This window comes from Apodemus sylvaticus, chromosome 19 (assembly GCF_947179515.1).
Source record: "Apodemus sylvaticus chromosome 19, mApoSyl1.1, whole genome shotgun sequence".
Classification (NCBI taxonomy): Eukaryota; Metazoa; Chordata; class Mammalia; order Rodentia; family Muridae; genus Apodemus; species Apodemus sylvaticus.
This window is the reverse complement of record NC_067490.1, coordinates 7,649,346-7,720,801: the sequence shown is the minus strand read 5'-3', so window position 1 is coordinate 7,720,801 and position 71,456 is coordinate 7,649,346. Positions and strand designations below refer to the sequence as shown.

General features: G+C 45.5%; 2 protein-coding genes across 2 annotated transcripts in view; one reads left to right on the top strand and one right to left on the bottom strand.

The window, feature by feature from the left end:
- Dnah8 (dynein axonemal heavy chain 8) overlaps positions 1–10,413 on the bottom strand; it is a 238,386-nt gene extending 227,973 nt beyond the window's left edge. Inside the window, exons 1-4 of the mRNA XM_052164217.1 lie at positions 10,262–10,413; positions 6,124–6,313; positions 4,990–5,153; positions 344–520 (exon numbers count right to left, since the gene is read on the bottom strand). Of these exons, the coding sequence (XP_052020177.1) occupies positions 344–520; positions 4,990–5,153; positions 6,124–6,313; positions 10,262–10,372 (642 nt within the window). The 5' untranslated portion in view covers positions 10,373–10,413. The remainder of the gene's footprint in view (positions 1–343; positions 521–4,989; positions 5,154–6,123; positions 6,314–10,261) is intronic.
- A 23,352-nt stretch (positions 10,414–33,765) lies between these two features.
- Positions 33,766–55,393, top strand: Glo1 (glyoxalase I). Its single transcript, XM_052163882.1, has 6 exons — positions 33,766–33,952; positions 43,876–43,958; positions 48,084–48,224; positions 50,059–50,126; positions 51,173–51,262; positions 54,004–55,393. Exons 1-6 carry the CDS (start codon positions 33,869–33,871, stop codon positions 54,090–54,092), a joined length of 555 nt encoding a protein of 184 aa, XP_052019842.1. The 5' UTR covers positions 33,766–33,868; the 3' UTR covers positions 54,093–55,393.
- Positions 55,394–71,456: the final 16,063 nt, after the last annotated feature.

Below are 71,456 nucleotides of genomic sequence, written 5' to 3'. Positions count from 1 at the left end.
CCTGGGGATCAAATAATTTGACCTCCAAGGGCATATATATATATATATATATATATATATATATATATATATATATATATAATTATATATTATTATATATATTATAATTATATATATATATAACACATATATAACAAAATATATGTTATATATATAATTATAATATATATAATAATATATAATTATATTATATATTGTATATTATATACCATATATTATATATTATATTATATATATGTTATATACTCAAAATATGTCTCAAATTCTTTAAGAGGCAGTTTGGTAAAAATTTTCTAGTAAGTTGTTGAAAAGAACATCAAGTTTACAGCGAAAGACCCTTTACCTTTAACAGCTTGGAGTGCGCGACGTTTAGCACGTTTATGACAGCCTTACAGTTGGACCCTTTAATCTGCTCAATGATGTAGTTGAACTTGGCTGACATACGCTTCCAATGCTCCAGTTCGGTGAGGGGACCAGAATCATCGGCTTCTTTTCTCATCTGCTCGCTCTCAATAAGGACCTGAAATTGATTAGCATCATAATCGTCAGTAGCTCCCTCTTCTGACTGCTATGGGTACTGCATGCAGAGCTCCCTCTTTTGGCTGTCATGGGTACTGCATGCATGTGTTGCACATACATGAATGCAGGCAAAACATACATAAAATGAAATAAAAGTTGTTAAAATGTCAGGCTTTTCTCTCACTAAAGGCATCCTGCCAAGTGAATACAGGACATAGCGGGAACAACAAAGAATTAAGATCTAGAAAACATTATGTGAAGTCCAGCAGTTCAACAAGATGACATCCTCCATTCCAAAAGAAAACACTAAGTAAATGATTTGAACAAGTAAGTCAGCAAAGAAGCCGCCTAAATGACCATTGAATAGGCCCAACTTTAGTGGTACTCAGCACAGTGCAAAGTCGACCATGATACCATCACACACCTGCTATAAAGGCCACCTGACAGTGCTAGCTAGCTGTAAGTAAACGCTTGAAGAAATAAGAAGGCCCGTATGCTTCTGTAAAGTACCTACATTAATTTAATCATTGTGCCATTTGTCTTTGTCACTTGCGACTGAACCATGAACATCCTAGATCACAGGTTGGCCTATAGACATGTCTGTGGGTGATTGTCCTGAATACCTTAACTGATATGAGAAGACCCAGCCCAAAGTGGTAGCAGCATTCCCTAGGCAGAGGTCCTAGATTACATAGGCAGAGAGGGAGCTGAGCATGAACCAAACACACGTGTGTGTGCACGCATGTGTGTGTATGTATGTATGTATGTGCATTGTATGTGTGTGTGTGAGCATGTATGTGAATGTGTGTATGTATATGTGTGCGAGTACATGTATGTGTGTGTGAATGTGTGTGTGTATGTGAGTGTATGTGTGTGTATGTGTGTGCATGTGTGTGCATGCAAGTGTATGTGTGTGAGTGTGTGTATGTGTATATTTTTGTTATATGTATGTGTGAGTATGTGTGTGTATGTGTGTGCATGTGTGTGAGTGTGTATGTGTATATGTTTGTATTGTATGCGTGTATATGTATGAGTATATGTGTATGATGCTAGGAATCAAACTTAGGGTTTCATATGTATTAGGCAAGCACTCTACCATGAGATATCTTCCTAGCCCTGCTTTTTGTCAGGGTATCTTATTATAGCACTAAAAGCAAAACTACAAAAATCACTGTATGGAGGACATAATACTCTCCAACAGGAGGCCTACACTCTGACGGATCCCACCAAGACTCCTGAGCTCCTGTCAAGGAAGCCAGAGCGACGGCAGCCACTGCATTACTGTCCCCTGTGATACCCAAAGCAGAAAGTCCTCACGGAGGAAATGGAAGAGTAAACCTCTCTGCTTCCTTAAGTAGATGGATATCTGGTATAATTTCATGTTGAAAAATCTAACAATATGATTTTTAAGGATCTTACTGCCATCTGAGGTCCCTTTTTTTATTTCATGTGATGTATGTGTTTGCTTACATGCTTACATGATATGGTTATCATGGAAGCCAGAGAAGGGCATCAGATCCCCTGGAACTGGAGTTACACATGGTTGAACCTGTTTTGTGGGTGCTGGGAACTAAACTGGTGTCCTCTGCTAGGGCAGTGTGGTGGTTTGAAAGACAATGGCCCCCTTAGGCTCACAGGGAAGGGCACTATGAGGAGGTGTGACCTGGCTGGAGGAGACGTGGCTTTGTTGGAAGAAGCCAATGCTAGTGGGTGGCCATGCTTATTGTGACAGTCACTTCCTGCTGCCTGGGGAGCAAGACATGAAACTCTTGGCTCCTTCTCCATCACCATGCTTCCTGCCATGACAGTAATGGACTAAACCTCTCATGCTATAAAGCCAGCTCTCAGCTGAATGTGCTGTCCTCCCAAATTCAATCTCAGAGACCTAGCCTTCCGTGTGATAGTATTTGGAGGTAAGGGCTCTGGAAGGTTATTAGATCACAAGGGTTCTGCCCTTATTACTAAGATCTACATCTCTATTAATTAGTGTGTATGCACATGTTACATGGGTGTTCCTGCCCTTGTGCACACATGTTATATGGGTGTTCATGCTCTTGTATGCATGTTCCTGCCCTTGTATGCACATGTTGTGTGTTCCTGCCTTTTTATGCACATGTTACATGGGTGTTCCTGCCCTTGTATGCACACGTTATATGGGTGTTCATGCCCTTGTATGCACATGTAGCATGGGTGTTCCTGCCCTTGTATGTACATGTTACATGGATGTTCATGCCCTTGTATACACATATGATATATGGATGCTTGTATGCACGCTATATGGGTGTTCATGTCCTTGTGCACACATGTTACATGGGTGTTCATGTCCTTGTACACACATTATATGGATGTTCATGCCCTTGTGCACACATGTTACATGGGTGTTCACACCCTTGTGCACACACGTTACATGGGTATTCCTGCCCTTGTATACACGTTATATGTATGTTCACACCTTTGTAGGTGCATGTTACCATGGGGGGGTGTTAATGCCCTTGCACACACATGTTATATGGGTGTTCGTGCCCTGCTGCACACATGTTGAACCTCAGCTGTCATTCCTCTGTCACCATCTACTCGGTTTTGAGGTTGGGTCTCTCATTGGGTCCTAGTGCTCACCAATTAGGCTAGACCAGCCTGCCAGTACCAGGGATCTGGCCATCTCTGTTCACCCGGTGCTGGGGTTACAGGTGCACACTCCCACACCTGGATTTTTTTTTTTTTTTTTTTTTTTGGATTTTGGCTTTTTCAAGACAGGGCTTCTCTGTGTAGCCCTGGCTGTCCTGGAACTCACTCTGTAGACCAGGCTGGCCTCCAACTCAGAAATCCACCTGCCTCTGCCTCCCAGAGTGCTGGGATTATAGGCCTGCACTGCCACCACCCAGCTCCACACCTGGCTTTTAGTGTGGGTGCTGGATATTGAAATCAAGGACTCACATGTGCATGGCAAGGACTTCAACAAATTATCTACCTCCACTGCCTGATAGGATACACTCTGTGAAGTTGTCTCTCTGTCCTTCCTTACTGTACTAGCTGGGTTTTTGTGTCAACTTGACACATGCTGGAGTTATCACAGAGAGAGGAACTTCAGTTGGGGAAGTGCCTCCATGAGATCCAGCTGTGGGGCATTTTCTCAGTTGGTGATCAAGGGGGGAGGGCCCCTTGTGGGTGCTCCCATCCCTGGTCTGGTGTCCTGGGTTCTATAAGAAAGCAGGCTGAGCAAGCCAGGAGAAGCAAGCCAGTAAGTAACATCCCTTCATGGCCTCTGCATCAGCTCCTGCTTCCTGACCTGCTTGAGTTCCAGTCCTGACTACCTTTGGTGATGAACAGCAATGTGGAAGTGTAAGCTAAATGAACCCTTTCCTCCCCAACTTGCTTCTTGGTTATGATGTTTTGTGCAGGAATAGAAACCCTTGCTAAGATACTCACCTATCCAAGGCATTCCCTGATCAGCATTAATAAAAATCTGATGACCAATTAGCTTCCTTCCAGGAAGTAGAAGGCAGGACTTCCTGGGAGGGAGACAGGAGGGTCATTTTGCCAGGAGACATGAGAGGAGACAGCCCTGACCATGAGCCTGGAAGGTATAGCAGCCCCATGACTGGGCGGGGCTAGGTGGCCGGGTTAACTCAGATGAGCTGATTGAAAGCCTGCCCAGCCAAGGCCTCAGCTTTGAAATACTAAAGAGCCTCTGTGTAATTAGCTAGCTGGTTAAGGAGTAACTGCCGCCATGTTAATTTCCAGCATTAATTAATATATACAGAATATTCATAATCGTTTTATGACTGCCCCCAACAAAGTTGACATATGCTATGTTTTGTTTTGGGTTTTGTTTTCTTCTTTGCCTCTGTGGACTTGGCGTTGGAATGGTGGTATTAAAAAGACTAGGCTGAAAATAAATAAATAAATAAATAAATAAATAAATAAATAAATAAAAGCCAGGCAGTGGTGGCGCATGCTTTTAATCCCAGCAGTCAGGAGGCAGAGGCAGGCAGATTTCTGAGTTCAAGGCCAGCCTGGTCTACAGAGTATGTTCCAGGACAACCAGGGCTGTACAGAGAAACAATCTCAAAAAAACAAAACAAGACTAGGTTGAGCCTATTTGACAGCAGTGACACATCCACTGGCCACCCAGGATGTACTGAAGTATTTGTCCTCCTCATTGTGATGTCTGTTCCCCCTCTTTCTCTTCCATGAAGAGTATTAACAAATCACAAGCTGGGCAGTGGTGGCACACGCCTTTAGTCCCAGCACCTGGAAGGCAGAGGTGGGCGGATTTCTGAGTTCTAGGCCAGGTTGATCTACAGAGTGAGTTCCAGGACAGCCAGGGCTACACAGAGAAACCCTGTCTCGGAAAAAAAAACAAAAAACAAAAAAAAAACCCAAAAAAAACAAAATCACAAGTTATCAGGGACAAAATGTCACAGTCAGGACCCACAAGACTCCACTCAGGGGGAAACGGAGGGGCGTCACCTGCTCAATCTGCTTGTACCACATCATCAGCACCTCCTCCAGCTGATGCACCATTTCTGAACTGCTCGCTGCAGCCGTGACCTCTTCAAAGGTGTGCAGCTTGGAAAGGTCAATGTTGTCCACCTTCTTCAACATTACCGTCCCCTCGATGCTTATGGTCGCGCCTTAGAGGAGAAAATGATACATTATGAAGAAGTCCCTCTATGTTCCGTGGCAAGGTGTGCTTCCAAGCTGTAAGGTTTACAGAAAAGAGAAAGATCCCGTGCCTTATAAAAACAGAATTCTTTATTGTTGTTGTTGTTGTTGTTTTCAAGACAGGGTTTCTCTGTATAGCCCTGGCTGTCCTGGAACTCACTCTGTAGACCAGGCTGGCCTTGAACTCAGAAATCTGCCTACCTCTGCCTCCCAGAGTGCTAGGATTACAGGCGTGAACCACCAATGCCCAGCCTAAAAATAGAATTCTACCGGGTAGGTATGGAGCGCAGTTGCTAAGGTGTTCGCTTGCCTGGCTTGCATAAAATGCTAAGTTTGGTCCCCTAATATAAGCCAGGCATAGAGGTTTTATCCTAGCACTTGTTAAGGTAGGGGCACGAAGATCAAGAATTGAAGGCCATCCTGAGATACAGAGGGAGTTCAAAACTGGCCTGGGCTACATGAGACTCTGTCTCAAAAAGAAAAAAAGAATGTTTGTTTTATGTGTACATGTATATGTGTGCCCAAGCATTGCACCATATGTGTGTAATACACACAGAGGTCACAAGGAGGCATTGGATCCTCTGGAACTGGAGTTATAGGAGTTTATGAGCTGCTGTGTATAGGGGCTGGGAACCAAACCTGGGTTTTCTGTAAGAACCTCGAAAGTTCTTAACTGCTGAGCCATCTCTCCAGCCCAAGTCCAGATTTTCTTAGTGGCAAACTTTGACTAAGAACAGGAGAAGATGTCTCCTGATAGAATGCCTTTTCCCTACAAAGAGCCCTGGAAAGAAGGACTCTCCTGTTATCCTGGTCTCCCGGTAACTTTCTTTATCATCTGTTGGAGACCTTCCTCTATAAACCCTGCTTTCAGTCACAAACCTTGCAACTAAAGAGGCCACATTGTGAGTGGCTTGCCAAACTTTAAGGCTTAACACTTACCATCTAAAAACGAAAGGTATCTGTTGATGGTTTCGGTGAAAATGTGTTTCTCTGATTCACCCTGCTTGGACTGGTTTAAAGCACCCCAGTTGCTTGTTGCAAGGATAGCTGGTAGAAATATGTTTTTCAACATGCTCTTGATTCCTTTTAAGAGCCCTCTTGACGCATCCAAGAAGCTAAACAGCACATCCTGAAAGGATAGGTGTTAAGTCCATTAAGGAACTGGGGAAAAAAATCATAAGCTATTTTCCATGTGCAGTGAATAACTGATATGTTTTGTAAACTACTGAGAAACACTGAATGTTTATGAACAGTAGACATCTAAGACCAACAATCGCACATGTGGCCCTGTTCTGCCCATTCCTACCATCCTGGAGATGCTCTCCTCTGTACTATAATCTCTGCCAAAGGGGGGGGGGGCGCTATATCCTACATCCTAGCCGAGGCATGGGCAAAGGTCAACTGAGCAGCTCACATCCGGGCATTCTCAGGTACAAGGTGCACTTGTATCAAGAGAACAGATTTGCTAAGCATGATGGGTAATCCTTGTTGTCAACTTGAGAGATTCCCAGGGGATTAGTGAAGCATGCCTCTGGGTGTGTATGTGGTGGTGTTTCCACAGAGGATTACCTCAGGGAGACTCTGAACTAATTCCTTTGTAATGAGGCCTTTATATAAAGAAGGGGGAGGGGCAGGCGGGAAGGGGGATAAAGACTGGACGTGGGTCAAAGTAGGGGTGGGGGCTGGTTGGAGGAAGTGGGTCATTGAGGACTTGTCTTTGGGCTGCTACTTGCCGTGGACCCTCCCTATGTACCCATTTTCCTGTCTCTCTGATTGCCAGGGCTTTGAAAACCACAGGTACATGATCATTCCTCCACTGTGATTACATGTGTATAGTTACGATTTGAACCAACATGTATCTAAGCAGTATGGAATATAATTACTTCAGAAGAAGGGAGCAATGGGGGGAAAGAAGAAGGGCCAGAGAGTTCTTTTAAACGATTTAAATTTTCCAGGCATGGTGGCACATGCCTTTGATGCCAGCACTCAGGAGGCAGAGGCAGGTGGATCTCTGAGTTTAAGACCCAGTCTGATCTACAGAGCGAGTTCCAGGGCTACACATAGTGAGATCCTGGTTTGGGGTTTTTGTTGTTGTTGCTGTTGTTTGGTTTGGTTTGGTTTGGTTTTGAACTTAATTCTTATCTATAGAGGAAAGCCTACGTATGATGCTTTAAAAGGTTAAAAGAGACTTAGAGCTAAATTTAGCAATGTAGAGGTAAATTAAAAATTATTCTAACAGAGACTTTCAAATTCTTTATTATGGTTTTAATAATAAAGAATTATTACACATATTGCACATGTATGAAGGCCTGCGGTGACTGGAAGGTGTCCAGTCCCATGAGTCTGTTGTTACAGGTGGAGTTACTCAAGGTAGGTGCTGAGAACTGAATTCAGGGCCTCCCTAAGCGCAGCGTGTTCTGAGCCAACCCTCTAGTCCCATCTAACAGACAAGAACTGCTTCTGGAGAGTGGGGTAGAGGGAAGTCAGCCCTGCATCCCAAGCCTCAGAGAACCTATTCTTCTTTATACCACGTGCACACATAACTGCAACTCTTAAAAACAAACAAACAAACAAACCTAAAGTGTAAACTTTGTATGGTCACAGACAATTGTAGTCTCAGCTACTCAAGAGGATGAAGCAGGTTTACTCCAGTCCAGGGGTTCAAGGCCAGCCTGGGTAAAATAGCAAAACCCTCCTTCCCCATTAGCAAAGAAAAGAGAGCTGGAGAAGTAGGTGAGGAGGAGAGCCCTTGGTTAACAGATGCGAAGCTATGGATTTAGTCCTCAGAACAGAAAGAAGGGAAGAGAAGTGGTGGAAGGGGAGGGAGGGGGAAGAGAGGAGGGGGGAGGGGCAAGAAAAAAGGTGGAAGGCAGGGGGGGAGTCTAAATTATTAAAAATAATTCATCCACACATGGAGATGGCCGGCTTGTTGGTATTCTTCTGTCTAAGCTCCACCCCACACCTTACCTGGCAATAGCCAGGTATGCCCCGCCTCACAGACCTGGCCCACTATAAATGGGGTTACTTGCCCCTCTTCTCCCTCTTTGCTCTCTCCGCTCTCCTACATTCTCTCACCTCTCTGCCCCTTGGGCTCCCCCCCACACACACACACACACACACGTGGTCATGGCCGGCCTCCACTCCACTTCTCTACTCTCTACTCTCTCTCTCTCTCTCTCTACCTTTCTCTACCACTAACTCCCATCCCCTACTCTGAATAAACTTTATTCTATACCATGCCTGTGTGTGTGTGTGTGTGTGTGTGTGGCCCTCAGGGGGAGGAAGTGCCTGGACAGGGGCCTGCCTGAGCACCCCATTCCCCCTCGCCTCTGCCGCGCCACACTCCCTTAACCCCCAATTCCCTCCTTTTTAAGCCCCTTCCTTTGGTGCCTTGACTCTCGGATGAGAAACACCGTGGGTTTTGCTTATGCCCTCTAACTGCTAAAGGGACAAGAGGTTAGAAAGAAAGAAAGAGTAAGCTCTTCCGAGAGGGAAGGGCAGATTCCTCAGGAACTGCAGAGATGCAGGAAGTACCCACAAGAGCCCGGGGTGGGGGTGGGGGTGGGGAGCGGCTGTCCAGCTCTCTTCACGGCCCTCCCTTCAGGCAGTCTCCGCTCACAAACAAAAAAGAAGCCAAACTACACGGGACGGGAACGGGATCCATGGTGTGACCCACTCAAGTAGGGAGGGGAGTAAGGCCAAGAACGAAAAGGGGGGGCGAGCAGGGGGGGGATGCTTTTTGAGAATCAACGGTAAGCCGGATGACCATAGAGCAAGAATCTTTCTACGGACTCAAAGCTATCCAGTAGAGAGTCGGGCAGGCCATACACACCTACTCACTAGCTAGCTCTCTCTCTCTCTCTCTCTCTCTCTCTCTCTCTCCCTCCCTCCCTCCCTCTCCGTGTGTGTGTGTGTGTGTGTGTGTGTGTGTGTGTGTGTGTCAGAAAAGGTGAGCCCCTTGCTAAAGGGAGTAGCAATAGCCAGCGACAAGGCTTGGAGGGAAATTCTGAGTAACTCTGCCTGCTGCTTCTATCCTGCGGTCTGGTTGGCAATGCCTAGCCTCTTAGTTCTTTCTTCTCCTAAAATGTCTAAAAGTTTAAAATACTAAGCAGAGAGTAACTAGTATTTAAGCTCCCAAGAACAAAACCAAACGTGTCCCCAAAAGACCGTTCAGAAGACATCGGCATTTCAAAACCTTTAGGGCTGGCGGCTGTTTTCCTCAAGGTGACAGAAGCCCAGAAGCCTGGGAGGAGACAAGCTCTCGTCTGAGGAACTTCATCCGGCTGCAGATTGGCCTGCGGGCACGCGCACGGATGAGAGCTATTTCCTGAATTAATTGATGTGGGAGGGCCCAATCCACTGGGCCGCCCCTAGGCAGATGGTCCTGCCTTATAGGAGAGAGCGGGCTGAGCAAGGCTGGGGGAGCAAGCCCAGAAGCAGTGCTCACCAGTCTCGGCTTTGCGGCTTTGCGCAGGGCTGTACTGTGATCTGGAAGCAAAGGGAAAGAAACCCTTTCTTCCCCAGGTTGTTTTCGGCCAATGGTTCTCCGTGTATCCCTGACAGTCCTGGAACTCTGTAGACCAGGCTGCCCTCGAACTCAGAAATCCGCCTGCCTCTGCCTCCTAAATGCTGGAATTAAAGGCCTGCGCCACCACCAGGCCAATGTTTTATTATAGGAACAGAAAGCAGACTGGACCAAAGATACACACCTACTCACTAGCTCTTTCTCCCTCCCTCCCTCTCTCTCTCCCTCTCTCTCTCTCTCTCTCTCTCTCTCTCTCTCTCTCTCTGTGTGTGTGTGTGTGTGTGTGTGTGTGTGTTGAGCTTAAGGCAAGCCTGAGCTATATGAGATACTGTCTCAAAACCATAAAACCTTCAAAGTTTCTTTCAAAACATAAACTTTAAAATTCAGTATGTATAGGATGACACTAATTCAGCTCTATTATAGCCAATATCTTAGTTTCCTTAAGTATACAAATACATCATTTTCTTGGAACCCATTTCAGTCTTGCATAATAGGAAAGGCGGGGAAAGGGACTGGGGGAATGTGAAAAGCTGCCTGTGTTTTAAAACATACCTCATAAATGGTTTTGGAATTAATGGCAACATCGTTACGGCAGCGGACGAAAAATAAGCACAGCTCTTTCAGCTTGTCCGGAGCTGCGTTGTCCACGTACAGCTTCATCATTCTCCCCCCTTTGGGGACGCCAGTAATCGTTCGACCACATTCTGGAAACAAACGTGGAGAACTGAGCGTAAACTCACAGAACTGACCCAACTCAGTAAGTGAATGCTTCACAACCAGCCAAACCAGCCTAACGGTAAGCTCTAAGCTAACGCACGGACCTGTTCCTAAGAAGGTGGGTAGCACTTCTTAAGATGCTACCTTAGGGGGCTGGAAAGATGGCTCAGTGGTTAGGAGCACTGACTGCCTTCCAGAGGTCCTGAGTTCAAACCCCAGGAACCACACAGTGGCTCACAACCATCCGTAATGAGGTCTGACACCCTCTTCTGGTGTGTCTGAAGACAGCTACAGTGTACTTATATATAATAAATAAATAAAATCTTTAAAAAAAAAAAGATGTAACCTAAAGTTGTTCTTAACCTCTATAATCCATATACACTTGTGCAAATGCACCTGAATGCACACCAGTACACACACATACTAGTTTTTTACAAGTACTCTAAGACTAAATAGACAACCCAAGTATCTAGTTATTGAAACGAGGTATAGTAACCTGGAGGTGTGATAATTATCTTAGGAGTAATATAGGAAAGACAGATGTTGCAACTAACAGCGGCAGACGCCACAAGACATTGAGCCTGGGCCACAAGGGCCGTCTGCTGGGCTCCAGAGAGGCACTGCGCCTGCTTCTAGCCTTCTGAACACATATAGACAAAACGGCCCACCTGTTCCAGAAAACAGCAATTAAAGTCTAACAGAAAAGTATATTTCCCAATAGAGACCGGGTGTCTTGGCTATCTCTTTCAAAACATGACAGCAGTGTCTGAAAATTATTGAATCTCAAAACGGAAGGGTTTTTTATTGCCATCTATTGAGTGTTTGCCCACAGAGGTGTCAAGCCGTGCATCTGGAGGTCAGAAGACAACCTGAAGGAGTTGGTTCTCTCTCCCCTTCCACTTTGTGGGTGTTATAGAGGCTGAAATCCCACCTACGGGCTGAGTGGTTGGTGCCTTTGCCTGACTGAGCCATCTTGATGACCCTGGAGTGTTCCTAAGATAATGTTTCTAAGGAAGTATTTTGTTTTATGTCTGTGAGTGTTGGACCAGCATGTATGTCTGTTTAGGCACAAATGCCATGCCGGTGGAGGGCACCAGAAGGCACGGACTCCCTGGAACTGGACTCACAGGTGATTGTGAGGCACCATATAGGCGCTGGCAAATGGACCAGGGCCCTCGTGTAAGAGTGGCAAGGCTTTTAACAGGTGAGCCACTCCTCCAACCCCTCAAAAAATTTTATTTTTTAAACATAGATTCCAAGTTTTCTCTGTGAAAGTGGAAAGGAAAAAGAGGCGGCGCTTCAACATTAATCAGCTCATTCCAAGCCAAGGGCCCCTCATAAAACATCCTTACCAAAACCAGGCACTTCTCCTTCCTGGTACAGAAACTTGAGGGTCTTAGAGCCACCTTTCTCAAAAAAGCTGGCGAATGGATCCAGCTGTTAAAGAGAAAATGAAGGAAGAGGGGGGAAAAAGAGAGAGAGAAAATGAGAATCAATAAAATGAAATTAAATAACTCCTTGTGCTACTGCTTCGTGTAAGCTCATCAATGTCCCCTTTCAAATAAAACAAGACTCAAAGACCTTCCCAAAGGGTCCGGTAGCACATAGGTCTAAGATCCTAGCTTCTCGAGAAGCAGAGGCAGGAGGATCACAGTCTCAGGGTCTGACCAGAACACTGAGTGAATTCTAGTGTTCAGCCTAGGCAACTTTGAGAGATCCTCTCTCAAAAATGAAAAAAGTAAAATCGGGTGGTGGTCCATGCCTTTAATCCCAGCGCTCAGGAGGCAGGCAGAGGCGGGGGTCGGGGGAGTATTTCTGAGTTTGAGGCCAGCCTGGTCTACAGAGTGAGTTCTAGGACAGCCAGGGCTATACAAAGAAACCTTCATTTTGAAAAAAAACAAAACAAAACAAAATAAATGATGATGGTGAAAAAGAGGAGGAAGAGGAAAGAGGGAAGAGGAAGAAAGCTGGTGGGGACCGGCAGCACTGGGAAGCAGGAACAAATGAGAAAAGATTAGCAACTAAACTAACTTCATTATCCTAATGGAAGAGGAATACAGATGAATTTCGCTGGCTTTCTGTTGCCATGACCAAAAGCAACTTGCCCCGCCCCCCAGCAAGTGTGGGTGGGGCGAGTGGGGCATGGACTGAACAGGGGCGGAGCAAGAGGGAGAAAAGGGAAGGGCGGGGGGGGGGGGGTGAAGCAACTTGAGGAGAAAATTGTTCCTTCGCAGGTTACAACCCATGACTGAGGGCTAGCAAGGCTAGAACTGGAGCAGAGACTATGAAGTAAACTCTGTTTACTGGCTTGCTTCCTGTTTATTCGGCTACCTTTCCTTTCTTCTTTTTCTTTTTTTTTGTTTTTTGAGACAGGGTTTCTCTGTGTAGCCCTGGCTGTCCTGGAACTCACTCTGTAGACCAGGTTGGCCTCGAACTCAGAAATCCGCCTGCCTCTGCCTCCCAAGTGCTAGAATCAAAGGCGTGCGCCACTACTGCCTGGCTCGGCTACCTTTCTTGTACAGACTGGGCCCTCCTACATTAATCAGCCACCAAGAAAATGTCCCTTCTGCAGACATGCTCACAGGCCAATCGAATGAACACTATTCCTCAATTGAGATTTCTTTCTTCTGGGTGTGTCTAGGTTTGTAGAAAGTTGACAAAAAACCATCCAGCACAGTTGGTCTGTAGTTGAATGGTTGTTTGGCTGGGTGGTTTGGGAAGGGGTGTGTGTGTGTGTGTGTGTGTGTGTATGGTGGGCGCACCTGGGTACGCCTGAGTGCCTGGGAGATCAAAGGTAAACCTAGGGTGTCATTTCTCTGGCACAGTCTGACTTGGTTTTGTTGAGGAGTTGTTGTTGTTCTTTTTGTTTCAGTCAGGCTTACCTGGATGTCATCACATAAGGCTCCAATGGCTGCCCAGCCAGCTACATTCATCTGCCTGTTCCCACTCCTCTATGCAGGGCTTTTTTATGTGAACTCTGCAGAGTAAGCTCTGGCCTTCACACTAGCAGAGCAAGACTTTTACTGTGCCAACTGAACGGTCTCCCCAGCCACTGCCAGCCCATGAGAGAGGTAAGATTTCATGGTTGGGCATGGTGGCACACACGTATAACCATCCTGAGGAGGCTGAGGGAGGAGAACAAGAGCTTGAAGCAGGGCTAGGCTATGTATGAAGCTCATGGCCAGTCTGGAATATGAAGGAAAGCCTGTCAGGAAAGAGTAAAAACGAAAAAGAAGGGAGAGAGGAAGGAAAGAGGAGGAAGAAGACAGAGATGACAGTCTCTCTATACTGCCCAGGCTGGAGCCTAACCCCAGGGCTTAAACGATCCTCCGACATGGGCTCATGTGTCCTATTTCTGGTCCTCCACCAGTTTACATGGAGAGCTTTGCCTAGTCACCTACTTGGTCCAGCATCAAAGAGCGCTGTGTAAACACACGGCCAAGGTCAGCACAGAGAACTGCTATTACGAAAGTTGAGTGGGCCAACCGAGAACCCTCTGTGCTAACGCCTTTGCTTGACAAATTACGTAAGTGGTGATAATCTCACCAATTATAACCTGACACATAATCAAACTAATATTAAAAAAAAAAAAAGACAAATCATCGCCGTGAGATTTCTTTCATACTTGTGAGCATGGGATTTGTATTCCACTCCTGAGGAGCTGGTGTGATAGCTTAGAAAGCAGAAAAGGAATTGGAACTAGGCCTGGGAAGCAGAAGGGCTCCATCCGATGAGAGATATCAAGTCCCACACACTTGTCCCTTGGTCCCGCTGGCTCCGTACAGAAGCCTCTCTTGGGGAAGAGTGCTTCTTCCCACTTACAACTTGGAAGATGGGCTACCACAAAGCCAGTCTCCCTTAGAGAAGGAGATTCCAAACTGTATGCATCAGGCAACCCCATAAAGAGGTATGTGCGCATGTGTGCCCATGTGGGCAGGTGTTGGTGCACGTGTGTGTAGGTGTTTGGAGGCCAGCGGGTAAGCTCCGATGTTTGAGACAAGGGCTCTCACTGGCCTGAAACTCACCAGGTGGGCTGAGGAGGCTGGCCAGTGAGACCCAGGGACTCACTCCTTCCTGCTTCCCTAGCTGGGGTCACAAGAATGTACTATTGACCAAGGCTGGTTTTTACTTTGTTTTTGTTTTGTTTTGTTTTGTTTTGTTTTTTATTAACATGGGTTCTGGGGATCAACATTAGGTCCTCTAGTTTTCAAGGCAAGTGCTTTACCAAATGGCCATCTTCTCCACCTAGCTTTGGCTCCCTGGACTGACATATTGTCTCTTTTTTTTTTTTTTTTTTTTTTTTTTGGATTTGTTTTTTTCAAGACAGGGTTTCTCTGTGTAGCCCTGGCTGTCCTGGAACTCACTCTGTAGACCAGGCTGGCCTCGAACTCAGAAATCTGCCTGCCTCTTCTTCCCAGAGTGCTGGGATTATAGGCGTACACCACCACCGCCCAGCTATGTTGTCTCATAACAATCACTATATAGCTTCAGTCCCAAGGAACCTGAAAGCCCTCTTCTAACTTCCATACACATGTACACATATGCAAAACACTCACACGTGTAAAATAAATCATACACACAAACATACATGGTAGAAAGAGACAGAAGAAGCCACCAATATAAATTTCCAGTCTCCACATGCGCACACATGTGCACACGTGCATATGTGCATGCATGGAGCCCCCTGCGGGAATTTAAGGTGGGGAGGCAATATGGCCACGCATGGGATAAGCACTCAACTAGGCAGAGGCCATAGAGCAGGGTGCTCACATGTCTAGTCACCCAGATGCCAGCTCTAGGCCACAGTACAGGGTAAGGCACAAGGAGAAAATAGATCTGGTATAAAAAGACCCATCATTCAGGATGGAACAAAACACGAACGCCTTTAGTGATCCCTCTAATAAGCTGACTTTTGTCCTGGACTAATCTCAGGTTTCACATTAAATTAATATTTCCTAAATACCTATATACCCATTTTCCCATCTATACCAGCAAAACTGTAGTGGTTTAAGTGTAAAGTGTCCTCCAATGCCTTGGTCTGTAACACTAGGTCCCCAGCTGTCAGTGATCTCCCAGAAGGTTGTGGAAACCCTCAGTAAATGGAGGAAGTAGGCCTGGGGGCGCGGGGGGGGGGGGGGCGGTGCTTTTTATAATCTGACTATAACCTGACCCCACTTTCTCTCTGTTCACTGCTTCCATACAGACTGCAGATGCAACCTCGGGTTCCTTGCCTGCAATGAACGGGACCCTTAAAATGAACAGATGGCTCCTCCCTTAAGTCACTACTTGACAGGAATTCAGCCCCAATAGCAGTAAAGATCACTAATCCACTAAATTAGTAGTAGGTTGGTCTAATGCTGCTTGTATTCTAATGCTAAATATTGGCTTCTCAAGATGTGGTTCTCTACCCCACCCCTCCACAGGAGCAGATCCTCCCATGCACCAAGTGGTGCTATGTGAACCTTGCTCCCCAATTTAACTGGTCAGTAAAAGGCTAGAGCTTGTTTTTGAACAGTGGAGGGAGAAAGGAGGGACTTGAGGATAGAGTGAGGGGGCTGCAGGTAGAGGAGGAGGAAGAGGAGCAAGAAGGAGGAGGAGGAGAAGAGGAGGAAGAGGAGCAAGAAGGAGGAGGAGGAGAAGAGGAGGAAGAAGGAAGAGGTGGAAGAGGAGGAAGGAGAGGAGGAAGAGGTGGAAGAGGAGAGGAGGAGGAGGAAGGGAGAAGGGGAGGAGGAAGGGGAAGGGGAGGAAGAAGAGGTGGAAGAGGAGGAAGAGGAAGAAGAGGATGAAGAAGGAGGAAGAAGAAGAGAAGAAGAGGTGGAGGAGGAAGAGGAGGAAGAGGCAGAAGAGGAGGAAGAGGAGGAGGAAGGGCAGGAGGAAGAGGTGGAAGAGGAGGAAAAGGAAGAAGAGGATGAAGAAGAGAAGAGGAGGAGGAAGGGGAGGAGGAATGGGAGGAAGAAGAGGTGGAAGAAGAAGAGGAGGAAGAGGAGGAGGAAGAGAAGGAAGAGGAGGAGGAGGAGGAGGAAAGATGTAGGTGGAGGAGGCAGCCAGGAGAGGAGGAGGAGGACCATCAGCATGTGACCATGTGACCAGAGCAGCAGCATGTAACAAGGACTTTGTAGCCAGGGGATACATTTTGATAGTTCCAAACCTGTCTAATCTAGGTTTAGAGCTTGTAAATAAAATACCTGGATTGTGGATCTTTTATACAGGCTAGCTAGGATTCTTAATTCCTTCCACACCAAGTTTAGCATCTTATTCACCTGGCCCTCAACTTAATGCCTGCAGGGACTCTCACCAGCCTGGGCCTGGCAAACACAGCTCCGGCAGGCCTTGCCCTTCTCCCCCATTCCCTAGGTCTAGCTAAAACCCACTAGATTACATGGCTAACGCTAGCCACCGAGGTCTAATCCCTTCTTTGTCCACTTCCTTCTCCTGAGGCTGACTACCAAGGTCCAGCTATCAAAGTATTGAAGTCCGGCAATCAAAAAATCAAAAGCTCCCTTTGGCTCATCTAATTAGGATGCCCAATGAAAATTAAATACATCATCCTAGCATGAGACTTCCCTTTTACCTTTGTAAGCTGCCATTTTCCTAAGGTCTGCATGGGTCTTCTCTATCTAGAGGCAGTCCCTTGTCCATCTGTCCCTATCCCGTGGGGTAAGTACCCCTTCCTCCCTTCCCCCTCCTCTATCTCCTGTCTCAATTCCCTGCCCTTTGTCCCTCTGGGGCAAACAAATCTCCTTTGAACTGAGAACTTGCTCTCAGGGTGTCTTGAGCCAATAGTGGTCCCTTCAATGTCAGCTTTTCACATTGCTTTGTCCCTTCAGACAAATAAGCACTGATCTAATCTCTCTGCCTTAGTTTAGTTTCCCTGAGGTTACACTGTCTCCCCTCTACCAAGGCTTAGCACAACTCTCAAAGAAGTGCCTGCTCTGGTTTGACTCTTCCTTTCACATCCACGTTTCCTAATTCCTGTGCCCTAAGCAGTGTCTGACTTCATTTATAAGGGTCTTAGAGCCCAGACCTAGCCATATAGATCCAAATGGTGACATACACTTCAGGAATGGAAAATAGAAGGTGGCAGGTCGAGATGGTTCCTATAAGCTCTGCCCAGGGAGTGGCACTGTTTGAAGGTGTGGCCCTATTGGGGTAGGTGTGGCCTTGGAGTGGGCATGTCACTGTGGATGTGGGCTTTAAGACCCTCATGCTAGCTCTCTGGAAGCCAGTATTCTGCTAGCAGCCTTCAGATGAAGATGTAGAACCCTCAGCTCCTCCTGTACCCATGACTGCCTGGATGCTGCCATGCTCCCACCCTGATAATGGACTGAACCTCTGAACCTGTAAGCCAGCCCCAATTAAATGTTGTCCTTTATAAGACTTGCCATGGTCATGGTGTCTGTTCACAGCAGTAAAACGCTAAGACACGGACTTTGAATGAGAAATAGCCGAAGCCTCAGAACTTTGTACATTTGGTCCCCAGTTGATGATGCTATTTGGGGAGGTGAGTGGAGTTTACAGCCTGGCCATGCTTCCTGTTGTTTGCTTCCAGTAGGTGGATAAAAATGGGACCTGGCCCTTCCGGCTCCTGTCACCATGCCTCCTGCTTGTCACCATGCCCTCCCTACCATTAAGGGACTCTCTCCCTCTGGAGTTGTAAACCAAGACAAAACTTCTATTCGCTACATTGCTTTTGGTATTTTATCCCAGCAACAGAAAAGCAGTAATACAAAAGGTCCGCACCCACAGACTCCTTTGCCTGCTCTCTCGGGCTAGCAGGATGGTCCCCAAACAAGGAACACCAGCTCAGAAATTCAGCTGGAGATCCTCAAAGCAGGCTCTCCAATCCTGTCGTCCTTCTCCCCTGGGGGGCAATGGACAGGCCCCAATCTCTGTGGCTGCACCTCCAGCAGAGGTGCTAGGCTTCCAATATGGACGTCTCCAGCACAGCCTAGCCATTTTTTGGGTGAAAACAAGGTTGTTCACCTATCTGCCTTCCTCAGTACGGGGCTGGGGGCTGGGGGCTGGGGGGTTGGGGGCTGGGGGCTGGGGGCTGGGGCGTGAGACCTACAGAGCCATCCCTTTTCTGAAACTGGCCTTTCTTTCATCTGATGGTCATAGCGTCCACTGGCCTCATGTGGAGTGCAGGAAGGCATGTTGCCAGAGTTACCACAGGAACCCACATAGGCATTAGGAAGGGAGGGCTTTATAACACCACTTGGGAATGTCAGAAAAGAACTTATTGGTAAGGTAACAATGTTGCTGATAGCCGAGACTGCCTGCAAAATCTGTGTGGCTGGGGCAAAAGGAACCTGAAGGGCCATGAGAACTTCAAGATGACTGGAGGGTGGTGGCTCAGGTATGAGAGAGTTGTCTAGCATGTGTATTAAGTCCTGGGGTAGATTCCCTCCTACCACAGGAGGAGGAGGAAGCAGAAGAGGAAGGAGGAGGAGGAGGAACTAAAAATTGAAAGGAGAGGGAAAGAAGAAAAGAGGCCGAGAAGGAAGAAAAGAAAGAAGAGGAAAAAGAGAGAGAAAAAGAAGAATAGTGGGAAAAAGAAGTCTATCGAGACAACTGCATTAGATCACTAAACCAAACACAGAAGGCTGTGTGGCTCCACAGCTCACCTCTGCAAAGTCAGCCTTGACCACAAAGTACATTCTAGTGGGGAACTTTGGTGACCTAGTAAACCATAGCCTGTCTCCATTCAGTTGTGTACTATGGAGCCTCTTGTTTAATACACACATCTTCAGGGTGGAGGGTGGTAGAGGAAGGCACCATCAATGCCATGTGTATACATGCTTGTGCGCGCGTGCACGCGCACACACACACACTCGTACACACCACAAAACAAAGGGGAAATAAGGGCACGACTTCAGCTTACCGACGGGCAATCCAAAATTAGTTCTTCCACTGTTACTAAGTCCAGCCCAAGTTTTTCTCCTAGAATTTCAAATATGTATTTGTATGAGGGGTCAATTTTCATTCTCCGGCTTTCCCTTGCTTCTCTAAATCTCGCCTGAAAGAAGTGGAAACATGTTTTAAAAAACGGAAGTATGGAGAAATGTATTTTCAAACAATGGAAAGTCTCAGGGCTTTCCCAGGGCAAGCCCTATCAGCTGCAAACCTGTTTCTCTTTGAGGGTCTCCTGGAGGTTTGGGATGCCAGACATACTTCGGCGGAACTTGGAGGACCGCCGGGAAGACTGAGAAAGCCCATCCGACAGCACCGACTGTACAGGCCTAGGGGCGAGCCTCGCCCGGACCCTGCCCTGGCCAGACTCATCATCATCCGGCATTATTATCTCCTCATCTGAGGGAATCAGACTCCTATAGTCAGAGACGGAAGGAGCAGGACCCTGAACAGGAAGGTCTGCACCCTCTGGGAGAGGGGCTTCTCCTTCTGCACCAGGTTGGACTTCCTCTCCTGTGGGGGGCGGGGGCACCATCCCCCTCAGGAGGTGGGGCCTGCTCCTCGGGAGGGGCAGTGCCTTCTGGAGGGGGCGGGGGCGGGGGCGGGGCTTCCTCTTGCTCTGGAGGAGGAGCCTCTTCACTCGGAGGAGGTGGCTCTGCATTGCCTTCCTCGGACTCCATTTCTCAATGTAGTTTCCTCCTGCAGAAGATCTTCAACGTCGAAATCTAGAATTAGAAAGCATTTTCCTTAAGAAGTGTGCAAATAACTTGACCATTGAGTTTTTATTTCTCCCAGTGATGCCTAATCTTGGTCGTTAGCTTGACACATTTTGGGTGGGTAGGTGGGATCTCTGCTGAGGAGTTACAGATTGGCCTGTGGGCACATCTGTAGACCATTTTTCTGATTGTTAATTGATAGTAGAGGGCCCACTGTGGGTGCTACCATCCCTAGGCTGCTGGGCCAGGGCTGTATAGGAAAGGTAGTTCATCATAAGGCTAGGAACAGGTAAGAGTGCAGTCGGTAAGCAGCCTTCATTCATGGTCTCTACCAGCGTTGTTGTTTGAGATTCTACCCTGACTTCCCTCAGTGAGGAACTGTGATCTGAAAATATATGAACTAAACCCTTTCTTCCTCAAGTCCCTTTTGATCATGGTGTTTATCAAAGAAACAGAGAACATACTAGAACATTCCCCTTAAAGCTAGACAGTTAACAACAAAATCATCTGAACACAGCGTCTGAACAACTTAAGGTTACAGGCCTAAAGAGGGGCATTTTTTTTTTTTTTTTTAGTATTTTTATTTTCTAAGAGGGGCATTTTTAAGGTGACGACAGACACATATGTTTGTTTTTGTTTTTCCCAAGGCTAAGCACTCACTTGATTTTGCTTTGGTGCTAGAAAACTATGCTATCTTCAGGACTGGGTCATTAAAATGCTGTTATGAATCCTGCTGCTTTGTATAGTGGTTTTAAAACTAAAAAAGTCATAAGGCAGTGGTAGTGGCTTGTAATTTCATCATTTGGATGGATTAGGTCAAGGTAACGCTCAGCTACATATTGAGTATGAGACCAGCCTGAATTATATGAGACCCTGTGAGTTTTGAGTGAGTTTTAGGATACTCCAAGCTGCACATTGAGACCCTATCTCAATAAACAACTAAGTACATAAATAAATATTAAAAATTAAATTAAATTAGAAAAAACAAGTAATGTTCCAATGGCAGATTTTTTTCTTAGCAACTTTTCACTGTATAATTATACAAATGTATTTTGCATGTGTAAAGTTGCATACTATTGCACTTCTGTGATGCTTGTTTAGTTTTAAAATGCAGTGATAAGCTGTTTAAAGAGGAAACAAAATTAATTATTAGCAATTGTCACTTTGAGTGAAAGAGACTATAGAGAGATTCCTTTTTCTTTTTTTTTTTTTTTTTTTTTTTTTGGCTTTCTGAGACAGGGTTTCTCTGTGTAGCCCTGGCTGTCCTGGAACTCACTCTGTAGACCAGGCTGGCCTCGAACTCAGAAATCCACCTGCCTCTGCCTCCCAGAGTGCTGGGAATAAAGGCGTGGCTCCACCATCGCCCGGCCGGCCGCCTCACCCTAACTTTCACTTTTAAAAAGGAGCTGGCAGGATGCAGAGTCAGACACTCTGCCGAGGATTGACAGGTAGCACTGGCACCTGACAGGAGCCCCGCACTTCCCAGGCGGTAGCTGCTACACCCGCTACTCCAAGCTTTGCTTCCACCACTCACTCGCCTTCCTGCAAATCGGCGAGAGGCTGTCTCGAACCTTAGACCGCCAAAGCGGGTCCCAACGGTGACTGCTCTGGTAGAGCTGCCCTCAGCCTCTGCTGCCACCCGGGCTCAGCCGTTGAGAGTCCAAAGGAAGTTGGGCCAGGTGCCTCGCGCTGGCTCCTGCAAGATGCTGCTCCTACCCCTCCCCACCCCCTCCCTACCCTCACCTCCACCCCCGCACCCCACCTCCACCCTCGCGGGTGCTACAAAGCCAGGGCTTGAGCATCAGACAACTCACCTATGCAGTCTGTGAACTGAAATTTTGTTTAGGGAACTCTGGGCACAGCGGAACATGTACCTGGAGATGGGAATTGTGAGGGTGGGGGCCCTGTGAGAATTCAATCATGTTCCAGTATCCTGAGAGCATTCTAGAAATCTTTGAGGCGGGGAACGTCATAGAACTGCGCAAATTGTTAACAATGTTTTCTATGGACTTTGCATTTCTGGAAATTGCTCGGTGTTACATTTGTGTAACTTAATTACTTAGATGTCTTATTTTGCTCTGAGTGATTGGGGATAGACTGAGGGGCATGAAGAAAAAGGGATATGATAATTAGTGTTATAGAGGTTGAGATTCCTGGGATAAAAACCTTAGACTTGATACAGTTTTAAATACAGGGTCTACTGTTTGACACCGGTAAAGCCAAGTCTCAGATGTATCCTGCTGGAAAGGTATAAAGACATTTTGTTTTTGTTTTTTTCAAGACAGGGTTTCTCTGTGTAGCCCTGGCTGTCCTGGAACTCACTCTGTAGACCAGGCTGGCCTCAAACTCAGAAATCTGCCTGCCTCTGCCTCCCAAGTGCTGCGATCAAAGGCGTGTGCCACCACCACTGGGTTGAAATGTGTTTTAAATGAAAACCACAAAAGGACCTTCAATATCTGTGCAAGCAAGCATAAAGTTTGTCTGCTCTGCCAAATGGTCCAGGCAACCCAACAGAATCCTTGGCTGCCTACGTAAGCAAGTTATCAGAAGTCAGAAAGCAAAACCAACCCCAATAACAAAACCACGAGTTAGTCCTATCCTTATGATAATGAAGCAAACTTATGGCTGTACCATCATGGGAGTGTCACTAAGTCAGGTTGTTTTCTGGGAACTGGGAAACAAGAGTTTCCCCTTGGAAGGGGAACTCACCTTCCAAGGATTTTTTTTTTAAGATATATTTATTTATTATATGTAAGTACACTGTAGCTGTCTTCAGACAGCCCAGAAGAGTGGAGTTAGATCTTGTTGCAGATGGTTGTGAGCCATCATGTAGTTGCTGGGATTTGAACTCAGGACCTTCAGAAGAGCAGTCAGTTCTCTTAGCCACTGAGCCATCTCTCCACCCTCCTCCCATTCCAGGGATTTGAGTCTAGGGCAAACAGTCTTTAAGTACTAAGATGGAGGCCTTGCACAAAATAGAGTCGACCTGATGGGATGTAGAATCACTTAGCAGGCAAGCCTCTGCAAGGGACTGTCTAGATAATGAGGTTAATTGATGTGGGAGTCTCATCCCACAAGAGGAGACTCAGTGGACTGAGGTCCTCGACCAGCTGAGAGGAGACCGGAGCTAAGGACCAGCACTTGTCTCTCTCTGCTTCATGACTTCCGACATGAGCTGCTGCTTCAGCGCCCACAGACTGAAATGAACCCTGGGATTGAGGGCCAGAACAAACCTTTCCTGCTTTAAGTTGTTTTTGCCAGATATTTTGCTTGGTGACCCCGCAACTATCTGAGACAGGAAAACCTCATAATAATCCACACCATGGTTTTGGCCCCTTTTTCCTTTGTAGGATTTGCTAGAGCATCCTGGGCAGAATCATCTTAGAGGAAGGATCCAGTCCTCTATGATTTGTAAAGGAGAGAGTCATCTTGCCTGTGAATGTGCCTTATTTTTAAAACAAACTACTTTAAATCCACAACAGAGGGCTCAGTGTAATGGCATCCTCCCTTGGGACAATGCACTTCAATCTGTTGGGCGTGCTTGCTTTGCCAAATAAACTGCTTCCATGCAGTGACTGAATTCTTGACTGAATTCTTTCCTCTGAGATGAGGAAAGGGAATCTTTATAACAGGTATCAATTTAAATATGCCCAGAGTGCTCACCTGGGAAGGGCTGCCAGGCAACAACGGAGAGCTGAGGGTGAGGCTGTCTCTCTGTGAGACTCAGGCTGTGTTCAACTTCAGGGGAAACTGACTTGGGGAGCCCAAGGTGCTCCCTTAGCTACCGAAGCAACAAAATAAGGTCCCAGCAAATACCACATCGTGAAAACCCATGAAAGCCTGGGATATGGAGACCAACGTATTTACTGTTTGCTATGCAAGACGCTGAGCCTTTCATCTAGATTCCTAAGCTGCCCAAAACTGCTACCTGCTTCTGGTACAGTGTCCACTGAGGCCATTGGTAGCAGAGACACTGGCGACCCCATGTGCCCATTCCGTCATTTATTGGGCTCTGAGTCATAAGTACATCTCTCCTGTTGGTGGAGTTCTTTTTTAATCCTCTTGTGGCACGGATTGAGGTTTGGGCTCCTTGCCATCTTTCCATGTTATATATCCTGACCTAGTTAAGAAAGAATTGCTGAGTAGCACTTATCCTATAGAGTTTTAAATACATTCATACATGTTAACTGGTATCCCTTTGAAAGTGCATAGTAGGGGCTGGAGAGATGGCTCAGCCTTTAAGAGCCCCGACTGCTCTTCTGAAGTTCCTGAGTTCAAATCCCAGCAACCACATGGTGACTCACAATCATCTGTAATGGAATCTGATGCCCTCTTCTGGTGTGTCTGAAGACAGCTACAGTGTACTTGCCTATAATAATAAATAAATCTTTGGGCCGGAGCAAGCAGAGGTCCTGAGTTCAATTCCCAGCATGATGGCTCACAATCATCTGTTCAGCTATTGTGCACTCATATACATAAAATAAATAAATACATATTTTTTAAAAGTACATAGTAAAGAAAATATGAGGGGCTGAGTAGGTAGGTAGTTCAGCTGTTAAGAGTTCAAGGGCAGAGGGTGGAGTTCAGATCTCAGCCTCAGATCAAGGCTCCTCAGTCATATAATTCCAGCTCTGGGGGATCCAACTCCCTCTTCTGGCCTCCACAGTGTCCTACACATACCTACATATAGACAGACACAAATGTATAATTAATAAAAAAATCCTCTAAAAAGAAATAATGCTAAGTAGAGGCAGAGCTTTTGTTTGGATGATATCTGTTGCTTTATTGTGTTTGTGGACTTCTTGCCTCAAGCAATAATTTTATTAGTTTTGGCAGGAAACTAGGTTCATTGCCAGGAGGCATCTAGAAGAAGCTAAAAAACTAGCAGGTGATCTTCCTGAGATGGGTCTGCCATAGATTAAAATCTAAAACAGATTTGCTCCTTTCGGCAAGGCCGAGAAGAATTTCATTTTAGGAAAGATTCCTGCTATTAATATGCTTTTTTTGGTATTATTAAATATATGGGTATATAACAATCACTAGAAGGATGTTAGCTCATCCTTCTGAGTAGGTTCCTGCAGAACAATGAAGATGTATTGTCTTATAGTGATGCTATACAAACAGACGACTTCTTATTTCTTAATGATGATCCTATAAGAATTCCTAAAATTATACTAGTAATTACTAAGCTCCTTTATACTAGGACTGCTATTAAATCTTTTCTTTCTTTCTTTCTTCTTCTTCTTCTTCTTCTTCTTCTTCTTCTTCTTCTTCTTCTTCTTCTTCTTCTTCTTCTTTAATTTTTTTTGGTTTTTTGGAGACAGGGTTTCTCTGTGTAGCCCTGGCTGTCCTGGAACTCACTCTGTAGACCAAGCTGGCCTCTAACTCAAAAATTTGCCTGCTCAGAAATTGGCCTGCTCAGAAATTGGCCTCCCAGAGTGCTGGGATTACAGGCATGCACCACCACCGCGCGGCCTAATTAAATGTTTTCTGATGACAAAATTGCATTGAGAACTCTGCCAGTCTTCAAGTGTCGTGAATTAATTGCTTTTGAGATAGCAAGCAGGCACCTGAAACTTAGAACACGTTCCAAGAAGTGGTAAAACCATTAACCAAAGGTCATAAAAAGAGAAGTAACGATGCGAGGATGAGGACAGAAGATAAAATATTGACTGAGTTTATCAATACAAAACTTCACTAATAATTTAGTCATAAAGTTATGATTTTTAACTCTCCATGAACTGGTGACAGGTGATGGATGTTTAGCTAGATAACTACTCTTAAGTGGATATGCATGGAGACATTCTCCATTGTAAACTTCAATTTATGTTTGAACTTTTAGTAAACTCTTGTTTTGTTTTGTTTTTTTTAACAAAAGGGGGGGGTTGCTTGGGGAAAATGTGATTTATTCCAGAAAAGATACAAAAGACTAGGAAAGATCACATTGGAAGGTATAATAGTGGAGAGAAGGCATTGATCGTAAAAGCTTTGAGAATAAGGCATTGGGAGCAAGAGCATTGTTACACCAGAGCAGGAGGAGAATGCAAAGTGGAATGGCTTGTTGTTTGTTTGTTTGTTAGTTTCTCTGTGTAGCCCTGGCTGTCCCAGAAGGAACTCCCTATGTAGACCAAGCTGGCCTCGAACTCAGAAATCTGACTGCCTCTGCCTCCCGAGTGCTGGGATTAAAGGCGTGCGCCACCACTGCCCGCTCGGAGTGGAATGACTTATAACTTATAAGGCAATTACAAATATTAAGAGAGCAATGTGCAGAGTGCAGAGTGCAGAGTGCAGAGGAAGAAAGAAGAAGCCGCAGAGATCACACAAGAAGCAACCAGGCTTCTCTTTACCATGGGACGGAACAGGTCTTTTCTTAATAGCAAGGCAGGCTTAGTCTTACTAAAGAGGACAAAACTGTCTTCTTACAGACTTGGTTTTTGATTCATTTAGCAATAAAAGGGTAGAACCTTTTTCTTTCACTATGCAATAAAGATTAGAGCTCATTCTTCATCCAGAATGAGTGAGTTCTTTCTGCATCGGTGCTTGGTCTTGTTCCATGTGCATTTGTAAGTATGGATGTGTGTGTGTAAGTATGTAATTATGAGAATGCATGTAAGCTGCACTCAGCTGGCTCAAATGGAGATTTATGAATGTGTGTACATGAATCTGTATATAAATTTATGTGAGTTTAATCCATGTTTGCTTGTGTAAAAGTTTTTTCCTTCTAGGACTGTAATTCTTTTCCCTTGGTTCAATAGAAGTTTATTGCTCTAAACCTCCCCCAGCCTGACAAGAGAGAGGCATCTGGACAAAAGGAAAACTGCTCTAGCAATTAACCCTTTCTTTTATCTCCTGCTGTTTTGTGCTGAGGTGCTAAATGCCAGAGACTGCAGTTTCTGACCTAAAGGGAACTCAGGCAGCTCAGCCACTACAGCAAAGTGACTTAGACTCAAGATAGGTAAACATTTTATTATTTAAACAGCAGCCTTTAATATCCTGCTGAGGCTCTTCTCCGTAGGCTTACCTTCAAGAGAGATAGAGAACCAAGAAAGAACAACCGGGGTATGGCCTCCAGCAGTTCATGGAACACAGCCAAATGAGAATGCTCTTGAGTCCCAAGACACAGGAAAACTGCGTAAAACAGAGCTCTCTTGAGGCATAAGAAAAAGTAAACACTGTGTAGTGTGTTAAACTATATTACACACATACACAAACACACACACCTACAAGTACACACACACACACACACACACACTGAGGTGGAAAGACTTCCTCTACACGTGGGAGACACCATTCCATGGGCTGAGGTCCTGCACTGGGTTCAAAGGAGCCAGAGAGTTAAGCAACAATATCCACCTCTCTCAGCTTCCCAGCTTCATACACAATGTGACCAGGTGCCTCAGGCTTCTACCCCTGTGACTTAGGTATATGTATAAGACATCAAACACCCTAGACCTTGAGCATTAAATGCCCTTAAAAAGGGATGTGTATAGAAAGCACTTAGCACAGTAGTGCACGCCGATGGCCTAACCAGTGTTAGCTATTATCATGGGCAGTTTAGCATAGAATACTAATACAGTGAACAAACTCAGAAAACCTGACATTCAGTACTGAAATTGTCCTACTTAGCTAATAATTAATTAGTTGCCCAACCCTAATTATGAAATCACTCTACTGTGTGTCCTCATTAAAAACAAACATGCATGGACTGGAGAGATGGTTCCGCGGTTAAGAGCACTATCTGCTCTTAGGTCCTGAGTTTAATACCCAGTAACCACATGTTGGCTCACAACCATCTGTAGTGGGATCCAATGCCCTCTTCTGGTGTGTCTGAAGACAGCTACAGTGTACTTTATATATGTAATAAATAAATCTTTTGTTAAAAAAAAAAAAAGCAAACAAAAAACCCCAAATGTTCTAGCTTCATTTAAGTTTCAAAACTCTAGAACTTAATAATGAGTTTGGTTTCAAGTCTCATCAGCAAAATCAGCAAAACAAAACACAAACAAACAAAAAGCAGCACAAGATTATGGGGCTGACAAAATTAAAAAGTCCAAACAAGCTACTCAAAACGGTTAGATTGTAGGTACCCGAGGCCTGCAAAGCTGGCAATGTATAGGTCTGTTGCCAAGGCAACAGCTGCTGTTTACCCAGAATTCCATAGCCTACCTTTACCTGTAATTATGTCACCACCGGTATATAACCAGGCAGCACTCTTTCCTCTCTCCTTTTTCCCTTCCCTCTTTCTCTTCTTCCTTCCCACCAGCTACTCCTTCCCTATCTTAAATAAAGTCCCACGTGGAATTATTTGGCCTAGCGTGTCTCACAGGGCCCATACAATGCCATCCAGCAAAGGTTATTAATATTAATATTTGTTATGCTATCATCCCCTAATATAACCACATAGTCTTATTGTGGGATAGTTGCTTAAGTCATTCCAGTAATTAAGTAATCTCAGTAAAATATATGTATGTCTTAAAGATTTATTTTAGTAGGTACATGTGTGGCTGTGAGTATAGGTCGCATGAGCGCAGAGACCCGGAAGCCAGAAGAGAACAGGAGGTCTCCTGGAAGCAGAGTTACAGGGGATTGTGAGCTGCCCAACGTGGTGCCGGGAACTGAGCTCAGTTGGGCAATGAGCCCCCCCTCCTAGCTGCCTGGAAGTCTGTCTCTCCTGGTTGCCTTCAATTCAACATGTGGAACTGTCAGCAACTTCTCCAGAACCATGTCTGCCTGGACACTGCAATGATGACAATGGACTGAACCTCTGAAACTGTAAGCCAGCCCCAATTAAATGTTTGCCTTTATAAGAGTTGCCTTGGTCATGGTGTCTGCTCACAGTAGTGAAACCCTAAGACAGACAGACAGACACACACACACACACACACACAGAGACAGAGAGACAGAGAGACAGAGACAGAGACAGAGAGTTTAGTTGTGCATTTTGTTTTATTTAAACCTACCGATGGAGAAACTCAGATACTTATCAGTAGGAACCTAGGTCAATCATAAAACAGTATCCATTAAAAAACCAATTATATTCATGAAACTATATTAAACCTTGTGGTAGGCTGGGCAGGGGTGACACACATCTGTAATCCCAGCACTCTGGGAGGCAGAGGCAGGCAGATTCCTGAGTTCAAGGCCAGCCTGGTCTACAGAGTGAGTTCCAGGACAGTCAGGGCCATACAGAGAAACCCTGTCTCCAAAAAACTAAATCCAAAAAAGCCAAAATAAAATAAACATTGTGGTAGTTAGCCTCATCAGGTTGACTTGTCTTAAAATCGTCACAGGAACATAATTATGTGTGTCTCCATCTGGATGTTTCTAGAAAGGATTAGTTGAGAGAAGACTCAACTCCAGTATGTGGAGTCCCATTTTGATGGCCAGGGTAACAGACTAAATAAGAAGAGGAAAGCAGCTGGGGCAGTGGTGGCACATACCTTTAATCCCAGCACTCAAGAGCCAGTGGATGAGGCCAGACTGGTCTACAGAGTGAATTCCAGGACAGCCAGGGGGCTACACAGAGAAACCCTGTCCTTTTTTTTTTTTTTTTTAAGGCGGCCATTAGTGGAATGCAATGTAACCAATCACCTTACCCCTCAGCTCCCAGGATTACCCAGCACCATGACTGACTGTGTCACCTGATACTATAAGAAGAGCTAGCCCCTTCCTTGCTGAAGTGGCTTTGCAGGTGCTGCTCACAGCCACAGGTAAAGCAATGGATACAAACAGCCTCTGAGTAGACTTGGCCATAGTTCAAGGCGCAGTCCTTCATACCAGGCAGTCAGCGCAGTGGGAACCGTGAGCAGCCGGACAGTTTACATCCACAGCCTAGGAGCAGAGCCCCTGTGGTCGTTGGCTTTATTCTGTTCTTTCAGTCCAGGAATCCCTGCCAAGGTCATGGTAGTAACCACATTGGGTGGGTCTTCCCACATCCATGAAATCAATCAGGATAATCCCACACAGGCATGCTTAGGGGTCCATCTCTCAAGTAATTCTAGGTACCGCAAAGCTGACAATGTTAACCATCTCAATTCTCTCTCTCTCTCTCTTGCTCGCTCACTCACTCTCGCTCTCTCCCACTCTCACCAGTGCTCGCTCTCTTGCTCTACTTCCTTCTTCTTTCGTCCCTTTTGGTTTTTCAAGACAGGGTTTCTCTGTGAAGCCCTTGTTGTACCGGAACTCTCTGTAGCCCAGGCTGACCTCAAACTCACAGAGATCTACCTGCCTCTGCCTTTGCCTCCACCACCCCACTTCCATCTCAATTTTTTACACTTGATGTTTTACCAGTGAAAGTAAAGCAGCAGATGCACATCCCAGAAAATGGGTTGAACTGGAAAAATATGCCCAAGTCTTAATGAATCCCCAGTACTTGTAAATGTGATTTTTTTGGCAACAAAGTCTTGACAGATGCGGTTAAATTAAGGATCTCAAGGTACTATCATGGTGGAGTTGAGCTCTGAATTCTATGGCTGAAGTCCTTATCAGAGAAAGAAGTGGACTGCAGACACAGAGACACAGGGGCAAGGTCCACCTTCAGACAGAACAGTGGCTGATATTTGTGCAACTATAAACCTTAAAAGTCTAGGAGCCACCAAAAGCTGGAAAAAAAAATAGGAAACATTCTCTCTTTGAACCTGTAAAGGGGAACATGTGAAAGAACACATTTTAGTTCCTTTTAAATATATTTACTTATTTTTATTTTATGTGTATGGATATTTTACCTCTGTGTGTGTGTGCGTGCGCGCACCATGTGCATATAAATGCCAGAGAAAAGTAGAAGGCATTGGATCCCCTGGGACTAGAGTTACAGACAGTTGTGGGCTGCCGTGTGGGTGCTAGGAACGTGTTTTAGTTAGGGTCTCCTTGCTATGAACAGACACCATGACCACAGGAACTCTTATAAAGGACAACATTTAACTGGGACTGGCTTGTAGGTTCAGATATTCAGTCCATTATCATCAAGGTGGGAGCATGGCAGCATCCAGGCAGGCATGATGCAGGAAGAGCTGAGAGTTCTACATCTCCATCTGAAGGCTGCTAAGAGAAGACTGGCTTCCAGGCAGTTAGGATGAGAGTCTGAAAGCCCACACTCACAGTGACACACCTAGTCCAACAAGGCCACACCTACTTACAGTGCAACTCCCTGGGTCAATCATATTCAAACCACCACAGAACTGAACTTCTGCAAGAGTAGCAAGTGCGTTTTAGCCACAGAGGTATCTCTAATTCCACGGTTTAGTCATCGAGTTTGTAATGATTTATTATGTAAGTCCTAAGGAAAATGATACACCTCTTATGCCCCAAATGAGAACTGTTGGGCTGGCATGTGACTCAGCTGTAGAGAGCTTGCACTAATCCCAGCATTTGGGAGGTGGGGGCAGGAGGAGCAGATGTCCAAGGTCCTCCTCAGCTATAACAAGTTCCAGACCAGTATACATGGCTCCTTATCTCAAAAACAAGTGGGTTAGGGGCGTTCTTTGTAACTTACTGGAAGTCGTAGTTTCTTAAATATTTCTAAATTGCTCTTCCACCATAATCCTTATATGTTCTTCTGCTTGTATATCTAGTATTAACATTTTTAGTTTTAAAAAAAGCTACTATAAAATATTTACACTATATATGGAGAAACAAAGAATAACACAGTGACAGTTTGTTTGCCCAATGTGCCCCTTAAGTTGAAGCATGGTGGACTCTTAAATTCCTTGCAGATCTCCCATTCGCCTTTCTCTTCTGCTGCTGCTCCTTAGAGGAAATCCTGTCCTTGAAGAATATGTTTATTCCCAGGAGCTTCCAGATCCCACGACTAGATTGTGTTTGGCTATATATAAACAATACCCCATGTTGTTTTGCATATTTTAAATCTTCTGAAAAAAAAATGTGTGCTGTATGTGCCTATTCTACTTATTAAAGTAATACTGCTTCTTCTCTATGTATATGGTGTGTCCTGGATATGTGGTACTTGTTAGTGTGGGTATCTGCACATTTGCCTGCAAATAAGAAGGACAAACGGTGGATGTCTGGTTTTGAGGAATCAGTCTCTCCTTAACCTGAAATTCATGGGTGTCTGTAGGTTGCTTAACCTACCAAGCTCTAGGAATCTGCTTATCTCTCTGGGACTATAGGCATGTATCACTGAGCTTTTTCTATAGGTTCTGGGGATTTGAACTCAGGTCCTCATGTCTGTACAGCAGGCCCTTTGTCAACGGAGCCATGGCCTCTGCTAACTCATTTCATTTGTTTGTGGAATCTATCCATTTTAGAATATGTATTTCTGGCAGTTTTTTTTTTCACTTATATGTCATAATCCAGTCTATGAAAATAATAAGCTGCCTAGTTTCCTACTGTTAAACAAGTAGCTTTTGCCACTCTCTGCCCCCTACCCCCCAATTCAAGCTGTGTTCTTCTATTTGTCACATGGACTATAAGTATAATAATCTTTGTCTAGGATAACAACTTAGGAATGAATCCTCCTGTCAGCTTTACCAACTGCTGTCAAATAGGTTCCCCACGAGTTTCTAGTGATTCAGATTTCTACCAGCAGGTACCTGTTCCAGTTTCTGCCTTCCACACTAATGATGATGGTTTTTAACTTTAAAAAGTTAGCTTGAAGGTCATATAAACGGACTAGAAAAATCAAAGTCAATTTTTACACACTGTGTTCTCTGTTTTGCAATCTGCCTATTCTTCTCTTTGCTATTTTTTATTGTTTTATGTTTCTCATTGATCTGTAATTTTTTAACATATTCTGCATACAGAATCTATTATATTAGCCTTACTTGTGAATGGCCCATATCTCTTTCACCCAAGACTAGGTTTGTTTTCTTCCTTTTCAAGGGTGTCAATACTTTTGTTTTGTTACAATAGAGATATCAATTCCTGAAACATCTCTCCATAGTGTTACTCATGTGGTCTTAGATATGAAGGAAGGAGTGGGGGATGGGGTGGAAAGAGATGAGGCAGGGAGGGGAATTAAGACAAGATTCACCAAGAACCAAAGCTGCCTTAGGTTTTTTTTAAGACCCAGTTGAATGAAGCCCAGGTTAGCCTTAAACTCACCATGTAGCCCACACTGCCCCTAAACTCATTTCCTATTTATACCTCCCAAAAGACTGGGAATACAGATGTGAGCCACCATACCTGTACCAATCGCCACATTTTAAAAGCTAATTTCAGATAAGACATCCCATCAGTTCTGTCTACACACATACTCTGTGTGGAGAAGTAAGTCGTTAGAATCCCATTCAAACTCAGGTGGTTTGTGTATAATGCATAACCAATCATTCTATTCTCAACACATTTCTCTAAGGAGATTCTGGGAAGACTAGTAAGTAGCCCAAGCTCCTGGGGCGAAAAATATAGTGGAAGCAATACTTAAACTTAGTTACTTGAAAACAAAAACAAAATCCTGAATTTGAATGGTTTTCAATTATCATGGCTTCAGGTTCCATACTGCAGTTTTCTACGAAGTGGCCGCCCTGAGGAATGGGTGGTTTTTCAAGTTTTGTAATTAAATATAAGCAAAATCAGGTCACTGAGTAACACGTGTTTTTTTTTTTTTTTTTTTTTTTAAAGAGTTGCCGCCATTGTGCACAATGGCACTATGGGAATTGTAGTTTCGCCATGCTGAACCAGACTCACTGGAATCCAACCAGGAGACAGCCAACAGCCACGTGTATCTTGATTGGCTGGGAGCCGCACCCGCCCGCCCCTTGGTCTGTCACTCAGTCGACACCAAAGGCGGCCCACGGTCCTTGTAGAGCGTGTGTCCGGCTTGTTTGCTAGCAGGAGTTGTTGGTGATTCTTCAGGGCGGCCATGGCCGAGCCACAACCCGCGTCCAGTGGCCTCACTGATGAGACCGCCCTCAGTTGCTGCTCCGACCCGGACCCCAGCACCAAGGTGGGTGACAGGGCCTCCTTCTCGAAGGGTGGAGCAGACCTGGGGCTCTGGCCCTGCCTGGCCGAGTCCTAACCTGGTCAGGTCGCTGTTCGCAGGTCCGCTCGCTGAAGGCGCAGTGTAGTGATCTGGGAAGAGGGCTATAGAGGCCAGTTGGGGGAGGCAGTGCAGAGGGATCCCCATCTTCAGAAAGTTATTTCAAAGCCTGTAACCCCCAATGTGCATTAATTTATTTGGGGCACGGTTTCTTGAAGCCAAGGCGATTCAGAGTCGATTCGTGTCTGCGGGTGTAGTTGTCTCGGGTTAGGCGCCATGGCCCTTTAGAGGCACTTTGAGAACTTGCATAGTTAAAGGAGCCCCTCTATAACTGGTCCCTCTTAGTTGTACTCATTTTTGTAGTCGCTTTGCTGCCGGCGTGCACTCTTTCAAACTACAGCGGTTGCTCTAACTTAACTGCCTTTGCTTGCCTTTGGCTGTTGCTCAAGTCCACACTTCTGTCCACCAAGAGTCTCTGGGGAGATTACAGGTAATATATAGGAGGACTTCGACTTGAAGGGAATCTTAGACACTCTTCTTTGTTTTGCAGTTACAACGAATAAGAGAGGCTTAACCCATGGCATTGAAAAGCTTTCACTGAACAGGGCTGTACTTACAGTAAGCAAGACTCATTCAGGTGTGGCCCCTGCCTCTGCATGGTGGAAAGACGTGGTGGCTGACGGAGGAATTTATTCCTGTGTAGTCATCGGTGTCAGTAAACACCTTTGCATATATTCATTTAGGCGCTGCATCATTCGTAAATTCTTTGAAGATTGAATGTGAGCTTTGTGCAGACCTCTAGGAGGGTCAGGTAGATGGTGAAGGACTTTGGTCCCTGCTTGTTCTTTACTTTAAAGGCAAACGAGAGTTAGAAATACTGTAATTGCCAAAGCTTTTGACTAGTACTAGGTGTGTACTTAGGGAAGATCTTAGTCACTACAAAGTTAAGGCAGGAAGGAAAGAATGAACACACACACACAAACTTTTACCCATTTATTCTATTCACACATATCTTAGTATGCATTAAATTTTTTAACACTTAGTGTGTGTTCGCGCACGCACACACACACACATGCGCGCGTGTTGCGTGTGCACGCTGAGCCACACCAAACAATAACTAGAAGATTGTTGATCTCCTAGTTATTTTATACACTATGGATTGGTTCATTCCATGTGAATTAGATTCCTATGTTACTGAAAATTTTAAGTACTGATGTATCCATCCGTCCATCCATCCATCCATCCATCGATTCTTCCTTCCTATCTCTCTCTCCCTCTCCCTCTCCCTCTCCTTCTCCCTCTCCCTCCCTCTCTCACTCTCTCCCTCATCTTCTTGTTTAGACTGGGTCTCGATGTATAGCTTTGCCTATATGGAACTTACTGTATAGACCAGGCTGGGCTCCAATGTACAGAGATCCAACTGCCTGTTTCTCAAGTGCTGAGGTTAAAGGATTAAAGCTTTTCCTGGGCTATGGGCAATTTTTACAAAGCACACCCAGATTCTAGCTATTGTTCTGGGTCACTTGACTTCCAAGGTAACTGGAAGTTTTTAGGTATCAGGCTGTTCAAACAATATGACTCTAGGGCCTGGGAGTGTGGTGTGGTAAGGAGCATGACTTTGAATTCAGTCCTTAGCAGCAACAACAACCAACTAACCAACCAAACAAAAACTGAATAAATGAATGAACTAGAAATCTCAGGGAGATCTTTAAAAATACACGAAGCGCCGGGCAGTGGTGGCGCACGCCTGTAATCCCAGTACTCTGGGAGGCAGAGGCAGGCGGATTTCTGAGTTCGAGGCCAGCCTGGTCTACCGAGTGAGTTCCAGGACAGCCAGGGCTCTACAGAGAAACCCTGTCTCCAAAAATCCAAATCCAAAAAACCAAAAAAAAAAAAAAAAAAACCCAAAAAAACCAAAAAAACAACAAAAAAACCAAAAACAAAACAAAACAAACAAAAAAAATACACGAAGTGCACTTTTCTTGGACTTTGACTTACATTCCACATTCTCCTCATTTCTCTTGTTTTGAAGTTCTCCTTTGAGATTAGTCATTTTGGCAGATGGACACACCATTCAGAGATATAAAGTGAATTTCATAATATCTGGTGTGTATTGAGTGTGCTAGGCCCTGGATCGATGTTTTAAGTTTATTTGTGGCAACTCTATGAGGAAAGGAGAATTGTCTACATTTTACAAATAAGGTGACTTAGACCCAGGCAGATACTTGAGTGATTTGCCCAGAGAGGAGCCCACTAGCAGCCTCTACCCTCTCCACTTCTGAGATAACTCAGACTGTAATTGCAGAACTGCCATGGAAGCCTGCAACCAATGAAATTTTAGCTTGATTTATATGCTAATTGCAAAGAGCGTGAAAAGTACTTTGGGGATGGGTGGGGACACTGGCTTAAAAAAGATGAGAACTTCATCCTATGCCGAACGTGCAGCAGCTCTGATGGATTCAGGATTAAAGGCATTACTAAGCATTCTGGTGTATTAGTCACTTTTGTCCCTGCTAAAAAGCAAGGAAAGGTTTATTTTGGCTCACATTTCGAGGGTACATTCGGTGATGGTGGGAGGACTCGGTGGGAGGACACTGCGAGGGAGGCACAGGAGGCGCTAGCTGCGCCCCGGGAGCGTGAGATCACGTGTCTGTGACTGGCGCATAGCTGGCTGGTTTCCTTTTACTCAGTCTGAAAGCCTAGCCCAATGGATGACGCCACCCATCCTCAGAGTGGGTCTTCCCTCCTTAAACTACTCTAAAGCTTAGGTGATTCTAAATCTAGTTCTAAGTTGTTAGCGAAGATGAGCTTGCACGGTGGGAGCACAGAGGAGATGAGGGTCTTCCGAAGTCGCATCGGTGGTATGTTGTAGGCACAGGCTGTTTGGAACCTGGAGCCTCTGTTTGGATCCCCGTGTCTGTGATGACTCCCATCTTGGCAGGGCTCCTGGGGCTCATAAACGAACATAAAGATGACTCAGCTGTGGTGAGGGTACAGTGAGATGAAATGCATCATGCTAGTCTATGGGGAGAGAGCCAACGGCACTATTTCAGCTGTTAGGGTCAAGGAATGCATTAAGCAGATGGTGATGGTGGAACCATGTTTTGATGGATGGGGTTTCCACACTCAGAGAGTTACTCAGGAGAGAGTCCAGGGGAAGGGGGTAGAAATATCTTAGCAAAACGTAGCAGTGGAGTGGCAGAAGGCCATATTATGGTGGGAATCTTGTGAAGCAGGGGTTAGAGAAAATTAGCCTGGCAGATTGGAGACCAGTCGTAAGGAGAAAATGCTCAATGTCATTTCTAAGAAGGTTAGGTTACGATTTTGTATACATAGTACAGGTAGTGGGTTGAGGGCCTTGTAGTGGTTTGGATATGCTTGGCCCATAGGAAGTTGCAGTATTAGGAGTTGTGGCCATGTTGGAATGGGTGTGGCCTCTTTTGGAGGAAGTACATCATTGTGGGGTGGGCTTTGGAGTCTCCTAGTGCTCAAGCTCCGCCCAGTGCGGGAGAGCGCCTCCTCCTGGCTGCCTTTGGATCAAAACGTAGGGCTCTCGTTTCCATCTGAACCATGCCTGGGGACGCTGCCATGCTTCCTGCCATGATGCTACTGGACCGAACCTCTGAAATTCTAAGCCAGCCCCAGTTAAATGTTTGCATTTATAAGAGTTGCTGTGGTCATGGTGTCTGTTCACAGCAGTAAAACCCTAACTAAGGAAAGGTGGGAGTATAAAACAACCATTGGGGTACTCAAAATTTGACAACTCTTGGAATAATTTTTTTTTCTCTCATCCTATAGAGATTGGAGTGTGTGTGTGTGTGTGTGTGTGTGCTGAACCCAGAACCTTGGACTTGCTAAGCACATAATGTGCTTTGACACCGAGACACATCCCTAGGCTAGAGTCATGGTAGAGTGTTATACATGGGTGTAATGGAAATAAAGATATTTTGTTGGGAGAACATACATCCTTTTCCTAAGTGATAAGCATTCCATGTAGGAAATGATTGGCATAAGGAAGCAGTGAGAAAGACGATGCTGGGGCTGGTGAGATGGCTCAGTGGTTAAGAGCACTGACTGTTCTTCCAAAGGTCCTGAGTTCAATTCCCAGCAACCACATGGTGGCTCACAACCATCTGTAATGAGATCTGGTCTGTCTGAAGATAACTACAGTGTACTCACATATAATATAACTACAGTGTACTCACATATAATAAATAAATCTTTAAAAAAAAAAAAGAAAGAAAGAAAGATTATGCTGAACAGGTGCACAGCGAACACATGTGCAGAGGGTTGATTTAGTTTTTTGTTTTTTTTCGAGAAAGGGTTTCTCTGTATAGCCTGGCTGTCCTGGAACTCACTCTGTAGACCAGGCTGGCCTCGAACTCAGACATCTGCCTGCCTCTGCCTCCCAGAGTGCTGGGTTACAGGCGTGCGCCACCACCACCGCCGCCCGACTGATTGGGTTATTTGGGGGGGGGGTATTTTTTTTAACCTAGGGTTTTGATTCGAGAGCTGTCACTCCAGATTGCATTTGAATACGCCCCTGCAAGAAGCTGAGAGCAGTCCGGGCAGAAATGGGAAAGACTTGAGCCATGCAGTGGTTATTAGAAAGGCTTGAAGGCTAAGCAGGCAAGGAAGTTAGCTTGGCTGGGCTTGGATTAGAACCTCTTCAGTACACTTCAGTTTGATATGATTGAGTCGGGAAGTCTGTTGAGGGCAAAAGCGAGGCAGGTAGCAAGAGCCTGTCTCACTTGGGCTCACGGGGGTCAGCTGAGGCACTCTCCCTTGGGATTAAAGCTCGCTTGGGCTGGAGTGCTGCACTTAGAGGATTGGGCTGGGGAATGCAGATTGGGAAGCAAAGGTAATAGTGGAACGGCACCTCTGGGTGGTTTTTGTTGTTGTTGTTTTTTTTTTTTAATAACGTTAACAGCAAGACAAACAAAGCAGTTCACTCTGGACCAGTTCTGCTAAGTTCTTTCATACATTACTGAAACATACATTATTCCATCCTTTGGGATGGAGACAACTGGAAACAGGTTTTCAGAGAGTAATGGCTCCCTCAGTGTCACAGTTGTAGAGCCGTCGTATCATTGCCAGCCCAAAATATATAGTAATTCCTCTTACATATTGTCCCTCTGTTTGCATGGGAAATGAAATGCCCTGTGATACCCAAGAGAGGACAGATCGTGTTGTGTGCGGGGCTGGGAAGATCTGAGTACAACTCCCTTTTATTAAAAAAAAAGAAAAGAAAAGAAAGAAAGAAAGCCAGGCGTGGTGGTGGTGGTGGTGGTGGTGTGCATTTGTGAGTTCAGAATTAAGGAGGCAGAGGTAGGTGAATCCCTGGAATTCTCTTGACAGCCAGTCAGGCCTCCTCTGGAAGCCTCAGGCCAGAAGAGGGACCCTGCCACCCAAAACAAAGTAGACAGCTTCTAAGAGCACCCAAGGTTGTCCTCTGGCCTCTGTATGCATGGACGGACACACACACACACACACACACACACACACTCGTGCACCTATGTACACCAGGACATGCTTCATATACATGCAAGGGAGTGTATGACCTCCCAGCCCTGTACCAGTCTCACTGGTTTATATGTTGTCGGGTTGTTCGTTTGTGTGTGGGTGTGTGTACGTGAGTGTAGGCGCCTGGGGATCCTCTGGAGCTGGGGTTATAGTTGTGAGCTACCCAGGGTTGGGTGCTGGAACTGAACCCAGTTTATGCCCTTAACTGCTGAGTCATCTCTCAACCCTGATCTTTGTATTTTAAGGCCATCAGGTCAGTTAATTTCATCTTCAGAGCAGCTTACGGTAGAACCTAAGTTAATGTTTGATAAAATAATCTGGACCATGTTTAGACCTGGCTCTACTCTATGTGCAATACCTACACACACACACACACACACACACACACACACACACCCTGGTGTAGTGCGTTGACTAGTAGCCAAGTCCAGTGTAGGAGGCTGGATTTTTCGGAGGCCTGCAGGAAAGCCTTTGAAATTACCTCAGTGTGGTCCGAAAGAGCACACATCAGCTCCTTTGTGGACACGGCCTCCCCACGCAAGCACAGTAATTGATAGGGAAGCAGCAGGCACTAGCGTTGGCCGGGAGAGGGAGGTGCTTGCTATTTTCGTAGTTTTAGTATCGCGTTTTAATCTCTGCTTAGAGCAGCATCTGGCATGAAAGTGGTCTCTCTGCTTTGTAAAAAGTCTGGGACCTTTGCCTCTTTTGCCGTGGTCCTAGAGTGACTTTGTAGGTGTTTTTATATCCGTGTTCAGAGGAGAGAACCAGGCGGTCTGCCCGGACAGGGAGCCGCTTATCTCTTTCTTACCTGATTGTCAAACAGGAGGGCAGCTCTGGATGTGATAGGGCAACCTGGGTCCAGAAACATGGAACCCTGAGCCGGCTGCCTTCTGCCCGGGCGCCGTACAGTGTAATGAGAGAACCAGACCACAATGGCGGCACTGAGGTCCAAGAACAAAGTTTTGTCCAGCTGCCCCCAGGAGAAGGAAATACAGCACCCCCAAAAAAGAAGTTTGGGTATTATAGGGTGCTTTTAGTTGGGCAGGAGAGCATCTAGTAAGCTAAAGGAACTGCAGTGAGTTGTATTCTTTTCAGGGGGAGGTGTGCCCTCTGATCATTAGAATAGCGGGATGCTGTGAACACGCTGTTCTGCTGAGACGGGGTCAGTAGACTCCTGGGAAGTCAAGAACATTCAGTTCCATGTCCCTTAAAGGACTGGGTCCCCCGCTGGTCATCTATCTTGGTGTCTTAAGTGACTCCCATCTCAGGCCAAAGTTCTGGGCTAGCCCAGCAGTTGCCACCTCCGAACAATGGATTCAAGTGCTCTTTAGATCACTTCTATCTACTTGACAGAGTTTGTCTGTGTAGCCCTGGCTGTCCTGGGACTCGCTCTGTAGACCAGGCTGGACTTGAACTTAGAGATCATGTGAGGATTTAAGGCATGAACTGTCACTGCCGGGCATGGGTTTGTCTGTATTTTATATGACGTAAGTTAGAGGGGGAGGAGGCTATGCAGCTGCTGCATTACTTTCTCACAGCTGTGATGAATTACCCCACTAAAGCAACTTGGGGGGAAAGGGCTTATCTTGCCTCTCAGTTCAAGTTATCCTCCATTACAGTGGAGAGGTGGCAGAGGCTGGAGGCAGCTACCTCCATCTCAGCCATAGACAGGAATCACATGTTTGTGTTTAGCTAGTTTGTTTCTTTTTGTGTCAGCTAGGACCCAAATCTGTGGAATGGTGCCACCCTACATTTATTGTGGATGTTCTGCTTTGATTAACCAAATCACCATTCAGCTTCGGTTTGGTCCTGGGGGAGGGAGCATGGGGGCGGGGACACGGGACATAGGGATGGGACTCAATGATACTTTTAATCCCAGCACTCTGGAGGCAGAGGCAGACAGATCTCTGTGAGTTGGAGGCCAGCCTGGTCTACAGAGTGAGTTCCAGGACAGCCAGGGCAGGATAGACAGAGAAACCCTGTCTTGAAAAACAGCAGCAACAACAAAAACAAACGAACAAGAAAGAAAAAGAAAGAAAGAAAGTAAGTAAGTAAGTAAGTCCCTAAATCCCTCAGGGGGGCCCAGAGGCTCAGTGTACAGCGGTCCCCCTCAGGGTGCCCAGAAGCTTACTTCACGCTGCTTCTAGATCCTGTCAAGATGGCAGTGTTAATGCTGAAGCTGCAAAGGGGTGAGCAGACCTCCAGGCCTTCTGTGGTAAAAGTCTGGAAGTGCAGAAGAACAGCATCGATCAGGGCAAAAGGTGCCTGTGGGAAAAGAAAGCCTCAATTTACAGGGGTTAGATAATTAATATGGCTACTCAGTGTCTGACTCTCATATGCAAAATGGAGTTGGACATATAAATACTTAATATTATCGAGCCAGGGCCGGGGATGCAGCTTGGCTGGCTGGGGGGGTGAGGCTTGGGGTTGGCCCCCAGGATGGGTGAGGAGTAGACACCTGCAGTCCCAGCTTGTCCGAGTGGAGTCAGGAGTATCAGCAGTTCAAGGTCATCCTTGGCTACAGAGTGAATTCAAGGCTAGCCTAGACTACTTGCAGCCCTGACTCAAGAATAGGTGGTTCCTGTACCTAAAGAGATCAGCTCCTGGCCAAGGTGTGGCCCGATGAATGTATGTAATGTCTATCCTTTTCTCAGTTACGCCTTCTGTTTTCTGTGGAAATTGGAGGTTTTCACAAAGGTGTCAGGGACTGCCTTTTTGCCGTTTGGTTCTTTGGAGTTGAGGACCTTGTGAGGTCTTGCCAGTTACCAGAGTTACCGGTACATTGATGGACATATAGAGTCTGTCTCGGTGTGGCACAAAGGAATGGAGTGAGAGTAGCTTCTCGGAGAGATTTCTTTCCGCAAAGAGTGTGCCAGAACCTGCAGGCTGCGGTGGCGCAATCCCAGCACTCAGGAGGCAGAGGCGGGCGGATCTCTAACTTCTAGCTTCTAGGTCAGCCTGGTCTGCAGTCTGAGTTTCAGGACAGCCAGGGCTATGCAGAGAAACCCTGTCTCAGGATCCCACCTCCAACTAAGTAAATAAGTAAGTAAGTAAGTAAATAAATAAATAAATAAATAATGTTTGGGACACCTCCAATCAATCAATCAATCAATCAATCAATCAATCAATAAAGTCTCGGAGACACCCGCCCCAATGAATGAATGAATGAATGAATGTGCCATGACCCAGTCAGTTCCTAACATGCACCCTGGGGGCAGAAGCACACATGATTTTTACATGAAGGCAGGTGGTGATTGTCTTTTGCCCATTGCCTGGGGTCCAACCTCACAGTCTATTCGAACTGACTAGTTTTAAAAGAGTCCTTGATAAGGAAAGGAAGAGGTCCTGTGATTCTTGCCACTGAATTCTGGGAAGTGGAGTTGGGGGCGGGAGGGGTGGAGGGAGAGGGAGAGGGAGCCGAGGGGTCACTTCTTTCTAAATAGTTCAGCGAGGGTGTTTGTACATTCATCAGATACTAAGGAGCTCTCATGGTCGCTCACACCTTTAGTCCCAGTTCTTAGAAAGCAGTCAGGTTGATCTCTGGGTTTAAGGCTAGCTCAGATTTGCTTAGGGAGGTCCAGGCTAGTCGGGCTGCTTGAGATCCTGTCAGGGGAAAAAATTAGATTCTTTGTTGTGTCAAATAAAGTTGTAGTTTGCTTGCTCAAAATCAAAGTAGAGATTTACACACTCATTGGTATTTAGAAGAGCTCACCAGAAGCCCCGTGGAGTGGGGCTCACCAACCAGAAGCCCCGTGGAGTGGGGCTCACCAACCAGAAGCCCCGTGGAGTGGGGCTCACCAACCAGAAGCTCCGTGGAGTGGGGCCTCAGATAGATGTGGGAGTCACTTCAGAATTGTCACTGAAGCAGGTGCTGGTGGCTCATGCCCTTAACTTCAGCACTTGTGTCAAAGCTGGAGGGTCAGGGGGTTCAAGGACCAGTTGTAACACAGCAAGTTCAAGGCCAGCTTGGGCCGCATGGGATACTGCCTCAGGAGCTCCGAACGGAACCGAACCAACCCAACCGCAAAGGTCCCGCTAAGCCTTAGTGACCAAGGAGCAGGAAGGCCAGGTTTCTCAAACACTGTTTGTTAAGGGCATTCCTGGAGTGTAACTCACAGGCTCTCAGCTGCCCCACCCACCCCAGAAGTCTGCAACTGACCAACACTGGGCAGAGAGCTTGGGAGTGTGAGTGATTGGCGTGGGAACTCTTTCCTGGAGGGACCGCCGAGGCTGGAGATTGGGGTTTCCTCTGCTCGGTTTATGTTTGTATCGCGACGCTGCATGGTTCTGTTACAGAACGTGTACTGAAGCTGCTATTAAGTGTTCAAAGTTAAAGCCACTTACCACTCACTGCTGTTTCTCCTTAGGATTTTCTACTGCAGCAAACGATGCTAAGAATTAAGGATCCTAAGAAGTCCCTGGATTTTTATACGAGGGTTCTTGGACTGACGTAAGTAAAGTGTTTCTTAGCACCTTATTCTTGAAAAGCTCGGTGTTGGGGAAGATGGTTCAGTGGAGGAAGGAGAGAACCGACTGCCCCAGAGTTGTCTCCTAAGCGCCATGGCTGTGCCATGGCGATATACCCTTCCTCACAGAAATAACAGTTAGGTCAAATAAGTCATTCATATGTTCAGTGTTGCAGGAAATCTTAAAGATCGTCCCGCCAGCTCTCCTGCCCCAGCCGGGCCATCTCTCCTGCAGGGGCAGGGGCAGGGGCAGGGGCAGGGGCAGGGGGTAGGGGGTGTCCCCAATACCTCTTGCTTCCACGCAATGCCCCATACATCCCACAATCAGTCATCTCAGCACCTAATTACCCAGTAGAAACATGACTCTTAATGCTTAATTAACCAATCAGATTTATGTATAAATATCACAATTTACAAGATGTCAATATAGTAATTTTAGAGCCAATTGGTAATGATAAAAGTTTATCCCAAGATTTCTAACCTTGTGAAAACATAGCTAGCTATTTGTTGCTGGTTAATGTCATGCATGTACACATCGGGAAGCTATCTTGGTTCTCCTCTACCCTCCTGGGTGCTCCCTCTAGCTCCGCCCCCATTTTCTCTGTCCAATCACAGACCTCCTCTGCTGCAATGTGATTGGACAGGGAAAATCTTGCAACAGTTCAGAGCCTTTAATGCTCTGCTTCTGAAATCGTGGCTGTCCGGACATAGTATTTAGGGAGTGCATGGATGTATTTGAAATCCCCTGGTTCCGTCTTCACAGGCTGCCTTCTGTCTTGCCAAGGAGGTAGCCCTGGGGTTTGCCATCCTCCGAGCATGTGCTGAGCTTCGCTTTCCTTTCCTTTCCTTCAGCTTTACCAAGGCATACTTGATAATTCGGCTTTTGGTAACACACGCACACAAGTAATTAAGTGAAATGACCTTCCTTTCTCCGCCTTTCATTTACTTACACGAACTTTAAGAGAGCAGCTCAAGTATTATATACGCTCAGGAAATGTGGCCAGTTCCGGAAAAATTTAAAAACGGAGAATGCAAAATGACTTCCTTCTCTCCAGACTGCTTTAGTTTGTTGTGTCGTTCTACACACACAGAAAAACTGGTTTTCCATGTGTGTACAGCTTATTTAAAAGGCAGAGTATCGGGGCTGTGCTGGTACACGCTTTAATCTCAGCACCCAGGAGGCAGGGGCAGGTTAGAGCTCTGAGTTCGAGGGTAGCCTGGTGTACAGGGCGAGTTCCAGAATAGTCAGGGCCACAAGGAGAGATCTCGTCTCAAAAAACAAAAACAGACAAACAAAAAGACGGAGTGAGAGCAAATCCACCAGACACAGCTATGGGCCGGGTGCCAGGCCTGTTAGTCTCTTGAGTCTTCGCAGCAGATCCCTTTCCCGTGCCTCATATCCTTTCACGCACGAACAATCTAAGTTTCCGGTCACCCGACCACACAGTCAGGCAGGGCAGAGTCCACCATTAACCTTGTGTTGACAGACATTCTGGCTAGAGTGCAGCTTGACCCCTAACCTAGATTTGCTACTCTACCGGAAGCGGAAGTGAGCTGCTCCCTTTCCTTCCGCTCCCATTTGATTGCTGGTTAAGCCTGTGTCACATATGTAAGGCAGAGGTAGTTTTCCTGATGGTTCTATTTGAGGTATTAGGTCTTTTATGTAGTAAATCTATTGGTCCAGGCATATTGATTAACAGGGATAAGTAGATAGGAGATTGGACAGGACTCTGGAAACTCTGCTTTAGGTGCAGGGGAGTGGCTCAGTTGGTGAAGTGCTTGCCCTGAAGTGCACACCTGCAGCCCTGCTGCTGGAGGGACAAAGACTTTTCCTTGTCCTCAGTAGGCAGAGGCAGGTAGACCTCTGTGAGTTGAGCCCAACTTGGCCTACTGGTCAAGCAGTTCCAGGCCAGCTAGGGTCACCCACTGACACTGTCTCTGAGGTCAAAGGTGAGTGAGAGACAGTGGACAGCATTTGAGGGTACCCTGCACCGGCCTCTTAACTCTGCATGCACAGTCCCTTGCCTGTACCCCCATGTGTACACACACAAACATTTTGCTAAGTTCCAAGCGTTTGGTCTAGATTATGAACAGGGTCATCTTTGAGCATAATTAATCCTCAGTCATCTAAAAAAAACGATATTATGTATATTGTTCTGCTTGCGTGTGATCTTACAGTCACTAAACTGACTAGAAAGCTAACTTCACTTCTCATTTTGAAAACCTCAGGACTCTGCTCTTCCAAAGGTCCTGAGTTTGAATCCCAGCAACCACATGGTGGCTCACAACCATCCAAAATGAGATCTGATGCCCTCTTCTGGTGTGTCTGAAAACAGCTACAGTCTATTTACATATAATAATAGATAAATCTTTGGGCTGGAGTGAGAGGGGCCAGAGAGAGCAGAGGTCCTGAGTTTAATTCCCAGCAACCACATGATGGCTCACAACCATCTATACAGCTACAGTGTACTCATGTACATAAAGACATCTTAAAAAAATCTTTTTAAAAAAGAAAAGAAAAGAAAACCTTGGGACTTTTCCTCTCTTCCTGCCTGGCCTCCCTTGTCCCTGTGTCACTCCTGGAGACTCTGTCTCGCCCTCTGACCCCTTGCTTGTGCTGAGTCACTCTCTGCATCAGATGTGCATAGATGGCGCTGCTGACTGCTGTCTTGCTCGCCCCCCCCCCTCCTCACGCCTCCCCTGCTTCACCTGCCCGGCCCTGTTGGAACCACTCCCAGAGGGCCTTTCCATGTCCCGTGACCTTTTTGAGGTCTTAATCCTGTTTCAGCTTTCTGCAGTGTTTGCAGCTTTAACCCCCTGTCGTTGACATTCACGTTTTCCGTGAGACCCACCTGGCCTTTTCTCCTGTTACCTGCCCTGTTTGCTTTCCCGGTGGGTTTCAAAGAGCTCAGTCAGTACGTGTGTTTAGCAGAAAGAATGACAGGGAGAGGCCCTGCGTCGTCAGTCACTGAGACAAAGCTTTACAATACCTTCCCTGTGTATAAACAAGCACCCAATTCTAGCTAAGTTTCATTACACTTGAACAACCGAGAGCCGATTATGCAGGGTTATCCTGGGAATCCCAGTGTTTGGAAGCTGAAGTGTGGGATGGGTTGGGGCTATCTAGTGAGTTCAGGCTATCCTTGGCTACACAGTAGGGTCAAGTCTCACAAAACATTTAAAAAAATAATTAATGAGTCACAGACCCCTGACAAGGGAGGTGAGGGAGGGAGTTAAGCGCAGACTCCAGAGAACCAAATGCCTGGGCGTAGAACAGCTGGGGTCAGGTGGTCTGTAAGCAGTGATGGTGTGCTAGTAACCAGAGCAGCAACCTGGACAAACGCCTTGGGGTGTTTGTTATGTCAAGGGTGGGCTAGCCTCCAGTAGGCTAGCCTCTGGAGTAGGCATTTGTAGGCTAGCAGTCTCAGGCTGGAAGCGCTCTTGGGGCGGAAGCTGCAGTTGCTAGCTCTTGCGCATATGCGCCTATAGTTTGTAAACACTCATATGTGTATACACTGTTAGCTGATCACTTGGACGAGAGGAAGGCTTTGCCGACCCTCTGAGCCAAGGGGTGTGTCAGGGGCTCGCTCTTCCCACGGCTCTGAGCATTGGTCCTTCCCATGGTCCTTGACAGACATGGCCATGTTAGCAATAGACATTCCCTCAAGACTTCCTCCTCTCTCTACGTAGAACCTTTTCTTTTATTTTAGCGTGCGTGCGTGCGTGCGTGCGTGGGAACCAAGCCATTTGGTTTTTGAGACAGGGTCCCTGACTGGTTGCTGCTAAGCTTGATGACCAGCAGACCCCAGGGCTGTGCCAGTCTCAGCCTCCCCAAGGCTGTTCTTGCAAGCACGCGCTTGGCCTTTCACATGGGTGCTGGGGCTCAAACTCAGGCCTTTGTGCTTACGTGGTAACACTGAGAGATGGAGCTGTAAAGGAGCTCTTCCCCCCTGGCTTTGACCCATGCTCGTCTCACTGAGGTAACTATATGTTATAAGGTAACTATATTATATAGCCCTTATCCCTAGTAGCGCTTACATATTATGCTGAGCTCAGTATGAGTCAGCCTGTGCTATTGTAAATGACCCTGGCTTTCCTTCTAATCCCAGGCTCCTTCAGAAGCTCGACTTTCCTTCTATGAAGTTCTCGCTCTATTTCTTAGCTTATGAGGATAAGAACGATATCCCCAAGGACAAGTCTGAAAGGACTGCGTGGACGTTCTCCAGAAAAGCTACCCTGGAGCTCACACAGTGCGTTTTTGTCTCTTTATGGAGCCTAGCTTTGTAAAGGTATTTTAAATATTTGTGTATGTGTGTGCTCACCAGTCTAAATCAGTTATAGTCAATTAATTTGTTTGTTTGTTTATTTAGGTTTTTCGAGACAGGGTTTCTCTGTATAGCCCTGGCTTGTCCCGGAACTCTCTCTGTAGACCAGGCTGGACTTGAACTCACAGAGATCCCCCTGCCTCTGCCTCCCAAAGGCTGGGATTAAAGGCACATGCCACCACCTCCTGGCAATTTTCAGTATTTTCAAGTGTGGATAGTTGGGTCTTTATGTTACTCTCATGATATCAGTAAGCCAGTAAGATACCAGTAAGAACATTTAGAGAATAAGATCCTATGTGACAAGTTATTTACTGAATTATAGTTTATTAATTTTATAACTTAAAAATCTTCTTTATTTTGTTTGTTTGTTTATTTATTTATTTATTCATTTGGTTTTTTTTTTTTTTTTTTTGGATTTTTTTTTTCGAGACAGGGTTTCTCTTTATAGCCCTGGCTGTCCTGGAACTCACTCTGTAGACCAGGTTGGCCTCGAACTCAGAAATCCGCCTGCCTCTGCCTCCCAGAGTGCTGGGATTACAGGCGTGCGCCACCACTGCCCGGCTTCTAAAATCTTCTAATATTCACATTTTTGTCCTCATTATTTTGCTGTTTTTTTGATCCAGAAATGTTATAGAATATGTTCCTTTTAAAGAGCCAGCAAATCGTTTCTCAGCCTTTTGGCTAAGATCAAGTGTAAAGAGCCAGCAAATCATTTTATAATAACTAACTCATATTTTAAGGCATTTTTTATAAGGCACAAAATTAAGGATTGCCCATTTCTGTTAATTTCACTGCATTGGTGTTTTTGGTTTTTTTGTATTTTTTAGGGTCTAACAAAAGAGCCTTTATTGCAGTATGCCTGCATTAGTATGTATGTCTTGATTCAGAAAGACTTGCCTAAGTGGTCCTTTCATATCTAAAATGGAAATATTAGAATCTAATCCCGGGAACTGTTTTGATACTCGGTGATATATCTAGAACTTAGTGTAGAAAACGACCAGCCGCTGTGATTTTTATTCTTGCTCTTATCCAGGTGCCCGAGTTTGAGAGTCTTTTTAACCTAACTAGAATTGTCTTTGCCAGCTTGCCCTTTCTACAGGTGAAAACTCAGTATCTGAAGTAAAGTAGCATGCATACAGAGTACAGCTCCAGAGATACTCCCTCTCATAGGCTATTCGCAGGTCAGAACGGTGAGTTACTGTCTTAGGCAAGGCTCTCTCTCTAAAAGAACAGCACTATTAGAATGTGCATCTAGTCTGGAAGGAGATCTATTAGATCGGCTTCCATGGAAGGGGCTCGGTAGTCCCAGCAGTGGCCCCCTGAACTCAGGAGAAGCAGAGAACCAGCACAGCTGGCTGCCTTGGTGGCCCTAAGCCAGGGTCCACGCCCTGAAGAAGCACTGCGATTAAGTCAATGGCAGAAGGCCAGCAAGCTGGAGTCTCTTAGCAGCAATAGATGCAGTTCAGTTGGAAGGTGCCACCCACGTTGACAGTGGGACTTCCTCTCGGAAAATTCACTCAAAATTTTATAAAATTATTATCATTCATCATTAATTATTACCCAGTACAGATTGGTTATTATGATTATTAAAATATTAATACTTATTAGAATTAATACATTTGTTAAAATTGATTTAGACTGGTGAGCACAAAAAGTTATTTAAAATACATTTAAAAGCTGAGGTGTGTACTAGGTTGGCTAAGCCCCTCAAGGTGACCGTGTAGCCCAGTCTTTACGGTTGTTCACCTTTCCCCTGTAGCAACTGGGGCACGGAAGATGACGAGACCCAGAGCTACCACAACGGCAACTCGGACCCTCGTGGATTTGGTACGTCTGCCTCATTGTCTGTGATGTCTGTGTGCGCGTGATTTTGCATGATGTACATATTTACAGATACAAAAAACTATAGATATGAGTGACCTAATTTTCAGATATAACTTATTAGGGATATGAATATTTTTATTTCTTGTCTTTTTTTTTTTGGTATAGAATAGAGTTTATTCAGGGCATGGGGAGGGCAGTTAAGAGGGTAGTAGAGGCAGAGAAAGACAGAGAGAAACAGAATAGAGAAGTAGAGGCCGGCCATGGCTATGACTATGTGGAGAGAGGGGGAAGGGAAGAGCCCAAGAAGGCAAAAGAGAAGCAAGCGGGAAGCAGGAGTAAGAGCTTCTTGCCAATCTTGTCTAGCGGCCATGTTGGTATTAGTGCAAACATTGTGTTTACTTTCCTGTGATATTATACTGTAAAGCCACAGTACTATGTTTCCAGTAAACCTTGTTGTGGGGCTAGGGTTAGAGCCCATGGCCTTGAACTTGTCGGGCAGACATTTTCTGGTAGTGTCTTGTCAAGGGAGATGCTTCAGTGGTTAAGAATGCCTGCTGTTCTTGTAGCGGGCCTCACAACCGTCCATGATTCTAGTTCCAGGGAATCTGATGGCCCCTTCTGACCCTGTCAGACATCAGCATACACATAGTGCATGTACGTACACACAGGCAAAATACGCGTTACACACAAAATATGTCTAAACTATGCATCCTGCCAAGATGGCACACTAAAAGCTTTGGTTGGGTAATGTAGTGGATGCCAACAGCTAACCCATTAAACACAAATGAATGATCTTTTTGTTATAGATTATTCTAAACAGGTCAAATTACACATTAGCCAGAATTGATTATTTAAAATAACAATTCAGAGCAATTCTTTCACTACAACCAGCTAGTCAGATAGTTGTTGGTTCTTAAACTGGTTCTTTGAACCAGTTCAATCTGTTTTCAAGGGCCTTGTGTTTTGAAGTAAGTTCTGGAAGCCATTTGAGACAGTCTTATAACGTTTCTTCCCGTGGTCTGTTTTTTTGGGGAATGCCATCATCAAAGGTCACATCGGGATTGCCGTCCCTGATGTCTACGGTGCCTGTAAGAGATTTGAAGAGCTAGGTGTCAAGTTCGTGAAGAAGCCGGATGACGGTGAGTGAGCCTGCTTCTCACCCAGTGCACAGCTAAGACAGGCTAACATGGCTGCTGGGATCATGCTGACTGGGCGCTGCTAACAGGAAGTCTTCCCAGCAGGCCTCGGAGCAAACTGTAGCTCTCCTTAGAGAACAGGAAGAGCATAATATTGTGTGGCTTTGCCATGGACTAGACAGACACAGGACGTGAAGAACCCCACTCCGCTTCCCTACTCTCCCACTCTCTCTCATTGGCTTCCAGCTTTCAGAATTTCAGGGTGTCAGCCAGGGCTATACAGAGAAACCCTGTGGGTGGGGGGGGGGGGAACAAACAGATTTTCAGGGCATAACTAGTTGCTCCTAAATGAATCCTGTGAAGTGTATTTTGTTATTAATGTAACTTTTGCCAGGTTACTTTAGTGAATAACTGATATTTTTCTTTCTTTCATACTATTATGCATGCTTATGTTTGGATATGTGTCTTGAAGTAGGACATATCTGAATACTATTGTATTTATATGTATCAGTATTATCATACATCTGTTCTTACCTCTGTTATTATTTTTTTTTTTTTTTTAGTTTAGTTTTAACTTTGGAAGTATGTTCTTACTGTGTGGCCCAGGCCGCTCATGAACTTGGAATGCCGGTTTTAGCCTTGCTAGGACTTTTAGAGTCCACCACCGCACTTGGTTACAGTGTGAGACAGCTCATGAGCTGGAACAGTTCAGTAGATCATCGTACAGCCCTTGCCTAGTGTGCACTGGGGTCATCAGGTCAGTCCCCAGCACCAAAAAGTAAACAAAAAAAGTCCCAAAGCAACCAACCACACACACAAAAACCTAGAGAGAAAAAACGAAACCTTTCAATACAATTGTTTCAAGTAAATCACTTGATGAGGTATCTTGTCAGTGAGGAAAGGGCCTGCCCTCTGCTTACATCGGCTGCTGGTACCTGGCCTGGGTTCCAGGATTGTCCTCTCTTTCTTTGGTCCTACATTTTTTCGAAGATAATAGAGTGAAGTTCTTTGAGCCTCCTTTTCTCCATTTCTCCCTGGAAACATCTTTCATATTTTCCCGTCTTAGCATCACCACCCGGACTCTTTCCTAAAGTTTTTGTGAGGATTGACTTCTGAGACTGATGAATGTGAACCAGGCACAGATAGATCGTTTCTGCCTAGAATCCCAGGTTCATTTTCCCTCCTCTTGAAAACACCCAGTCCTTGATAAATCTGCTGTCAGGATGACTGCTATTTCTTTGTACTTTATGGTGTGTGTTTTTCTGGAGATCTTTGGTTTACTGGTTACTAAGTTTCCCCCTCAAATGTATCTATTCTGACTTTTCTTCTTTGTAGGCATCTGTGTGTGGTGCACATGTGCAGGCCTCCTCCCTAGTACTCTACTCTAACAAGGCAGGGTCTTCTTGCCGAAGCCTGGGCTCCCAGATTTGTACAGACATTGCTAGCGGTTTCATCCCTTGGCTCTCTAACGCTGTCTTGGTCTTAGTTAACACTAGTGCTCACCACATCTATCTATTTAAATAGCTTTTTGTCCATTGTCCTAATATTTCACGGTTAATTCAAATAAATAATCCACTCTTTTGGTTTTTTAAAAAATACGTAATTATGCTCAATTATGTATTTAATTATGTTCTTGGATTATGTTAGTTTTGCCTCTGAGCTATTTTTTTCCAACAACTGTAAGCTGCTGTAATCCATCAGGCCACGTGATTGGCAGAAGAGAACAGTCCCCGGTGATCGCAGGAAGACAGGCTGGTGGATGAGCCCTGGGCTGGGTTTCCTACCTGCTGGAAATGACAGCTCTTCACAGCACAGGCTTTTCCCCCTCCAGGCAAAGGAGACTTTGTAGGAGACAGGTCTGCTGTCTTCATACCTGGCCTTAGGTGTGTGTGTGTGTGTGTGTGTGTGTGTGTTGGGGGAGGGGCATGGGGTACTGAAATTAGCCAGCTTATTCCTTCTGGCTTCCTCATTAGACAAGCACTGTGTCCCCCTTCACTCTTGAGAGCGCCTGGGAATCAATAGCAGTTCCTCCCAGTACGAGGGCTGGCGCTGATTGCCTTGGGGAGGGGAGGGGGGGCAGAAACAAACATCCTGTTTATTCTCGATCCACCACATGTACAGAGCTCTCGTTCAGGTTAAGTCAGCAGGCCGTGCTCACCCATTCCTCCTCAGCCATCATCCTGGAGATTGCTTAGCTGTGTTTCTCTCTCTTGTCGCCCTTATCTGTATTCGTTGGCCTCGGGGTCAGGAGGCAGACACAAGAGTCAAATGAGTTCAGCATTGTAGTCCCCAAATAAATCAATCTCTCAGGGCACATCCATATGTCTGAGTGAACAACTCCATCGTGGTTACAATCCCCAGGAGCCACAGTCTGACTGACAGGGCTTAGGTTCCCCCAGTATATTGTTTAATAGGGTTTGCGTGGCCCGAGCCGCTGGGGTCTTGGTTGTGTAAAGAGGCCACATTGCCTGGTCCCTTGAGCATCTCTCTATCTTCTCTTCCTTCCTAAATCATTTCTGTGATCGGTGACCTGGTGACCTCAGAGTGAGGCAAGGACCTGGTACTTAATAGAGCTGTTCCCAGGTTCTGGAAGGTCGCATTCTAGGCATTGGGATAACCGTGCTACCATGACACAAACCAACAATGGATTTTATTCAAGTGCAAATTAAAATTATAATGAAAACGTGTTTGATTTTTTTTTTTTAAATGTGCCTTTCCAGTAATGAAACATTTTCATTATACAGGGAAAATAAAAGGTCTGGCGTTCATTCAAGATCCAGACGGCTACTGGATTGAAATTCTGAATCCAAACAAAATAGCGACGATTATTTAGTTCCGTGAGAATGCGCCTTTGAGGTGTCTGGGACGGCAGGGACAAGAAACAGCGCGTGTGATTCAAGATGCTGCCGTGGCCAGAAGCGTCATGGACTGTGGGTCTCTGCTCCAGTTTAAATCCTTCTGAAACCCTTTTCATTGTCCCAATTCAGTGGGTTTTAAAAAAAAAAAATCTCCCCTCTGTTTAGCCAACCTAATTTTCAAGTAGCAATTTATCTTATGACCTTGACAAAGTTGTGTGACTTTCCTTTTAAGATAATAATTAGAACAGTTCTCTTTAGAGACCACAGTTGCCACTGCCTGTCTCTTAAAGACTACTCAAAGTTTTGTTTCCGATTCATCATTTAAAATTTTGTTTCAAATGTTTCTTTGGGCGGGGGGGGGGGGGGGGGTCTGTTACCTTCTGGGGTTTCAGCTCCTCAGAAATAACTTTCCATAGTGGGAAGTACAGAACAGTGAACAGAAATGATATTTTTGTGTGTACTTCAAACAGCATAGTGTTTATCTTACAAAAGAGAAGGTACCCCTGAGAGCAATTCGGAATCATGCTGACAAGGACACAGATAGAAATACTAATATTTTTTTTTTGTATGTATAAAGAACTTTCAGAATTCAAGGACTAACTTTACTTTTCTGGGAATGTGGAGGAGGAAGGGACTAGACAATGGGCTATGCTATAATATCCTTTATGTGAACCAGTACTGCCAGTTACCACATGAAAAAGCAAGCAGAAAGCTGGGCGAACAAAGCAACCTGATTGGTCTGAAGGCTTGGGGGGCGGGGTCAGCGTTTCTAATAGCTGGATTTAGCCTTGCATATCTCCTGTCCTGTGAAACCTGCAGTGAGTCTGGCCTTGTGCTCTTTGCTCGCACTCGGGCTTGAATACCACAGAGAAATAAGCAAGGAAGTCTATAGTACAGGGCTGTTCTAGGGGACACCTGTGAGTGAGCCCCACATCATTTGGGGGGAGTCTTCCCCACCCCACAGTCTTCAGATGCTTGTAATCACGTAGGATAAGTGCTAAGTCAGATGTCGGGTGTTAACTCTGTGGTCTTCCCTGCTGACCAAGGATTGATGGATTTCTCAGAGTCGATTTGGAGACAACGACTGGAGGACAAAACCCAATCCGAGGTCAGACTGCAGCAAAGTTTCTGGCCTGCTGTGGTGGAAGACGCAGGTGCAATGCCAAGCGTTACCCAGCTATGGGCACTTTGTTTCTTCTCGGGATGGAATGGATTCATGTGAGCAGTGTAAACACATCATAGGCTGAAATAAAACTAATGCTGTTTAATGCATAAAGTTCAGTGTAGCAAGTCCCTTTGTGTAAACGCTGGTCTTAAGGCCTGAAAGGATTCAAAAGTACATTCGTGCTGAACCAGGGACACGCATGATTCTGTATAGACTAAGCCAGGTAGCTTCTATGGTCCAAGGAGCATGGGAAAGAAAATGCCAAATTAAAAGATTTGGGAGAATGAGGTACATTCAGGAGAAAGACCAGATACCAAAAGGTGGGCCACAGGAATTTAGGAGGGCCAGTTTCAAATGTCCAGTGCTATATTCATCAAAAGGGATTCTAATCCTGGACCAATTCATCTAACAATTTGAATCATATTTCAAGGGGTAGGATGTACTTGCTAAGTCAATCTCGCCAAAACATAATCCTCATTTCTTAAGTTTGCTTCTGTATGCATTGAAAAAAAAAAAGTATGTTGCCAGGCCTTGGCAGGGATTGGGACAGTGCACCTGCAAATACACTTGCCTGGGATAGGAAGATGGGAAGAACGGACTGGGGATTGGGGACCCTTGCTGCTGCTCAGGGGAGACAGGAGTCCTCTACCTGAGCTGCGACTCTCACTGCAAGTCACTTAAAGAGCCAGTGGCTGAAGAATCACTTGTGGCTTCCCAATGCAGCATTCTGACCATAATTTGTTCATAATCAGGCTGTTGTAACAAAAATACCACAGACTAGGTGATGCGAACATTCCTTTTTCACACTGCAGGATGATGCAACTTCTTACATGAAGCAGCAGCCTTTGCAGTGTCTGGCGAGGGTCCTCCTGACCTGTGGGCAGGCACTGCCTGTGTCTTGATGGGGTAGAGATTTACCGCCACATGCATCCTATTCCGGGAGGCCCCACCCAAGTGAACCGCCTCATCAGGAGCTCATCTCCATGTTCCATTTTGGGGAGTAGGCTTGGTCATAGGAATTTCAAAGGGCTCCAGAGCTGTCCCGTAGCATAGTACACAGAACTTGACAATGTGGCTGTGGAGAGGCCTTTGTTGTCCAGATGCTGTTAGCCTGGGAGGACCCACGAGCCTGCAGAGTTGGCCAGCAAGAACTCCCCATGTCTACAGCTCACTCAACCATCACTTGACATTTCTGTCTTCAGGTCAATCATATTTATGATCAAAAATGGCCAGGGCCAGTCAGTTCTGTGTGTCCATCAACAAACAGCTAATGAAAGGAAGTAGCCTGGGGTTCCTTGCTTGTCTAGCAGGCTAAAAGCCTTTCCCAAGACCCATCTTACTTCTGGCAGACCGACAGTTTTATACAGTGTTACTTATTTATCAGACCATTTCCCAGTTGGGGGTTTCCTGGCTTTGTGTTTCCTGGTGATGCTGAAGTGAGGTTTTGTGTCTTTAAGTGGGAGTTGAAATGCAGGTGAAATGCCCACATACGGAGGCCGCGCCATCCAGCACGGATGCGTGACTAACTTAACTCATGACCTGCTGAGGTTGTGCTTGTCAAGTTTCTCTCACGCAAACCTTTTCTCCACTGTTCTATTCAGAGGGAAATTAACTATGTGAAACCCCAGACTAAGGAGTCACACTCCACTCTTTTGAGAGGAAAAAAATAAATCAGGCTTTTACTTACATGAATTATGGAATACTTACATAATCCAATTTTTGGATATCCCTCATTTGGATACACCAAGCATTTTGGTATATCCAATGTCCCTGCTCCTCATTCATTACATACCACTAGTCAAACCAACTGAAGATGCACCCACCCCCCACATTTCCAGAATAACCCCTAGGGGTCAGTACTGCCCTGCTGAAACCACTGGACTTAAGATTTCTGATCCTAGCTCCTTCAAAGTGGAGTGTGGCCTGATAGCATTTACAAGGGAATGAATGAGCAGAGTCTGAGTCTTGACTTCGATGGTTTCCTGCGACGGACAGTGGGGATTTTTCTGCCTCTGATCAGCAGCTACATATCTGAGCCACTGGCCTTTGGGAGCCCTTCTCTACAGCGTTTTAGCAGTGTTTTGCTAAATTGCATACTTAGAATTGCAAGGCAACTAATGGAACATGTTAGTAACGACATAACACCAGGGAAACAGTAACACAGAATAGCCAGCTAGTGACAGTGACACAGAATAGCCAGCTAGTGACAGTGACACAGAATAGCCAGCTAGTGACAGTGACACAGAATAGCCAGCTAGTGACAGTGACACAGAATAGCCAGCTAGTGACAGCTGTGCTTCTTAACCAGGCAGCCCCCAACCCCCACCCCCAGCCCCCCATGGAGGAAGTGATGACTCAGCTCAATCCAGGTACTAGTTAAGAGAAACTACAGCAAGGGCACAAACCCCAGGCCTACTGGCCAGGTGGCGGGGGTGCATGCATGCATGTCTTCCAATCCCAGCGCTCTGGGGCGTGGACGAGGGGCAGAGGCAGACAGATGGAGACCAGCCTGGTCTACAGAGCAACTTCCAGGACAGCCGAGTGCTACATAGAGAAATCCTGTCTCAAACCGCCTCCCTCCCCGCCCCCCCCCCCCAAAAAAAAATTGAGACCTCCTGATGTTCGCCTATTACAGAATATTTTTTAAATGCTAATGTCCGGGACTTTTAGAGCTGTAATAAAATAGGTACCTCGAAGATGTCATCAAAATACACATTAGGGCTGAGGACGGGGCTAAGAGCAGTTGCTGCTCTTGCAGAGGACCTGAGTTGAGTTTCCAGCACCCATGTTGGGTGGCTCACATCAAACTTTTTAAATTTGGCATCTTCCTGGGCTCTGTACTCATGAACACACACACAGACACACACACAGAGGAGAGAGAGTAAACATAATTCTAAATATATATTTAAAAGCACATTAGATTTACAATAGGCTTTAAGAGTTTAAAGGCTTTAAAATGACCCATTCATTTGGCTAATGCTGTGGTATACTGCATCCTAGAAAATAGGGGCTTTAATTTCTTAATTAAGCAGCTTGTTGCTTGTATTCTTTACAGTGGAAAAGAAAGCAAAGCCCAAAATGAGGAATTAGTTTTATATGCTCACAATCTATTCTAATGTCATTAAAGCATTCGAACATTATTTTAGACCATAAGCATACAAGGACCAATGAAAATATCACGAGGTCGTGAGTGAAAGACTGAACGCAACCTGCATATCTCATGCTTTTGTTGTTAGTAAGCAAGGAAACGAATCAGAGAAATATATATTGAAAAATTTACCAAGTTATGATCATCGCTGGTTGCTTACTTACCTTCCTGCTATTTTTGTGAATTTTCCAAATTATTTGAAATGAGCAAGTATTACTTTCCTTTTTTTTTTTTTCATTTAACTTTATGTCCATTGGTGTTTTGCCTGCTTGTCTGTCTGTGTGAGGGTGTCTGATCTCCCGGAATTACAGTCCCAGACAACTCTGAGCTGCCACATGAGTGCTGGGACTTGAACCTGGGTTCGAGTGTCTTGAGCAGCCAGCGCTCTTAACCACTGAGCCATCTCTCCAGCCCCGCAAAGATTGCTTCCCAAATATGGAAATTTTAATGAGAAATGTTTCTTAACTTGTTAACATTTAGGTGTTTTTTTTTTTTTTTCTAAAACCCTTTGGGAAATAAGGTATTTTTAAAATGCTTGTCTAATCCAATGTGGTGGTGTAGGCTTTTAATTCCAGCACTTGGGAGGCACAGAGTGTGGATTTCTGTGAGCTCAAGGCCAGTTTGATCTTACCTAAGGAGGTCCAGGACAGCCAGAGCTCAGGAGTGAGAAGCCTGTCTTGAGACAAACAACAAACAAAACCAAAATAACATCTTTTGTGTGAGGCCCAAACTTTCAAAACTTCTGCTTAGGATGAAAAGATTTTTAAAGGTTAGAAAATACGTCTAAGTTGTTTGAAGCTCTTTGTGTAGTTAAAAGTCACATTCTAAATGATCAAGTCCAGTTAAGTGGCTTTCAAATTTTCTTTACTAAGCTTATTTCTTGGAAGCTGAAACGGGAAGGAAGGAAACAGGCCTGAAAGCCAGCACTTTTTCATCCACTGCCCACTCGGCTCATTCTGAAGCAGTGTTTTTTTTTTCCTTTTCTTTTTTAGCTAATGTTCATTTTGTATGTTAAGACTATAGTCTCCTAGACACACTCCTCCAGCCATAAATCCCCAGGCATACTACTGCTGACTTGTACAAGTTGTATCTAGAAGAGATCAGCAGACGACCTACATCTCAGGGCTGTGATTTCTTCCTTTTCTCTGTTAGCTGCAGGAACAGTTTCTACTTAGGGACTCACTGATCCTCGGGCTGTCCTTCCTGACTCCCCTCCCAGGCCAAAGCTTCAAGGTGCCAAGTGACGAACATTAAGAGCCTCTTGCCTGTCTGGCACTGCAGGGAAGACCATGGTCTAGCTGCTAGAATGGATATGGGCCATGAGTTACCGAGACATGCAGGGAGATGAGTTAATGTTTTCGGCATCGTGTCATGGAACGATATAAAGATTTAATGGAGTGTGCAGAGTGTGATTGGGGGCAGAAAATCATGTTAAATGTCTGTGTATTACAAGGCTGGGGATACAACATGGTCACAGTGTTGAGAAAAATTATGATCTGCAGAGGCAAAATGAACAGAATGATAGTGAGCAAAAATATCCACAGGAGTAAACTGGGTTTGAGATCAACACTAACCACTCTATGTGAGTCTATGAGTGACAGTTTTAGTGTCGGATGGACATTTGTGGATCTCAAGGATTGGGCATGTATCAGAATCACTTGGGGTTGCCTGAAATCCCATTGATGGAATAGGCCTGCAGATGATTTTAAAAATGAATGTTTGAATGTTGCTGTGTGTGTGTGTGTGTGTGTGAGAGAGAGAGAGAGAGAGAGAGAGAGAGAAAGAGAGAGAGAGAGGGAGGGAGGGGTGGAGAGAGAATGTGACCAGAGGCAGACATTGGGATGTCTTCATTCCTATACCTTCAGCTTTTTGTGTGTGTGTGTGTGTTTTGGAGACAGGGTTTCTCTGTATAGCCCTGGGCTGTCCTGGAACTCACTCTGTGGACCAGGCTGGCCTCAAACTCAGAAATCCACCTGCCTCTGCCTCCCAAGTGCTGGGATTACAGGTGTGTGCCACAACTGCCCAGCTTACCTTCATCTTTTCAAAAGCATGGTTTATAGCTGAATCTGGACTTGACCATTTGAATTAGACTGGGATCCACTCATCTCCAGCCATGCTCCGTATCAGGGTTACAGATGACATGTGCTACCACACCAAGCTCTTCCACATGGGTTCTGAGGATCTCAAGCATAAGTTATGTCCAATGGGTACCCCCACCATTGGGCTATCTCTACAGCCTTATAAGCATGTCTATCAAGTTCCCAGGTGATGCTGATGTGGCAGCTCAGTCATGGACCGCACTTTGAGGATGGCAGCCCTAGATATCAATGTTCTCCATGAATTATGCTAATCTCTGTGGGTTAGCAGCATCTAGAGTTGTTAAGACAGGAAGCACCAGAACAACAGGTGGGTAGGAGCAAGTGAGCGAGAGCACTGAATGGGAACCCTGGTAAATGACCACTGTTCTTGGCGACTGAGGGAAATCATGCCCGGGTCACTTGCTATATGTGGCAGGGTGAGTCTTCCTAGTAGACACTCGGTCGATTCTCAACCTGAAAACAAGTTCAAGTGTTGAAATCAGGTAAGCATTTTTCTTTTTTAAAGATTTATTTATTTTACGTATATGAGTATGCTCTCTTCATGCACACCAGAAGAGGGCATCGGATCCCATTACAGATGGTCGTGAGCCACCGTGTGGGTGCTGGAAATTGAACTTGGGACCTCTATGCACTTACCCACTTACTCATTGGGTAAGCATCTCTAAGTTTTTGGATCAGCAGCCCTTGGTCTTTCCATCAGCCATGTCTGATTTCTTTGGAGAGTTTAGTATGAGCGAGACATTGGGTGGCTGCCCACTGGATCCCCTGATGGTCCATGCTTTCATGACTGCCCACCAGAGGCCCCTAGGACTTTTCTAATCATCTGTCATAGTGCGACTTCTCTTCCTATTGGGTTAAGCAGCTTAGCTTTGTCACTGGTGAGCCCCACTTTCAGCTCCAGGGAGTTGATGAACTCCCAGTGACGTAGCAGCTGTCCTCATCATGAATGGCTGTCTTTCAGAAATTGCTCTATCAGAGTCAACTGATGGCCTTTCTGCCAGTACATAAGCTACCTCTCCTCCCCCAACCCCCCCATGCTAACCTGTCTGAAGAACCAATATTTCAAGTCAGGAGAAACAGTCACCATGGGGAAGAGGAAACAGCAGTAAATGGAATCACAGGGGCTTTGGGGGAGGGGTACTGCAACGTTCCATTTTTTTCCTTTTTACTAGGGCACACTGTGAACATTTTAAAAAAAAAAGATTTATTATATGTAAGTGCATGGTAGCTCCCTTTAGACACACCAAAAGAGGGCATTGGATCTCATTGCAGATGGTTGTGAGCCACCATGTGGTTGCTGGGATTTGAACTCAGGACCTTTGGAAGAGCAGTCAGTGCTCTTAACTGCTGAGCTATCTCTCTAGCCCTCAGGAATGCTCTTAACTGCTGAGCCATCTCACCAGCTCGTGAACATCTAACACATTGTATTTGTGTGTGCCTTGCTGTTTTTGTTAGACTTCGATTAAATGTACAGCTCTTGCCCCAAAGCAAACTACCTTAAGTGGGAGAAGAGTGAGGGAACACTCTGTAGGTTAGAACCAAGGACAGTCGTCCCTGTGTCCCATCCAGTTCTATCCAAGGCCCCTGCCACCCCTCCTCCCCACTGCCGCCATCATTCGTGTGGAAACCTCCTTACCACGGAGTATAGTTACAGACTGTAGAACACATACCCTGCTCATTAGAAGAACATTGTTTTAGGGACTAGGGAGGCAGCTAAGAGGCTAAAAGCACTAACCATGCAAGCTGCAGCCCACATTTGGAGAAAAAAAAAAAGGAAAAATAAGCTGGATGTCCTGGGGTGAAAGGGGCGGTGGAGACAGGTGAATGGCCCCGAAGCTGGCAGGCCAGATAGCCTGGAGCACTGTGGGAAGTTGACCTCTGGATGGCACTCGTGCCCCTGACACACACACACACACACACACACATACACACACACACCTGGCCTTCCTTGACATGCCCTTCCATGAAGGGAACTATGATCGCTAGTTCTGACTTTGCTGGCTGTTCTGTCTCCAGGTTCTGTTCTTGTTTAATGCAGGTGCGATTAAAAAGGAGCTGACCCCAGGCAGAAGATCTTGACTCCATCACTGAAGGTGGCTCTGTGGTGGATTGGATTCTTCCTCACAGTGGGTGGGGGGACGGAAATGGGGAGCGAATGTGAACTATCGCGCGCCCTGCGCCTGGAATAGAAGTTATCCCTTTAACACTCTGTCCTCAGGACTGCCCTTTCCACACGGGCTCTTCTTTCTTTCGAGATGCCTTCCACTTTCATGGCCTTACCTATCACCTCTTTGATAAAATCATTTAAGGAGATGAAAAGATTAAAGCTGGCACTTAGGCAGAGCAAACGAAGATGTATAATTAATGCACAGTACTATTTGGCCTCCGTGTGTAGCTGGCCGAGACCTCGGGAACAAGATTGATAAGCTTTGTTTTTCCCACGTGGAGAACCCGCCTTTCACTTTGGCCATCTGTATGCCCTTCTGGTTTCACGCCTCTTTACTATCTCCTGATCTTCTTTTCATGTCCTTGGTCTGTCACACTCAGACTGCTCCTTTTCTATCTCTGCCCCAAAGCGGCCCCTTTCAGACTCTGGCATATCTTAACCCTCAGAGGAACTGGTTGGTACACTGTATCAAAGAAGCCAGTCACAAAGGACCGCAGGCTGTGTGACTCCGTTCCTATGAAATGGCTAGAGCGGGCAATCTGCAGAGACTGGGAGCACATACTTCTTGCCTGGGGCTGGAGATGAGGAGTTTGGGGGGGGGGTGGCGAGGGGGACTGACAATGGGAACAGGATTTCTTTTTGTTGCATTCTAAAGTTTTAAGTTTGACGATGTTTGCAAAGGTTTGTGAACACACTAAAATCCACTAAACTGCACTCTTTAAACAGACTCATATTCCAGTAAAGCTATTAGCAAAACAAACAGAAAAGCCATAGTGGTGTAGGGCTTGATCAGCATTCTGTCAGTTAAAAAATACACTATCAAAAAGATAATTTATGAGGAAGGACTTATTTTTTTAATTGATAGAAATCTTTATAATTGGTACAAATTAAAGTTATAATTTCTTAAATTGGTACAGAATTTATATTGATACAGATTTAAGGTTTTCATTGTTGTGAATTTCTTATATTGATACAAAATTTGAGATTACTATTTTTACTCTTAGACAGGCATTGTGCCTATGCAACTCATTTGAAAAATATGAGGCTTGGAAGGGCTGATTTCTATTTATGTATACATAAATTTATGTGCATGTGTGGGGATGCTTGCGGAGGCCATAGCAGAGTGGTGGACAGCCTGGAGCTGCAGTTACAGGGATTGTGAGCTGCCCAATGTGGGTCCAGGGAGCTCAACTCTGGCCTTCTTCAAAAGCAGAAAGTGTTCTGTAACTCCTGGACCATTCCCCCCCACCTCCCCAGAAATGGTTTCAGTCTGTGGTCATTTGGCCTGGATGCTCTGGGCCTATGGTGAAGAGAGTGTCTTGCCTGATAGCCGAGGTGCAAAGACAGACATCACTTTTATAATAAAAGCTATTCTCCGAACCCAGTAAGCTGTGTGTCTTTAAATAGACTGATCCATTAGTAGGTCAGAGGTCTTCCAATCTGATCACCTTCCACGGCTTCCTTTTTACCCTGCTGCACAGGGCCTTTGATGCATGGGGTTTTGCAAGGCTTTCTATAGCTAAACCACAGCAATTTGTTTTAAGAGACTTCTGGCCTTCACCCTGAGCTAAGTAGGCTTTCTTCTGTAGGTTTCAGAGGGTCGGATTTAGTTAAAACATGCATTAATAAAGACCTCCTGTGTACTGCTGCTCTAGAGCCACATACTGAGAACCACTGGACTACAGAGGCTGGTGCCCTGCAGCAGAGCTGAGTCAGGCGTGGTGAGCGTGCCTGTGACCCCAGCAGCTCTGGGGACCAAGGGAGGGGTTCACCTTTCCCCTTCATTACTGTTGTGCAAGTTGCACTTTTATAGTTTAGTGTATGAACATGCCTTTTTTACTGTAAAGCACCCCGAAGGATTTTTCAGAACTCGCTCAGCTTACTTTCCTACTGAGCAACACTTGAGGTGCTTCCACTTTTTTTTTTAAAAAAAAAACACATCTAGTATTACAGTAAATATCTGCAGCAGGTGTGTGTGTATGTGCATTTTACACTGGCGGGTTTCTGCAAGTACGGAGAATGTGCTCCCGGAAGATCTACAAGCAAGTACATTTCAGTTGTAGTAGATACTGACGGGCAGACTGCTTTCAGAGGAAGCCATCTGAATTCACGTGTGATCGAAATCCCCGAAGACAAATGGGGCAGAACGTTCTGCTGCTTCATACTCCTTGGCAATCTGCATTTTTCTATTTTATTCAAAGCACACTTGGTTCCATTGCCCATTTTCTTCCTTTTGGAATATTTGCCTTAGCACTTTTCTTCTGTCAAAGGTTTTAGAAAAAAATCTCTTTTTCTTCAGCCAGTTCTTAATTTTACTCTATGAAATTTGGACAAAATCTTCATTTTCCATTCACATCGAAACAAAACTGTACGTTGACTTCCCTCAGGGCAGCATATGCATGTTCTATTTTAGGGCTACCTGTGCGAGTTTGTCAAACAACAACAGGAGACTTCTTCAAAGACATCTGGTGATGGGTTTCCATCCACGCCAGATTTTTCCATCAAAGTTTGTAGTAGGTTGGCCCTACTGCTGTTTGTATTTTAATGCTAATTTGGGGTCCCCAAGATGGGTTGTCCCCAAGATGGGTTGTCCCAAAGATGAGAGAGAGTCAGCAAGTAAGACACTGAGTGACCCTGCCCCAGTTAGTTGTGGTTGGCAAATAAGATGCCAACAGCAAATAGCTGTGCAGAAGAGACAGAGGTGGGGGCTGAGGTTCCGAGGGCTGAGGGAATTAAGGGGGAAAGAATGTGCAGGAGAAAGAAACCACCATGGCTTAGCTGAGCCATAAGAACACAGCCCTGAGGGCTGCCCAACTGGAGTTACGAGAAGCCCAGATGAAGCATAGAAAATATTAAGTCATAACTTGGAGTTATTGATAGGAAAGTAGATTCTAACAGCATGGAGGGTAGGCAGCTGCCCAGCTATTGTGCTGCCTAAGGCTTATTAAAAATATAAAGGCTGTGGGTGATTTTTACCCAGGAACTCAACAACCTCAGGCAGGGTAGAAACTGCAGGTCGGGATTTTAATATTTTCTATTACACAAGCCATTCATTTGCACGCCAACCATTCCCGATTCTCATGTGACTTCTAGATTGGCACAACCTAACAGAACGTCCTGCAACAACCCAAACAGTCCACATGTGCACATTCTAATACAGTAGCTAGAGACTGAGAATGAATGCTTACACCCCAGGCTGCCATGCTGAAACTGCAGCTCTCCATCCTCAGCTCCTTGAAGCTGCAACCCTCACCTGCATCCCTGCATCCCCTCTGTGTCTAGCTCAAAGTGACCTGCAAATGACCAGCGGCACTGAGAAAGCTGAGGCAGTCTCCGATTTAAGGTTCTTGCTACATATATTAAAATTATGGTAGGCTGCAATTTTTGTCCATCATTCATAAGCTGCCTTAGTAACCTAATCCTAATTTCAGGATTAAATCATTAAACCAGTGAGGTAACTGCTATCTGAGGACAGTGTTTAAGAATAGCCATCGTAGCCGGGTGGTGGTGGCACACGCCTGTAATCCCAGCACTCTGGGAGGCAGAGGCAGGCAGATTTCTGAGTTCTAGGCCAGCCTGGTCCACAGAGTAAGTTCCAGGACAGCCAGGGCTATACAGAGAAACCCTGTCTCAAAAAAAAAAAAATCCAAAAAAAACAAAACAAAACAAAAAAGAATAGCCATCGTATCCGACCAACCTTACCATTACCTATAAAAAGATTAATGATATGCTAAGACAATGATGATGCCAGGTAGTGGTGGCCACACCTTTGATCCCAGTGCTCAGGAGGTGAAGAGGCAGGCAGATCTCTGAGTTTGAGGCCAACCTGGTCTATAGAGTGAGTTCCAGGATAGCAAGGACTACACAGAGAACACCCCCCCATCTCAAAAAAACAAACTAAAACAACAACAACAACAACGAAACCACAAAATAGACAATGAATTTTTTGTTGTTGTTGTTGTTGTTGATTTGAGTCAGGGTTTCTCTGTGTAGCCCTGGCTGTCCTGGAACTCACTCTGTAGACCTAGCTGGCCTCAAACTCAGAAATCAGCCTGCCTCTGCCTCCCAAGTGCTGGGATTGCAGGTGTGCGCCACCACACCCAGCGACAATGAATTTTTTTTAATGAATTTTCTTTCATGTACTTTCTGTTAAAATATATGTGTGAAAACATTTACTACAGAACATAATCAGATTATTCATCTCTGAGGTAGAACTGAGTTATAAGAAAGACTATGGTAAGGGGAGGAAGGAAAAAAAGGTTATGGAATATATAGAGCTATTCTCTGAAATTCAAGACTACTGGAAGAGACCATTGAGAGAGATGAGAGCAACTGTGTGGCTTGGAAAACTTGAGACTCGTTCGTTCTCTGTTGTCTCATTTATCCATCTCTTTTAGAAGAGTGGGCAAAAGCAGTTTCATCCTGCAGTTAAGTGAACGTTGAAACTTCTCTGAAGGTAACTCAGGGTTTTTGCTCTTACTAGACCCTGGAGAAGTCAATTGACATACATGGCCTTCCCCAGTCTGAAGTGAGGGCACAGGCTACATGCGTGCATTAGATAGCCAGGAGGACACAGGGCTATACTATATGCATTAGATAGCCATCCTAAGTATAGTCACCATTTCTTTCTCCTGTACAACTTGAGTGGAGACTGCACTCAAAGTACAGACTGCAAACTATTATACATGAGTCTGAGCTCAAAACCCAAGTGTGCTTGGACCAGGGAGGAAACCAGAATGCAGATATGCAGGCTCTGGCTTCATCCCTGGGCACTCAATCTTAGTCACTTTAAAAAAAAAAATCTTCTTTGTGTGGTCCTAGGGAATTGAACCCAGGGTCTTGCACTAGCCAAAGCAAATCCTCTTACACAGAGGGGCATTCCTAGCCCAGAGACATGGGTCTGACTCAGGGTTTCAGGGCAGTTAAGATGAAAAGAGGAACCACTGAGCCACCCAGTTTCCTCATCCATGAAACACAGCCAGCTATTTAAGTCACTTCATGATGCTTGGCTTTGGAAGAAATTGTCCTGTGCGAGATTTCCTGCAGGGAATGCAAAGCCATCAAGTGCAGAAAGACATACGAGAAGACACTCAGAGGTGTCTAGGAAGTTGCTCCTTCTAGGGAGGCACGATTCTCGACATGCTGGTGTAACACTCATGGTAGGTAGGTGGGGGAAGGTTTGCAAGTGTGGGCTCAGGACAATATGGACAAGTATGTTTTGCGTGGGACCAGCTAGCATTGTGTGCCTGCTAAAGACAGGTACACACTGTTCAGAATTCAGTAATATTAGCAGATGGGTGGGGGTTGGCAGCTTTTTGTGAGAGTGAGTCGCCCCATGTGACCATTCCTGTCTCTATGGTGGTAGCTGGGGAGGGGGGCGCACAGGCAATCTAGGAATTTTCATAAAACCAGGTCTCCAAAGAAAAGGTGTTCAAGATCATCAAGTTTTATGCAGCACAGCAGAAGGTCTGTAAAAGGACATGATAATCTTTTCATTTTTGTAAAAGTTCACATTAGTTCACTACCTAAGAGAATGATAGATTTTAAGCCTGACAATGTTGGATGCTTCTATTATAGCACATGGCGAAAATCTGCTAAGTGTGGTACAGAACATTACCCATCCGCCTGGGCTATTTAAGCACTGAAATGCTCTGCTGGAGAATGATGAAAGATTTGGATTAAACTTTTTTCCAGAAAGTATTAGTGAACACATTATCATATTAGTATTAACAGTATGTGTGTGTCCATGTGGGTATGTATGTATGTATGTGAGGACAGACGTTCTGTGTTCAGAAAAGAGCACTGGATTCCCTGGTACCGGTGTTTCAGGCAGTGAGTTGTTTGATGAGTGCTCAGAAGTGAACTCAGATCCTCTGCAAAAGCTGCACATGTGCTTAACCACTGAGCCATAGCTCCTGCTTCATTGCTTAGTCCTGACGATAAGAAAATCTGAACTGGCTCCTATGGAAGGTATGGCTATTGGCAAAATGACTGGTTAATAAAGTGACTGGCTACCTAGAAGGATCACATACAAAGTCTATCCCTTGGTAAAGAAAAGAGCCTTAGGCAGGGCATGATGGCACAATTCCTTTGATCCCAGCACCCAGAATGCAGGTAGATGTCTGGGAGTTCAAGGACAGCCAGGGCTACATAGTGAGGCCCTGCCTCACTAACAACACAAACAAGAGGAGACTAAGCTGGTATTAGTTGCTGGATTCAAGCCGATTAACCTTAGGACAGGACATGGAGTTGTAGTGTTGGAACTGTAGTCACTCTTACTGACCAACGGTGGGCAGTGAGGCCAACCATGAATATTAGCCTCCATCATAACTGAATGGCATCAGCACACAGGAAGGCAGACTTTCTTTTTTCTAAGGCATGAGGTATGGGTCTAAAGAACCCACGTTATTTTACACACACACACACACACACACACACACACACACACACACACACACACACACAGACCACAACTTGGCTCTTTGATGATACTTGAAATGCTTTCTGGTTTAGACAATGATCCTTCTATCTGGACTTTCCAAGTCATGAAACTCGGAACTAGTTCTTACCCAGAATCTAAATGTAGGAAATCAAAGTTCCAAACATTTTAAAAATTGAGTGTGTGTGGCCATGCTTATGCCACAGCTCACATTTGGAGGTCAGAGGTCAACTTTTGGAACGCTATTTTGTGTGTGTACATATGCACGTGTGCCATAAACACATGTGGTCACAGAATGTCGTGTAGAAGTTGGTCCTCCATTATCATGTGGGTTCCCTGGGATTGAACTTTGGTCATCAGGCTGAACAGCAAGTGCTTTTATCTCCTGAGCCATATAGCTGGCCCCATAACATTCTTTTTAAAACGAGGCGCATTGTTGGGAGGTATAAGAGCCTTTCTGATGTGAGGTGGTCCTTAAGTCATTAAAAAGTGAGTTCTTGGAAGGGATTGTAGGATCCTTTTTTGTTTTCATTTGGCTTCCTGGTCATGAGGTGAGTGGTTTTGCTCCTAGTGTACTCTGTCACTCCACAGGCCTAAAACAAGGGAGCCAGCTGTTACCACACTGAATGAAAATTCTAGTACCATGACCTGGAACAAACATGGTTATCTTAGATGTTTTTGTTAAGGTGTTGATGGGAGATTAGCGAACCAATGCAAAGAGACATGCATGCCAATCTACTCAGTGACAAATGCCAAGTGAACTTGGGCTTTGGGGCAGGGACATGAAGAGGGAAGAAAGCATGGTTATGCAATTCAGTTCTATAACTCACATCACTTTCACAGAGAGACACATCAGTTATCAAGAGAGGTTAACAGATCTGTAACTTCCAACTTGGAAAGTGTTCTCTGGTGTTCATGTAAAGAGCAGAGTGGGATCACACACAGCAGTCCTGTAACACAAATCCTGCTATGTGGTATAAGCCATGGTTTCCAGCACCCCTCCTAGGGAGCCAGGAGCACACAGTATGAATGAGCACAGTTCCGGGGTTGTAGCACTGGGAATCCTGGTTCTTGAGTAATTATGTAAGCTTTCTGCCATGTAGCTGAGTTATAGGCATTGTAATTAATGCTTATAATGTAGTATGACCAACCCGGAAGGGCCTTTACAAGACTTAGATGAGCTAGTAATGCCTACACCACATTGGAACAGAGGCAGCACAGGTATAGGAACGGTGTACCTTGCATGCGGGAAGCAGCATTGTTAGGGTAAATGCTGGGATACATGGATATTATATTAACAGTGTGGAGAAAGAGCGTTTATATCAATTCAGAATTTGACCGTTTTCCTAGGAAGGTACTGCCTGTCCTGGCTCTACACCTTGGTCCATTAACTGTTTTACCCTTATACAGTTTGCCATAGTACACCAGTACCTTAGCCATAACAACAGCAAAAAACAAAACCAATCAACCAAACATCAAAAAACCCCAAAGCTGTTTCTGGCAGCTAGTTACCTACCAGTGTGTTTACCTCTCCTGCGACCGCAACTGCTTGGGCAACTGAGTGGTAGCCATAGTTGTTGACAGGGGCTGGCATAGCTCATATTAGTTCTCGAGTGTGTGGTGAAACTAGTTGGATTAATGGTTGCTGTTATCAGCAGCTGAGTCTAACCTAGAAGTAGAAGCTACATTTTTGTCCCCCTTCCCCCACTTTAGTTCATCTCATTTATGCCTAGACTTAAAGTCCTTCAAATCTCAGCGTCTCTCATCAGCCACAGACCTGTGCAGTTTGGTTACTTAACATTTTCCTCTAAATGTGGAGGACCCTCCATCAGACCATAGTCCTGGTGCTCAGTCTGTGAGGCAGCCTGATAAACTGTCCTCTCTTTTCCTAGATAAAGGAGAGTGCGCCGGGAAGCCGTTGTCCTTATTCTCCACTGTACTGGTTTCTTTTGGCTGTTGTGACAAGTCAGTACAAACCATGCGGCTTGCACCGATTCTCTTTACACTTCTAGAGGTCAAGCCCTAGCTTCAAGGACCCAGTGGCTTGCCCTTTCCAGCTTCTATAGACTGCCTGTAGTCCTTTGTTCCATTTTTAAGGCTGACTGGGCAGCAGCTTCAAAGCTGACTCCCTGCTTCTCTCATATGCTTTTCTCTGTCTCTGGTGCTCTTGTCCCTAGCCCAGCGGGACAGTTTCAGAGCAATCTCCTCATAACCTTTACTGAGCCATACCTGCAAACTCTCCTCTGTCACCATCCAGATTATGGCGATGGGGGAAGTGGGTCTTGGTGGGGAACGAAATTCTATAAAACACAACAAACAAG

Bases quoted from the DNA above. Each gene is read 5' to 3' on its own strand.
- Glo1 (XM_052163882.1), top strand. From the start codon at position 33,869: ATGGCCGAGCCACAACCCGCGTCCAGTGGCCTCACTGATGAGACCGCC. The intron at 43,959-48,083 runs GTAAGTAAAGTG...TTCTAATCCCAG, and splicing joins ACGAGGGTTCTTGGACTGAC to GCTCCTTCAGAAGCTCGACT. The intron at 48,225-50,058 runs GTGCGTTTTTGT...TTTCCCCTGTAG, and splicing joins GCTACCCTGGAGCTCACACA to CAACTGGGGCACGGAAGATG.